The 69788-nt window shown below is 38.9% G+C and overlaps 7 protein-coding genes and 2 non-coding genes across 17 annotated transcripts; 4 read left to right on the plus strand and 5 right to left on the minus strand.

Moving 5' to 3' along the window:
* Window positions 1-4793: 4793 nt before the first annotated feature.
* On the minus strand, window positions 4794-6229 carry LOC103936130. The gene is made up of 2 exons (XR_007257941.1): window positions 5962-6229; window positions 4794-4960 (listed from the first exon to the last, which is right to left on the minus strand). It is a non-coding gene; the product is annotated as an uncharacterized LOC103936130 (transcript).
* A 1102-nt stretch (window positions 6230-7331) lies between these two features.
* On the plus strand, window positions 7332-12122 carry LOC103936129 (serine hydroxymethyltransferase 7). Its single transcript, XM_009345972.3, is given in 5 exon segments — window positions 7332-7911; window positions 7914-8539; window positions 10124-10529; window positions 11302-11403; window positions 11744-12122. Coding segments are annotated over 5 exon segments (1677 nt in total). The 5' UTR covers window positions 7332-7589; the 3' UTR covers window positions 11965-12122.
* A 4870-nt stretch (window positions 12123-16992) lies between these two features.
* On the minus strand, window positions 16993-19242 carry LOC103936140. Its single transcript, XM_048582970.1, has 2 exons — window positions 18036-19242; window positions 16993-17952 (listed from the first exon to the last, which is right to left on the minus strand). The coding sequence occupies exons 1-2, from the start codon at window positions 18390-18392 to the stop codon at window positions 17326-17328; spliced, it is 984 nt and encodes a 327-aa protein (XP_048438927.1). The 5' UTR covers window positions 18393-19242; the 3' UTR covers window positions 16993-17325.
* Window positions 19243-27991: 8749 nt separating this feature from the next.
* Window positions 27992-33966, plus strand: LOC125476676. The gene is made up of 2 exons (XM_048583006.1): window positions 27992-28125; window positions 33270-33966. The coding sequence occupies exons 1-2, from the start codon at window positions 27992-27994 to the stop codon at window positions 33964-33966; spliced, it is 831 nt and encodes a 276-aa protein (XP_048438963.1).
* Window positions 33967-44345: 10379 nt separating this feature from the next.
* On the plus strand, window positions 44346-44417 carry TRNAW-CCA. Its single transcript has one exon. It is a non-coding gene; the product is annotated as a tRNA-Trp (tRNA).
* A 3323-nt stretch (window positions 44418-47740) lies between these two features.
* Window positions 47741-48370, minus strand: LOC125476677. The gene has a single exon (XM_048583007.1). The coding sequence runs from the start codon at window positions 48368-48370 to the stop codon at window positions 47741-47743; it is 630 nt and encodes a 209-aa protein (XP_048438964.1).
* Window positions 48371-53619: 5249 nt separating this feature from the next.
* LOC103936128 (phosphopantothenate--cysteine ligase 2) lies at window positions 53620-57738 on the plus strand. Of its 5 annotated transcripts, none has more exons than XM_009345969.3 (11): window positions 53623-53827; window positions 53953-54007; window positions 54237-54395; window positions 54498-54621; window positions 54702-54746; window positions 54856-54941; window positions 55923-55975; window positions 56072-56131; window positions 56247-56348; window positions 56807-56926; window positions 57317-57738. In XM_009345969.3, exons 3-11 carry the CDS (start codon window positions 54248-54250, stop codon window positions 57557-57559), a joined length of 981 nt encoding a protein of 326 aa, XP_009344244.2. In that variant the 5' UTR covers window positions 53623-53827; window positions 53953-54007; window positions 54237-54247; the 3' UTR covers window positions 57560-57738. The 5 variants fall into 5 exon arrangements, with proteins under 5 accessions (XP_048439024.1, XP_009344244.2, XP_009344246.2 ...); XM_009345967.3 differs by having other exon boundaries at window positions 53624-53827; window positions 54224-54395; XM_009345971.3 differs by lacking the exon at window positions 53953-54007.
* Window positions 57739-57811: 73 nt separating this feature from the next.
* LOC125476697 (uncharacterized J domain-containing protein C4H3.01-like) lies at window positions 57812-60267 on the minus strand. Its single transcript, XM_048583068.1, has 5 exons — window positions 59810-60267; window positions 59624-59698; window positions 58794-58933; window positions 58501-58638; window positions 57812-58199 (listed from the first exon to the last, which is right to left on the minus strand). The coding sequence occupies exons 1-5, from the start codon at window positions 60051-60053 to the stop codon at window positions 57990-57992; spliced, it is 807 nt and encodes a 268-aa protein (XP_048439025.1). The 5' UTR covers window positions 60054-60267; the 3' UTR covers window positions 57812-57989.
* A 1817-nt stretch (window positions 60268-62084) lies between these two features.
* Window positions 62085-65759, minus strand: LOC103957003 (transcription factor TGA7). 5 transcript variants are annotated; one of them, XM_048582938.1, is made up of 10 exons: window positions 65298-65531; window positions 65120-65177; window positions 64825-64986; window positions 64639-64716; window positions 64384-64443; window positions 64217-64294; window positions 64039-64102; window positions 63627-63898; window positions 63311-63535; window positions 62085-62883 (listed from the first exon to the last, which is right to left on the minus strand). In XM_048582938.1, the coding sequence occupies exons 3-10, from the start codon at window positions 64981-64983 to the stop codon at window positions 62731-62733; spliced, it is 1089 nt and encodes a 362-aa protein (XP_048438895.1). In that variant the 5' UTR covers window positions 64984-64986; window positions 65120-65177; window positions 65298-65531; the 3' UTR covers window positions 62085-62730. The 5 variants fall into 5 exon arrangements, with proteins under 5 accessions (XP_048438895.1, XP_048438896.1, XP_048438893.1 ...); XM_048582939.1 differs by lacking the exons at window positions 65120-65177; window positions 65298-65531 and adding an exon at window positions 65562-65759; XM_048582936.1 differs by lacking the exons at window positions 65120-65177; window positions 65298-65531 and adding an exon at window positions 65547-65759.
* Between the last annotated feature and the right edge of the window lie 4029 nt (window positions 65760-69788).

Genomic DNA, 69788 nt, shown 5'->3' on the forward strand with positions numbered 1-69788 from the left:
CAGACCCACCTAGGCATCGACTCACTTAGGCAGAAAATAAATAACTTTCATTTTGCATTTTTTTTTCAATAAATTGTAAGAGACTTATCGAATACTTAAATGAGCACACATTATATGCTTGTTCCCATATTTTCATTATATTCTAATACTTCATAATATATGTGTCAATCTATTTTGTAGTTTATGATGAAATTATATATATTTTAAGTATAAACATATACTTATTTACATGAAATATAATAGATTTAGTTAAATCCGTCTAGTCCGTCTAGGCGCCCATCTAGACCCCACCTAGCCGACTAGGTGCTAGACCCCAGCTCGTTACCCTGACTAGCGCTTATCGTCTTTTACAACCTTGTCTTTTCCACATCTTCCAGACCCTTCTCCACACACCTGCAACCATCCCCCACCGTAGCACCCTTGAGACCAAGATGATCTCCCCAAATTTGATAGTTTATTTTCTAAATTTGGTCGAGCTCGATTCTATAATTGCAGCAAAGAATATGCAGATTTGGTGATAATAAGGTTTGGAGTGAGAGGGTTCAGCAACTCAGAATTGATGAAGCTTAAAAATTCGAGAAGGTGTGAGGGGTTCAGCGACACCAAGGGCTACGACTTTATCACCCCTTAAGACAGAAGCGAGTATTCACCAGTCATCGGTCAGATCCAATGGCTTCCACATCGATCGCTGAAGGCGAGTCCATAGCAGTAGTTTTGAATTTGGCAGTGGTTGTGGATTCGAGAGAGGAGGTGGGCTGCGGCTATGGTGGGTTGTATGAAAATTAATGACCAGTGGGTTCGGAGAGGTGGTCATGGTGTTAGTAAGGGGTAGGTGTGGTGGCTGGGGTGGTCGGGGTTGGTGGGTGGGTGGTGTTTAGCACAGAGAAATGGAGGACATTACAGAGATGGAGGACAAAGATGGCCTTTTAGTAAAAAAGGTGGGGGTATTATTGGCCTTTAGAAAATTTCATTAAAACTTCACTGTAGCTCCACATGCTTCATTTTGAAGCAGTTTTCTACGATTTTTGAAAGCAGGGTCAGAGTAGCTTCTTGATTTCTGCTTTTTATCACTGCACTTCAAGAAAAAGCTACTTATTTTCCAGTTACCAAACGCTTGAAGGATCCAAATTTTTTAAAAAGCTGCTTTTTAATTAAGCACCTGCAACGCCAAATTGGGGCTTAGTCTTGACATTCTTCAAATAACAAGTCGAGGATGATATGTGGTGATTACTCAAACCAACAATATGGTTGAAGTCTTCCATAAAGCTGGGCGTGCAAGACGATGGGCGGTTATGTTAGCTACAACGACCCTGGATAACAAAACTTTCGCATCCTCTATGATGTGACCGATAGTGGATAGGTACATATAGTGCTCTTGTATTGCTGATGTGATCTGGAGTGAGTCACCTTCAATGACAAATTTTTGGAGACCCCTTTCGGCATCCAAGGCAATGCCACTTCTAGCTGCTAACGCTTCGATTTTAAGGGGGGAGAATACGTTCACAAATTTGGTATAGTAGTCGTGATAAATTTTTCAGATGTACATAGGATAATGATTCCAACGCCGCCTCCAACCTTACTTTCCACGCTCCATCTACATTAATTTTAATCTTTCCCAGGAGGCGACTTTGATCACCTAATCTCAGTTTTGCCAAATGCTACTAGCTAAATTGGGGTAATGTTGAGGCCTGGAAACTTGTGTTGGAAATCTATAAATAAACAAGGAATTCGTTATAGGACATACCTAATTAATGAATTTCGGATCGTTGTCTCATTCCCACGAATCGTTGCACGAACCACAAACAAGAAAGTCACCAAAAGGAGAATTTTGTTACATCAAGTCCAACTAGATTGCCTACGTACCTCATGCCAATACACAAGGATCAAACTACCATAGTTCTTAGTAGCCTCCCAATCCTAGGGTCAAGGTGATACCTTAGAGGCTAAACTAAGAGAGAAAAAGGATACTAAAAGGGTAGAAAGATTGATGTCTCCCCTCTAGAGTTAAGAGAACTATTTTTCTTGGTGTGTTTTTATCATTCTCCAAAGCCTTTTTTATATAGTGGTTAAGAGGGGAGATGAAAAACGAAACGGTCAATGTGGGCAGTGCCGGACCTATAATGGTACTTGAGTGGTCCTAGGACTCCTCTGTGATCTGAAATCCTTACTTGAAATGTCCCGAGGAACCTTGGAAGTTGAAGGCTCCACCTCTGAACTTTGGCTCTGTGTTCCAGCTTTGCACTAGCATCTTCACAGAGAAGACAACTGCAAAAAAGAAGGGAATTTTATTTTTTTTAATTACTTGGCCCAAAACAACGTCGTTTTGGCCAAGTCTTCTATTTTTTGGAGCCTAAGTCCCAACCCTAGATCCCCCCACTTCCCCTTCCCCAATCCCTATTCCATGTGCGTAAACCCTAATTCCCCAAGGTCCAAACCCTGAATTCTCAATCGCAATTCCATATTTCATATCACTGTGGACGACTTAATTAGGATTTTGTAGTTTGTAATGCTGTTTTGAGTGATTTATGAATGAAATGTAATTACATTTAACTTGCTAGTATTATTTTCCTCTATAACTCCTTTACCTCTGTTATTGGGAATCCTGGAATTTAAAATCTTAGATCTGCCACTACCTTTGTAACTTGCTTTCTAATTGAATTGGAGTCGATCACGACTCGTTCCAAGTTCAATCCCAGGGGCGGACCTATGTGTGGGCAAGCCTTGGGCTGTAGCCCAAGTGAAATATTAGTCGTAGGATTGAGAAGCTCCAGTCCTTCCCCTATATCACTTTATCACGCCATGTGAAATGTGGCCACCAACTAACAATTGAAGATAATCGCAGTAATCTTGTATTTCTAACTACAATAATAGTGGTATTCATTCGTGTGCATTTAAGACTTATTACGTCCCCCTGATCACGTGTATATTTCTTGTTATTAATGAAGGCCTTTCGTATTGTCAAGTTTTATAATAACACATCATTTTAACGTTGTTATTAGCACTCTAAAAACTCATCATGCACTTCTCACAAGTATATTCTAGTCGCATATGTGGAAATAATATCAGGAGGCAATTTGACAGGCTGTAGGTTACGAATACAACCCAATGGGGAAAAAAATTCCTAGCTTCGTCCTTGGTGCTTTGTGAATCGTTCTACTTGTGATTGCGAGCACTTTTGGTGATACGCAACAATGTGGACGGCAGTATTGAACAATATTGCCAACATATAGACGATATATCCAACACATCGATAATTATAACAACCCATATAAACAATCTATTGGTGTTATAGACAAAATTATGAATACACTCACATTATCGACATCGTATCAATACTCTTATCTATGAAATCTACACCATATCAATAGTGTATCTATTTGGGATGTTTTAGACATTTCACCCTTTCAATACCATTTCATTCGTATTCATGTAGTTCATGTCAATATTTCTATTTGGGCGAGTAGTGTTTGTAACCTTTCTATAACAGCTAATTTCTCAAATATTTTGCCATCCCTTTGACTTGAAGAAACTATTGGATTTGGACAAAAGTAAAATACCACATTGATGGCTTCCTTTGCCTCAAAAGTTTTAAGATATCCCATATTGGAAGGAAATATTGATAATTACTTGATAATTTAGTGTGACAGCACTTAAATTAAATTCAAGCAAACTCTATACATCTTGGATTTCTGGAAAATTACATGTAATTCACAAACTTCTTGCATCACAGAACGAAGAGATCAAATAAAATCTATATATACACAACGTAATCTCCTGGCGTTCAAGTACCTGAATTTCCAATGACAATTTGTTTGTTGCATCAAAGAAACAAACTTTGGTGTTCGCAGTCGCTTGCCCTCCAAATACACAGGAAACTACCGAGTCTGCAATACAATCAGATCCCCTGATTAGATTTCTTGAGTCACATATCTGATATCCCTATTTATTGCAAGAAGCATTCAATGACACTGTATTTAAAAGTATGATGAATTTATGAAATTGGACTTTTGACACTTCAATCCCTTGTAGACAAATTCATCAAAGACAATGCTGCCCAACATATGTGTTTTAAAAAAACCATCTTTTCCAAATGTTCTTGGTTTGAATGCAAATCAAAAAACATATGATGCATTAGTTAGCAACAACATATGACTAGTACCAGATTAAACCGCCGCACAACACAGATTATACTCAAATCCTTACTTACATCTGATTTTTATTCTCTCTTATACCCAACCATTCATGTTTCTAGCACAAAAGTTATCCGACATCAATTTTTGGACTTGCAGAAGCAGAAATTAAAAAAAAAAAAAAAAACTAAAGAAGGGTATAAAAACAAAAGGTAAAATAATTTTTTTACCATTTAGAAGCTCAATTGTGGGCTTCAATGGTGTTGTAAAATTTAGAAAAGCGACGAGTCGGGGGTTTGGGCTGGACCGGCTTTTTTCGCAACCCGAAAATCTCTTGAACCAGAGGAACGTGAACCAAAACCAGCTTCCACGCCAGCCACCAACCTGAAAATTCGATCATGTACAAGAGTTGTCACCGATCCAAATTCTCAATTCACATTCAATTACCATCAAAATTCCCGAACAAGTTGAAATTAAAAATTGGGAAATCCAGAGGAGCAATAATTACCGACTGAGATAAATGAGAAGACGACTATGATGGCAAAAAGAGGACGGAGGAGGAGGAGGCTGAGGTAGTCCCAGTAGGAAAGAGACATATCCGAAGAAGACAATACTCCTTTGATGAGCTCAACAAGTTTCCAATGCCTTTTGGTTTTGGTTTTGTGTACTGGGTTTTGACTTTAGGTTAAACGAGCAAAAGTGTCCGTGCTCCGCTGTGGGTGTTAAATTCGTAGTTTACAGCAATTACGAACCATTTCCAAAAAAGAAGAGACAGTTCTGATAACAGCACATAATAATGAATTGATACTCAAAAGCTAGCAGCGGCTTAACTGCATTCACAAACACATATATCACTATACACAATACTATGTATTTTACTTCTAAAAATCCCATAAAACCACAAATCAATACATTCATCTAAATATTTAAAAAATTAACAGACCAACTAAACCAACATGGTAAAATAAGTCTTTCAAGTTAAATTTAAATTCGATGTACTTTATATCAAGAGCATATGTGCAATCCAAAGGGGAGATTTCTAAGTTACAGTTATATACATTTCCAAAAGTTTCCCACATTGATTAGTCCGTTCAGTTTGCACCTGCATTTTACTGACTCTACGTTAAGAGTTCTATGTACAACCAAAAAAGCAGATATCAACGACTAAAAGGACGGACTTTCATACAAACAAAATATGCAGAGAGAGAATAGCAACACAAATAATCTTCACAGAACACAGCAAATACAGTTAATGTTCACAGAAGACTGCAAATTAACATGTTCCATCTGGAAAGGATCACCATAGTCTTCTTCCTGCCATTATGTTCACTAACTCATACCGTGTACTAAAGTACAAACATGACTAATCGCATAAGATATGACCTGAAGATATAATAATATTCATATGAAAAGCAACCAGGATCCGATCACAGCAATATGCCAAACAAAATATCATTCAAGACCACAGCAATATGCCAAACTACGGCCCATCTCATCTCGTCGTTCCAAAATTTGTGAAAAAAAAATCAATACCAATTCAAATTCAAATGCCAAAATTATCAATTAATGGTTTAAAAGATTATAATTTTTTTTTTTTAACTTAATCAATTAGTTTAGTTTCAATGACCTCCTCAACATTTTGGACAGGTAAGAACTTTGCCCAGAGAGCCAATATCTGTCTACAAAAGCTCTACTGGGCAAACTCCCAAAATAATATGAAAATTACCCAAAATCCTAGCAATCGATATAAATTTGAAATCAAAAGAAATTGGGGGAAATTAATAGATAATCCAATTTACTTGAGGAGATGAAGAGGGCAATTTTCGCTTACCTTCAGTCAAGAGGAATTTGTAAAACGTGGTGGTGGATGAAGTGGTGGTGGCGGCGGCTGTGTGGGTTTTGGATGAGCAACAGCGATCTGGGTTTTGGGTTTAGAACGATGTGGAAGAATATGGGTGGTGAAATTGATTTGGATGGGCAGGTTGTCGTGTGGATTCCAACTGCAGCAACAAGGAAACGTCGGAGGAGGAGGAAGAGGAAAGCTGCGATCAAAAAAATATATGGAATTTCGGTTTTGGGCTGATGAGATCACGGTTGCAAGCCCAATTTAATCAAACAAGATATTTTATTGGGTTGGCTTGAGTTGGTTAGCTTTCTTATCGTTTTTGGTCCACTTTGCTTGGTAGAAAGGCCCAACCCAATTTTCACAAGTCGACTTCAAATTCAACTTCTAACTTGTTGACAAACTGATAACGTGAGGGGAAAATTACAAAATTAAACTTTTTATTTTATATTAAAATTTAATGGAATATTACAATTTATATAGGGAACTGTTATTATCATTCCAAAAATCTCGTTTTACATTCTTCACAAAATATATTTTTCTTTCTAATTATAAAAAGTTTGGAGTGCTAATAACAATTTTTTTTATATAACCTATCCTTGTATTCATGGTTGAAATGACCAAAAAGTTCATATCACGTTAGCTTCGCTAACACTTTTCCAAACTCACTTGACAAAATAAGTAAAATACGATACAAAATAAAAAAGTAAGATAAAACAAAATAGAATATCACTTTTCTGATTACGAAATTACGTTAATAAAGTGATAAGACTACAATAAAGTGAGATGTTATAAAAAGCACGATGAACATAGCCAAAAATAAGACGATATGTTGTTTTTTTGGTGAACACATTTTTTTAATGTATGTATTATTCATAAAAGTTGTAGCAACTTTCACATGCTATCCGGATGTCATCATAATGTTAACTCGTGTTGAAGGCACGAAAACCATCGCTTTCTCTAATCTTTGCGGTTATACGACGCTCCCACTTTATCACCTCCGACAGTTGGACGGTTCTGATCACCCCACAATAAAGAATACCTCCATCCACCCTTCAATTTTTCTACATTTTCAAGATCACTAAAATCTTCTCGCGTCACAGCATCACAACTGGCAAGTGTGGGCCCCACTAGCGTGGCAGACGCGGCAAAGCCCGCCAAATCTCTTCTACCGAATCTGGGCGTCATCCCGTCCTGGTGGACCAAACGTCCACAAGTCCCTGTCCCACTACTTGTTTTCGCTTTTCATTACCGAAACCAAACCCAACGCTACCGTCTACTCCCGGTCGCCGGTTAACCCCGAACCTGTCCAGGTTCATCCCCCCGTCATCTCTCACCCTCCATTTCCAATATATACGCAAATGGCCAATTCTCTCGTATCTCTCTCTCTTCTCACCGGAACTGGCTACCAATCTCCGGCGACTTTTAGGGTTTGTGCATGGAAAACTCTGCCTCTTCACCGGAGACTGCCGCACGATCGTCATTCTTCCCCTGTTGTCGCTGCTACTGTTGTTGCTTGTGCAACAAAACAACCATATTCTCTTTCGAGACCCTCGACATTTTGGTTTTTAAATTTTAGCCCCTGGTTTTTCAAAATTTGACAAATTTGGGTGCTGATGGTTTACACGGAGGCTCAGCCTGGTTTATTTCTCGGGTTTAACTCCCATCACAATACGACGTCGTCGAATTCAGTCCAATCCGTCCCGCTCCAGCTGCTCGATCAGAACGAAGAGAAAATTAGGGCCGAGAACGGGGACGATGGCGACGGAGACGAGAAATTTAACCTCTTGGGGCACTCGATTTGCCCGAAGAGGCCGAGGGACGGGTCCGGGTTCGGAGCGAACCCGGCCAAATGTTTGGCGGTTGAGTCCGGTGGGCTCGAGGCGAGGCGAGCGGCGGTCCGGTCTTGGGGGAACCAACCACTAGCGGTTTCGGATCCGAGATCCATGAAATTATGGAGAAGGAGAGGCATCGCCAGTACAAAGGCATTGAATTGATAGCTTCCGAGAATTTCGTTTGCAGGGCTGTGATGGAAGCTCTGGGCAGCCACTTGACGAACAAGTACTCCGAGGGTTTTCCCGGAGCAAGATACTACACGGGCAATCAGCACATTGATCAGATTGAATTGCTTTGTTGTGAACGGGCATTGGCGGCTTTCGGTCTCGATTCGGATAAATGGGGTGTCAATGTCCAGCCTTACTCGTGTACCTCTGCAAATTTCGCAGTCTACACTGGGCTTTTGCTCCCGAATGATCGGATTATGGGGTTGGATTCTCCTTCTGGAGGGCACATGAGTCATGGGTATTATACCCCTAGTGGGAAGAAGGTCTCGGCTGCCTCGATTTTCTTTGAGAGCCTGCCTTATAAGGTGAACCCACAAACAGGGTACATTGATTATGATAAGATTGAGGAGAAGGCGGTTGATTATCGCCCCAAGATACTTATTTGCGGTGGGAGTTCATACCCTCGGGAGTGGGATTATGCCAGGTTTAGGCAGATTGCAGATAAATGCGGAGCTGTGTTGATGTGTGACATGGCTCATATCAGCGGTCTTACGGCAGCTAAGGTTTGAAATTTGACATCCCAACTTTTGTTTTAATTTGTTTAGCTGCTGAATTTGTTACCTATTCTGTTAATGATCGATGCTGTTATTGTTGCTTGAGAGCTAGTTCGCAAGTTGTAGGCTGTTTGTTGTAGGAGAGAGCGATTGTTTCGCAGTTCATTTACTACTTGGCAATAGAGGAAACCATACATAGTATTAATATTAAAAAATAGCCTGAACGTGTGTTCAACTAGGAGTAACAGTAATTACACCATTCTTTCATTTTTATCGACGAAACAAAAAAAGGGAAAACAATTAACTGAGCCATGAAGATATCATATCATGTCCTATTTGGCCGCTACTAAATGCTATTTGAACTGTTTCATCAATAAGAATTCTGTTGAACGGTTTATTCATAAATGATATCAGATGCAAATGCATTAACTTAAGTGTATAGACTTGTTGGGTGTCTAGAATTGGATTGGATTGGATAGGATAACCCACTATATTCAAGGAAAGTTCAAGGAGGAAATGAAATAATAGTGTCTAACTTAAAAGGTAGGAAACGGATTACACATTAAGGAAACTTATCCATTCCTATCTTCCCAAAGTGTTAGGATTGTAGGGACAAGTTTCCTTTATGTCTAATCCCCTCAAATTGAAGAATCATTCACCTCTACCATCAATGTACCTTGACTTTTATTGGTTACCCAATCAATTCCAATAAGCTAATGCAAATTGGTTTTAGATTTGCCATGTTCCATTAAAGTGTTCTTTGGGATTATTTTCTTGTACACTAAATAATTGCTGGTTTTTGTTACGAGTGATAGATTTCTGTTTCTAAGTATAAATCTTGTAAGCTGTAATGTGAGAGGGTACTCATCGTAAGATTAGACTTGAGTGCGAAAAAGTTTTTCCACTCCCTTCACAATTTTATAACATGATGGAGACTTTGGAAAAATCAAGTACCCTAGATCTAACCGATATATACGGGGTTCCTTTTTTCCAAAGTCGTATCTACCATGCCCTTAGTTCCAGCGTCTCATTTGTATACTCTTCTGCTTTCTTCATCTTGTTGTTTCTTGTGTATGTGAAGTCTTCTTCATTCCAGTGTGAGATTATCTTGTGTTATTAAATATTCACATTTCATGAGTGTGCTAGCTGATATTTTGACATATTGTGATACTGCTAATCTCTTCGGAGGGATGAAAGATCTTTTTTCATTTTTTTAAGCCTTCAATCATTGATTTGTAGTACATATATTAGGCCACGCAAAGACGTCCTTTTGTATGCATTATCTTTTTCGTGCTTAAGAATCATCAAATAACATTATTTGGCAATCTGGAACTTGGTGTAATTTTGTATATTTGACTTGTCTTTTCTTCCATGAGCATGTACACAAGTTGTAACATGTAAGGTGTTCAATTCCCACACAGACCCAAAAAATTAAAGTGCATTATTCATGTTTATTTCAGAAGCTCCCTTTTCCACGTGAAAGATAATGAGCTGACATTCTAGCTATATATTAATCTATTGCACTCATAACTGTTAAAAGAAACATGCCAAATGTGTTCTTAGTTCTTACTTATTTGCGATTCTTTACTGCAGGAATGTGCAAGTCCGTTTGATTATTGTGATATTGTCACGTCAACAACTCACAAAAGTCTTCGGGGTCCGAGGGGAGGCATTATTTTTTACAGGAAAGGCCCAAAATTAAGGAAGCAAGGCATGCATCATACTAATGCGGATGGTAGTAACCATTATGATTTTGAGGAAAAGATAAACTTTGCTGTTTTCCCATCACTACAAGGAGGGCCACACAACAACCATATTGCTGCTCTTGCCATAGCCTTAAAACAAGTAGCTACTCCAGAATATAAAGCATACATGCAACAGGTGAAGAAGAATGCACAGGCCTTGGCTAATGCCTTGTTAAGAAGAAAATGCAAATTGGTAACTGGGGGCACCGACAATCACTTGTTGCTTTGGGATCTGACCGCTCTTGGTTTAACAGGTAGTATAATATTTACCATCCTAATTTTCACAGATCTGATTGTAAAATTATATGTACATGAACATTTAGAGTAACTGTACTGTTTACCTGTTGAGTTTCACGATGATTTTAGACCCATGTCTAATCAATTTGTAATTTGGCCAACATTTAAGTTTATAGCCCAATTCATTTGGCAATAGAAATACATGATAGCTTTTATACGTCAACAGAAGCTGATTAACTTTAATGTCAACGGAAACGTCTTTTCGTTAGTAGTGATATTTTGGTTATTTGCAATGTTAAAAAAGAAAGAAAACACCAAGTGACCAGAGCTGCCAGGTTGGGTTCTGGTGGTCAAGGTTGCTAAACGATTAGGCGAAGTTACAATTTGTCAATCACTGCTTTAAACAATTGTGCCCTGAGACCCTTGACAATATTAATTTTTGAAGTTTTTGAGGGGGACGGTCTTCCCCTGATTTGCTGTACAAATCTGATGTTCATAAGTGATAGCTTCAGAAGGAGCAAAGGTGTACTCCCAAGTGTGTTATAGTTGGAGGTCTTATGTTTTCAGTAGTTGAATAAGCATCATTCATACGAGCATGTATCTGTGTTCCAATTTTACAGGCAAAAGCATACATCTGCACATAACCAAGTTTGGAATTGTTTCGCTATATCCGCTTCCCTCGTTTGCTTTCTTTTTGTTTCCTTAGACTTACCGTAATATGGAATTTCAATTTCTAATTCAGCACTTCCGTATCTAATCCCTTTCCTGTTCACATTCTTATTGATACAGGGAGGAATTATGAAAAGGTTTGTGAGATGTGCCACATTACTCTCAATAAAACTGCTATATTCGGTGATAATGGTGCTTTTTCTCCCGGGGGAGTGAGAATCGGTAAGTTGTCTTTGGCATTTGAACTTGATCTTCAATATTCTGAAAGCTGCAAACTAGGGTACTTTCTGCTTCAATTCATTCACACGGTACAACCTCGATAATTTAATACCCAATAGATTATTTATAGAGGTTTAACTGTACGCGGATATAACTATTAAATTTCACTAGTCCAAATCTCCTTTCATTTTTTCTTTCTTTTCTGATTCTTTTTAAAATTTCATGGTGGAATAATTCCGCGACGCGGCTTTGCTCAACGGTTTTCTTTTTCAAAGTACATTCGCTCTCAGGTCATTGTATTATAACGGAAACTAAGCTTGCCTTTCTTTGTTGGTCTTTGCAGGTACTCCTGCTATGACTACCAGAGGTTGTGTGGAATCCGATTTCGAAACGATCGCAGATTTTCTTCTGAGGGCTGCCCAGATCAGTGTTTGTATACAGAGGGAATATGGAAAATTGCAGAAAGATTTTATCAAAGGTCTCCACAACAACAAAGATATTGTCGAGCTCAGAAATCGGGTCGAAACATTTGCATCCCAGTTTGAAATGCCAGGATATGACTGACATTTAAACAATCTTCATTTCTTATTTCTTTGCCTCCATTAATCTCCTGTAAATTAGAGGAGGAGAAGGATACGATATTGACATTCCCGCCCTCTTCTTTCTGACTTTGTATAAATTATAGAAAATAAATGATTAACATTCTACTTCTTTTGAACAAACGATAGTAATAATTTGGTTCAAATTCGTTTTTGGCGAAAATCGAACATAAAACTTCTTATTTACAAATAAAGAAGAATACTACTGGACTGTATTACTAAGGGTTATATTCTACTTCTTTTGGTCAAGGTGTAATTAACCAAATTTATTGGGCTTGGTTGCTGTCTCTGTCCTCCTTTCCCTCTCTAACCTATGATGTTGTGGATCTGGATTGTAGATAAAGCCGTAATTATTGAAACTGCATTCAATAGAGTTGTACCTGGTACTTTTGCCCATCTGTCATCCAGATAGGCTTCCTTTGGGTGGTTGTCAATTTCACTTTTAGAACCTGCTTTTCTTGTGTTAACCGTTCGTACATTCATCTAGTTGGCAATTCTTCTGGAGATGACAAAGAAGGAATGAAATGTATGACGTTTTGGTATAATAATTTATTGTTATGTGTAGGTTTTTTCACGTAGCAATGTATTTTGGAATAGAAAGCAATGGTGACGACGAATCTGTTTTATGTGAATTGCTCTGCTAAAAAGAACTTTTCAATCCAACTTGGAATGACTAGTGGTGTTCGAGACCAATATAGGACTTTCTATCATTGGTTCAAGACGCTATCCATCCTTTAGGGTCCGTTTGTTTCTCGGTTTAAAGTCTTGAGAAAGGAAGTGTGCAAAACGCAAGAAATGAAGTCTTCAATTCTCATCCCCGAATAGCCTTATTCCGAGAACCAAACGGAGCCTTAGCAATTGCAGCAGTTGATGGAACAAAAAACTCAAGTGCATTCACTCTTGAATGCAGCAGAGGCAGCCAGAGACTGCATTTGTCGGAACTTATTGAACATTTCTGCAGATTTTATATGATACCTCCTCTGTCAAAGAAGCTCAAAAACCTGTCACGCTGCACTTTTCTTTTTCCTTTTTTCCTTATTTTATTTTATTTTTTTAAAAAGGAATCATAATAATTGATTGATGGTGTGGTTTTTTTATGGATGAGGATGCATCCGGATCTAAATGGTGAGGATACTAGAAATCTTCACATCATAATCGTTCATCGTATATCATACGATCAGAAATTATTTGAATTTTATTATTTAAAATTAAATATAAATAGTACATGACGAAAACTGATCGCATGATATATAATTAATGGTTAGAATATGAGGATGCCTAGGATCCCCACTATTTGGATCCGGATGGGATCCTCATGCTTTTTTTTTTATGGCGGTGGTTATGAATTTTAAGCCGTTGTTTGCTGCTTTAAGGACGATACTGTTTTGTTGGGTCAGAGAAACTCAGAGAGCTGCCGCTTCTGCTTTCTGCTGCTGCTGCGTCTGCCAAAAGTGCTTCTTTAAGCTGGTTTTTTTCTTTTTTTATTTTTCCTGATATTACGATTTTTAATTTATTAAAATAATAAGTATTCTTTTAGTCCTTTGATTTGAAATATTATATTAGTTGTTTGTTGACTAGGACAAAGTCAAGAAAACCTCTAAAATTATTTCAATATTGGACCTTGGACAGTTTTGTTTGCGTTGGACGCTGCTATGGATCCCCTTGGAAGGAGGCAAGGCATGAATTTCCGGCAAGGGACAAAAAGCATAAGATACGGTTGACAAGCAAAGAAAGTGACCCTCAATTTTCTCCCCCTCCATATTTTAATAATATTTCCAAATCAAAAACCCCCCCCAAACAAGGGGAAGAAAGAACAAACTTATCTGCGTTACAGTAAGAGAAAATCTTACATAAGTGATGACGGGTTTATTGATATGTTTATCTCTGCTACTTTGTCTTCAGTAGTCTAGACAACTAAGTATTCTGAGTTTTTAAACAATCTTCACGGTTCTATTTTCTATAGTCAACCGTTTAATTTCTTAGAATCAATTATCACTGTTTTTCTCAGACTACTGAAGAAATATTGTTTTGCCTATCGATAAATGACTGATCAATAACTGAATTTTTTTTATGGCTATGAGGAGTAATTAAACTATTACGTGACCAATATTTTATCATAAACCTAAAGAAGGGAGAAGAAGAGAAATGCCTAAACGAGGGAAGATAGACCCGTAAGTGTGGTCGGTTTTATATAATTATATGTCTATAGCTTATTACATGATTGACGAGAAAAATAAGTCGGAAGGAACAGAGAGGGTGATGTGGGGAGAAGGTTTGATGAAGATCAAGACCATTGCTTTCAAAGGGAAGCGAAGAATCATACAAAACCTTCCTCCCAAGATGAAAAGGTGGGTTTCTTGACATAAAAGCAAAGCCAGGAATCATGACTCATTTACTATAACAACTCAATTCAGTGACTCACACACCCACACACACACTCTCTCCCCTAAAATATTAGAGAGATTCTCCATGAAAAACCCCGACTAGAGGAAAATCTTTTCAAAACAAAAATAATTATAATCAGCACTCCGGTTAGCGCATACTTAGTTGTAATCCAATTGTATTAGATCGTAATGGTCGTAACCAAATTAGTTAGAATAGTATGATATAGAGCTGAATAAATTTTTTTTTTGGTATTCTAGATGAGTTAATTAGATTAGTGTTTAAATAAAAAAAAATTATCCAAATCCAAAAGAATTATATATTAATTAGTTAGTATATTGAAATATTTTGAAAAAGTTAATAAATCAAGGGAAGAATTATTGGCGTTCCAAAAATCGCATTCCACACTCCTCACAAATGTATTTTTCTTTCCTAATATACAAAGTTTGGAGTGTAAAATGAGATTTTTTTAGTGCTAATAACAATTTCCTAAATTAATAGGGGATTTTGATTGTCCCCCCCCCCCCAAAAAAAAAACAAAAAACAACCAAAAAAAACAAAAAAGTGTAAAAATAGTATAACAAGAATCTCCCTTTCCATTCTTTTTCCTATCTTTGTTAACCCCATTTTTCTCTTTTCGTTTTTTTTAATCAACTTGTAAGATCTTGCACCTGCTTGAAAACTGGTCCTCAAATTGGATTTTCCACTAGGTCTTCTCAACCTAGAATTGCAATTTTCTTTTAATTTGAACTCTAGTATTAAGTAAATGGGCCATAACTAAGGCAAAAGACATGAGTTTTAGATGGTCTTTACAGATCTAGAAAAAGCATATGATATGGTGCCAATAGAAATTCTTTGAAGGATTCTAGAGAATAAAGGAGTACGAGTAACATATGTTCCAACAATAAAAGATATGTATGATGGAACAAGGACTACAGTAAGAACTTATGAAGGAAAAACTGAAAGTTTTCCCATAACAATAAGGTTGCACCAAGACTCAGTTTTAAGTCCTTAACTTTTTTGCATTGGTAATAGATGAGTTAACATGACTTGTTAGATCCCACATCGCCCAGGATAGATGATCCTCTATGCCTTATATGTACATGCCCACCTCTATATAGCACGAGGCCTTTTTGGGAGCTCACTGGCTTCGGGTTTCATCGGAACTCCGAAGTTAAGCGAGTTCGCGAGAGCAATCCCAAGATGGGTGCCCATTGGGAAGTTATCGTGTGAGTTCCTAGAAACAAAACCGTGAGGTTGTGGTCGGGGCCTAAAACGGACAATATCGTGCTACGGCGGAGTCGAGCTCGGGTCAGGATGTGACAATTTGGTATCAGAGCCAATCATTGGCCGCAAGTGTGCCGACGAGGACGTCGGACCCCTAAGGGGGGTGGATTGTTAGATCCCACATTGCCTAGGGGAGAGGATCCTCTATGACTTATATGTACATGCCCACCTCCATATAGCACGAGGCTTTTTGGGAGCTCATTGGCTTTGAGTTCCATTGGAACTCCGAAGTTAAGCGAGTTCGCACGAGAGCAATCCCATGATGGGTGACCTACTGGGAAGTTCTTCTGTGAGTTTCTAGAAACAAAACCATGAAGGCGTGGTCAGGGGTCAAAACGGACAATTTCGTGCTACGGTGGAGTTGAGCTCTGGATGTGGTGAAGTCCGGGTCGGGATGTGACATGACTTATTCAATATGATATCCTTTGGTGTATGCTTTTCCCAAATGATATAGTGTTGATAGATGAAATGCAGGAGAGAGTAAATGCGAAGTTAACCTTTGGTGGGAAATGTTGGAATCTAAAGGTCTTTGCCTAAGTAGGTCAAAGACAAAGTATATGGAGTGCTTGTTCAACGATAATGAGGGTCCACATGAGATAGCAGTAAGGATTGGAGATCAGTAAGTACTAAAGAATGGATGTTTTTGTTATCTTTGATCAATCTTGCAAAAGAACGGAGAATTAGATGGAGATCTCAACCATAGCATACAAGCTGAATGGATGATGTTGAAGAGTGCATCTGGTGTGTTATGCAATCGTTGTATGGCACTAAAACTCAAGGTAAAATTTATAAGACGACAATAAGACTTTCAATGTTTTATGACACAAAATGTTAAGCAGTTAAGCATCAACACTTGCACAAAATGAGTGTAGCAAAAACTAGAATGCTTCGTTGGATGTGTGGGCACACAAAAAGTACAGGATTATGAACGAGGATATCCGAGGTAAAGTAGGAGTGGCCACAATTGAAGATAAGATGAGAGAAGATCGGTTAAGGTGGTTTGTACACGGGAAATGAAAACCCACAAATACTCCGGCTAAAATGCGTTATGAAATAGAGGCTCAGTGCAAAAGAGATAGAGGACCTAGGAAGACTTGAAAAGAGATTTTAAGAAAGAGAATTGTTATTGGCACTCCAAAAATCTCGTTCTACACTCCAAACTTTCTATATTTAGAAAGAAAAATACACTTGTGAGAAGTGTAGAATGAGATTTTTGAAGTGCTAATAACACTTCTCTTAAGAAAAGATAGGAGTATTTGAGCTAATGAAATATTTGGCATAAAACCGACTGCAACGGCATTCGCCTATATATTTAATTGATCTATTTAGTGAAATAAGGCTTTATTGGTGTGGCTTAAAAATAAAAACTCTTCATGAATACAACCATGGTAACTGGTAACTACTTGTTGATGAGTCTATGCTACATCAAATCTTAGATTACACGAACGAGAATTCAAACTTGATTATAGACGAATAACTAGTTACTATTAGAACAAAAGAGAAGAAGACACTCGAGAGAAAGTGCAAAGTCTTAAAAAAAAAAAAAAAAAAAAACTTTAAAAATACAAACATAAGTAAGAGGGAGGGTTATAAAGGTACAACAAAACCCTACTAATTAACTCTCTCTACTATGTAATTTTTTTTTAGTTATTTACTTTTACCTATGACTGCAAAAGTCCAAAAGCTTCTTCCTCCCCTCAACAATTTCATCAAAGAAATCATCAAGTTGGTTCACAATATTCTCCGCACCGGATCTCAACACCCCAAAACACTCTCTCAAGTTGTCCACTCCCTCCCTAATCCCGCCGCCGCCGCCCTCCTCCTCCTGCTCCGCACCTCCCTGTGGCCCCCTCCTCTCGAGATCCCCCCTCAGCTCCTCCATCGCCGCCTTCGACCTCCTGAACTCCCACATCAGAACCCCCGGCCTCTCCCTGATCTGCCTGATCTCCGCCGCAACCCTCTGCTGCAGCCTCGCCGTCGATACCATGAACGACGATCCGAAGATCACGCACCCCTCGTTGTACCCTCCCCTGCAGAAGCTCGACTCCTCCTCCGGCCAGCAGAACACCAGTCCGTACAGCAGGATAATTAGCAGCAGCGAGCTCACGTTCCTCATTGCGTACAGGACTCCCCTGAACCCATTAAATCCATTGAGCTTCGATTCGATGGAGACCCTTTCGTCGAATTTGAGCGACAGCGGCTGGATTCTCGTCTCCATCAGCCCCCTGTTCTCTTCCTCCAATCCGAACGCCTGTCGCCGACACCCAGAAATCGCGCGCACCACCTGTATGAAATGCCACAACGAATCAGTCAAACGTATTAAGCAAGCTAAAGATTGTGAATTTGTGATCGAATTGAATAACCCACCTGGCGAGAGAGCTGGGGAGTGAGATGGCGGTGGGAGTCGAGGGTGGAGGTGATGTTGAGGCCGGAAGTGTAGTAATTCTCCATGGCGGAGACGGCGGACTTGAGGACATGGCAGGCTTCCCAAAGCTTGGAGCTTTCGTCCATGTACTCGTCGAGCCACTTGTCTCCGACGGGCAAATGGAGCTTCTGGACGAGAAGGGTCAGCTGGGAGTGGAAAGATCGAAGAAGGGAAAGAGCCCTTTGGAGGAATTGGATTGACATAAAGTTGTTGGAAAGAAAAACCCTTTCGAGATCGTCGATCCCTCGAGTCAGAAACGAGTAGAAGCCATTGACAGAGTTGGTAGATGAAGGATCCATTTTTAATCTTCCTCTCCTTTTCAATTTCTTTTCAAATTTCTTTTGTTCTGCTTGTGTTTGAAAGCTTGAAATTTTGTGTGGGATTAAAAAACAGAGGGTGGTATTTAAATGATGAGAGGAAGAAGAAGGAGGGGAGAGAGAGAGAGTGAGAGGAATGGGATTCCAAGGAGGGAATAGCTTTACAAGCAGAAGAAGAAGCTCAGGTTTCTAAGGTTGAAAACGACTGTTGGGAGCAATGATGGGTGTTTCCTATAGAGGGAAAATGATGAATGGTAATATGCCATTTTCATTGTTTAATGGGATGGGATGAAAGGATGTGTGGAAAATAATTATAAAGACATAAGATTTATAAAACAAAACAAAATAGAAGCCTCCAAAAATACCCAAAAAAGAAACTGACTATCTGTATCTGCGTGTGCGTCTTCTTAGTTCAGAGAGAGAAGCTAGAGAGAGAGAGGAGTTTTGGGTCATTGGCTAATTAGCAGAGGAGAGGTATACTTATACAAGAAACAGAAACAGAGCATGAAGTTTTCATGAGCCAGCTCCCCTCCAATTTCTTGCTTTTCTGCCTTTCATTTCTCCCACTTATTTAAAGCAGCATGCCCAATTGCCCATGATCAATTTTATACATGTAGGGTGGGGGGTGGAGAGAAAAAATGGCTAGAGAGAGAAGGCGAGAGAGAGGTGCCAATGCAAGTGGGTATGTTTACAAAATTTTAGTTGGAATTGTGTATCATTTTTATTTTTGGATTTGAGGTTCTTGGTTTGTAAAGTGTTTGACTGGATTGACCGACTTTTTTCTCTCTTGTTTCTACTTCTACCATCAGTTCTTCATCTTCTAGTTCCTTTGGTTTCAATATTATTCTTTGGGTAATATTAGGAAGACAATAATTAAATTAAATTTTATAAATCATATGACGTGGTTGTTGATAATTGAATTTTCACTTAAGTTTAAGTGTTGATTAACGTGCTTATTTTTTATTCGTGATACATGACATAATTTGTAAATTTAATCTAAAAATTGCTCTACCTAAAATTGCATGCTCTTTGGCTTCTTCTTTCCTCCTTTCCTTCCTCGAGCTACTGACTTGGCTCCTTATTTCCCCTTCTACTCTATTGAAATTCGTGGGATTTTCTATTTCCTAGATATTTTTCTTGTTTTGTTGATTTTTTCAAAAAATGGAATGATGAGGTTCCTTGTATGTTGTAATTTGTCTGGTAATTTTTTAACCTTTTTACCAATTCCAACCATGCATAAATCAGTCTTTTTAGGCCAAATTTCTCTTTTAATATGTAACTTCTACATGCTCGTTTTCTTAATCATTTGATGACCAATGATTCAAAGTTATTTACGTTGAATTTAACATCAACTGTTGAAATTAAACATTAAAAAACATCTATTTATTCTTCACTCTTAATATCAAAACGAACGATATGTGATTGTATTACTTGATTATTAGATGATCAAGAGAATATTTATATTAATATATAATTTATAGTTAGTTACTTTTTTTCCTTGGGGGACAAAATGGATGATGCTTCTTCACGAATTATGCTTTCAAGTTGAATTGAATATCAATACATGACCCAATAAATTAATCCTAGCCGTTTAATGGTACTCTTCAGGACCCATCTAACGGCGGAGAAAGCAAACCAAAGTGTGAAACGATCAACTGCATGGGTCCCAAAATTTTGATGCAGTCCACCCAATGGGATTATGCATGATTAAGTTGGCTTTAAGACAATAATATATGGGTAATATAAATATGTTTAAAGTTAAGAGGGGTTTTATGTGTGTGTATGTTTATTGCTTAACAAGAATTATGAATTAATTAATTGTTTTAGTTTAATAATTATGAAATTTTTATTTAATTATTTAAAGGGGTCTTTTGTTTCTTGATGTGGGGAAGGAGGGGGGGGGGGGGGACCAGGAAATCTAATTTATGTTGGGGTATGTGACAGTTTAGTGTTGATTTTATTTTAGTCTGGTTGGGTGCTCGTGGGTTTTTGGAAAATATGAAATGACCTTAAGAGGATGTTGGTCTTTTGAGATTTCATTGGAAACTGAAATAGAGAAGAAGCTTATTTAGGATCGGGTAATGCTAGAGAGAATAAAATTCTAAGGTCAAATTTTTTTATAGTCCCTGTGATGACACGACACTTTCAATGTAACCCTTGTGGTGAAAAAGTTGTTAATTAAACCCTCGTAGTGAGTCTTGTTAGCAATTAAGGTCCAATCCAAACTTCCGTTAGTCTTCCGTTAAATAAACTCATGTGACTATCACATGGATGGGTTAAATTCATCATTTCAATCCAAATTACATTGTATGTGGTGGACATCTAGTATGACTTTAGGGTTTAACTGAAATTAGATTTTACCAAAAAAAAAAAAAAAAAAAAAAAAAAAAACAACAACGCAGTGAAACTAAACCTATAAAACCATGTCAATGGCTAGGAGAAGAGGTGAACGTGAAGTCGCGCCTAATTTCTTAGGTATGATTTCGTTTGGAAATCCTAATACTTTTAATAAACTATTTTTTTTTTTTTAATGCCAACACGTCTTTGATCATAAGTTAGAGACTTAGTCTTATTTGAATTTTAATTCTTCTATCAATTTGTACCAGTCTACATATATGCCTTTCAATTTTGTCTTTAATTGGTAGTGTGGTTTGATGTAGGCTGTTGTCTTGCAGTACACAACCTTTCAATGCACCTTGGAGACCTCCTCGAATGACCTCTGCAATATCATCAAATGCTAAAAATCCTTGGAGACCTTCTGGAATGGCCCCAATGCACAACATGCAAAATCAACAAATGAAAAAGCACACTACCTTGCAAAAAAAAAAAAAATATGATGAAGCGAAGGGAATTGAATTTGTTTTGTGAAAAACTAGATTATTTGTTTATTTTGTGGAAAACATTTTTAATGACTTTTTGTTATGATGAACCACAATATATTGTGGAAGACATACTTTTGTTTTTGTTTGTTTTTTTTTTTTTTTTGGGGGGGGGGGGTGGGGTTGGATATATGCTTTTGTCATTAGTGTGCAAAATACATTATGGTATGAGAAATGAAGTTATTTTTTCTTTTGTGAACGGTTAATGTAAATTATCTCCCCTTTGTTTCAATTTGCTTTGTATACTGGAATCAGATGCCAACTCACAAGAGAAACAAGTATATGTCATAACTCATCCAGAAAGAACACATGTATACGGTATACCTAAGTCATGCTAGATGTCTATGGAATAGGATGTAATTTGGATTGAAATGGTGAATTTGACTCAACCACGTGATAGTCACATAGTTTATTTAACAGAACACTAACGGAAGTTTGGATTTGGACCTCAATTGCTAACAGGGCTTACCACAAGAGTTTAATTAATAACTTTTTCACCACAAGGATCACATTGAAAGTACTGTGTCATCACAGGGACCAAGAAAAAAATTTGGATTGTTATTTAAATGTTGATTAACGTTTTTATTTTCTATTAGTGATTCATCATTTGATTTGCAAATTTGATTTAAAAATTTGTTCTCCCGAGTATTATCTTTTAGGACCAGTGTTTGAGGTGGAGGGCATTGATATGAGTGTCCCTAGTTTTATGGTTTACACTAAAACGGAAGGTGGTGGTGATGTTACCATCTTCGTACTTTTATCTTTTTTTATACAGCTATATTAGCAAATGAGAGATTAGGCTACGAGACACAATGGATAAAAACTACTACCATAAAATTACAATTTTAGTACCAATTGGTGTGACATTGTTTTAATCGTTTTCATTTCATGTGACTTTGTTTTAGGTGAAAAGGACATTATTTTGAATAAAATTCAAGCTGTCTTGGATCCAAATTTATTTAACTATCAAACTGAGCCAATAAACTTTAATTATCCTAGTATATTTGTGAGATCTGTTTTATTACTATACTTGGGGCAGTAGAAACCCTAACCTGACTGACTCTACCAAAAATTTGATTGTTCAAATTTAATTTTCTCTGAGAAACTTCAGTTTGATAGTCAATATATACCATGAAAAGTGGATTTATTTTATTTATTTTTAATTTGTTTTTCTAGGTGAACTGTAATAATTGAAGATGGCTTGCCCTCTACTTTTTGAACAAATTTAAGAAAAAAGTCATTTTGAGATTTGTTTACAATACATATAACATATATGTATTTTATACAATCACTACATGATCGTTGTGGTAATTATGTTAAATACATTTAAGTACTACATCAGTCTTCATATTTTGAATCCAACAAGACCGCCATAGAAAGAGAAAAATCTCTATTGCACAGTTACAACGCTACCATAACGTCTCTTATTAATAGTACAATGTCATGCAGCACCATAGTAACAATTTATTACTAACACACAAGACATCACAAAACGGGTATATTCTGACCATGGAAGGACTTCTCCAAGTGAAGTGACAAGCGATCTGCTTAAATTAATTATACGCAACGTAATGGGAGAAAACTATTTATTTAGTTCGGAATGTTGTTCAATGTTGCATGCAAGGAGTTTCCATTTTTGCCAAGCAAACAAAGGGGCTTCCAAGAATCCATATTTTGCCAAGTGAAAATGGGTGGCTGTGGATTTAGGAACCGGTGGGTGGGTGAGGGGTTGTTTGATTATTAATGGTAAAATAAACTTTCCCATAGAAAGTATAAGGAAAATCGCAAGTACTGAATTATCTTGGTGGTTAGGCTATCTCCAATTTAAAGGTGAGATATCCCAAAATTTAATCTCGTATTTTTAATTATTCAGCTATATGTAATTATGTATGAGGTTAGTCAATTTTCCTTTAATGGTAAGGGACCTATAATTCTCACTCCCAAATTGATAATTTGTTAAATTTTTGTATTTCCTTGATTTTTTTTTTTGTTAACAATTTTGGAATTAAGTTTTGTATTGTCACATCCTGGGCTCGACTCCACCGTAACACGATATTGTCTGCTTTAGGCTCCGACCACACTCTCATGGTTTTGTTTCTGGAAACTCAGACGAGAACTTCCCAATGGGTCACCCATCCTAGGATTGCTTTCACGCGAACTCGCTTAACTTCGGAGTTCCGATGGAATCCGAAGCCAGTGAACTCCCAAAAGGTCTCGTGCTAGGTAGAGATGGAAATATACATATAAGGCTTACAAGATCTACTACCCCTGGGCGATGTGGGATGTTACATGTAAAAACTATCTTGTTTTATATTTACGAACATTTTAATGCAAAAAAATTCAAATTCTCAAAAAAAAAAAAAAGGTAGTGAAATATGAGAAAATTGATTTATTTTATAGGATAGTGAACAAATGGATGTGTATTTATAGAGTTTTGGTGTTAGATCTAATTTGGATTAATTAATAATATTATTTTGACTGTTGGAATTAAATTTGAGTCATTGGATCTTTTTTATTACCGTTAAAATTGATTAAATTTGATTTGAGTTGTTGAATTTAAAAAGGCATGTAGTTGTGTGAGCCGCGCTTAATCAAAACCCAAGAGGCGCTCCAGCCAATAGGTGCCAACGACGCTTCAATCTGGGTCGTAGAAAGCATTCCATTCGCGCAGACAAAAACCCACCCCCAAACCCAAAATCCCAAAATTCTCACTCTCAAAATACATTCCTTGAGAGGTAGTGGGCCAAATTTTGAGGTTTTTTATTTTATTTTTTGTCATCCTCTTGGAGACAGCCTTGAGACTTACTTCTTCAACTCATTGTGTTTCGGGTTCAAATTCTACTTCAAACTAGATCAAAATTATTAGTATTATTTTTTTTTTTTACAGTTGAGAAAAAAGGTTGACACCCCATGTTGGTCCATCATTTGAGGTGAAAGTAAACGCAATTGATGGCTAGATTTGTCCAACACATCCCTTTCATCCTCATCATGATAATTACCAATAAAAGTCTCTATTGAAGAATGTTTCATTTTCTTCTTGAATGAGCTTTGATGGACACAACTGGATGATGGTCCCGAACCCCCCTCTCTCAAGCATGAAAATGATACAAAAGGAATGAGTCGAATGACTGTTTTATTGCAATTCAAATTAGGAGACAATGAAAACCCTAAAAAGCAGAGGAAAGAGTTGGTTGTATCGAGAGAGTTTGACCTGTTTTATATGATGTGGAACTTTTGATTTGAATGTTTGGTTATGTGAGTTTTTATCAAGTGCATGATTCATGTCGGCAACGTATAGGGAGTGTTTACGTATCCGTAATTGTAATGAACACGTATAATTGAATTTCAATTACGGAATACTCTGGTGTTTATTAAACATTGAGGAATAAAAAAAGCAGTGGGGCTCACACAAATTTTGAAATTCAATTCCTTGTATTGGTGGAATTGGATTCCTTAGATATATGTGGTAATCTAATTCCTGATTGCTTGGGCAATGAGAATGACACTTTTGTTCCCTTTATGCCCTCACTTACTTTTTTTTATTTCCAAGACTATTCCTTATAAACCCATTAACCCTAGTTTAATTATGCACAACTCCATTATGCACAACTCCTTACTTTTTTTTATTTTTTATTTCCATGCTCATTCACATTATGCACAACTCCATGCATATGCCGAAGAGAAGAAACTACAACTTGAGCAAGAAAATTTAAATATTAAAGTAAATACTTAAATTTATAAAAAAATAAAATAAACAAAAGCATTTGAGTGTGTCTATGAAATAAAAAAGCAATTTAATTTTTTTCTTACCATTATATGTTATATCAAATTTTATTAAAAAAAGTATATAAAATATTTGATTTGGGACAAGGGCATTTTAGTAATCATACTGGTTTACACTTCGATTCTGCCAAATTAGTAAACAGTTTCATGGAATTAGTGTCATTTCTATTCCGATTCCAGAACATTTAAGTAAATAGCTTTAACACGAATCTGATTCTGACTTCTCCTCATTCCAACACCTCCTCCTCAATTCAATTCCTCCTATTTTCATTACGGTTATGTAAACGCGCCAATAGTGCAGTAAAACATAAAACTTTCGATTTGAATCTTTAATTTTAAGATCTTACTTAGAAATGTGTCAATTACAAATTAAGTTGAAGCTTATTAGAATTTAGGTCGATCCAATAAGCACTGTTTAAGTTGAAGTTTACTCGAAATAGAAATAGCTCAGTGGGTTTCAGTTGGAATTCACGTTGAAGTCTCGAAGATTTTGCTTGATGACTAGTAGCTATTAGGTGGATTTGGTGTGAACCATTTTTCTTTCTTCTAAAAAGATACAATGCCATTAAAACAACTTAATTAGCTGTGTAGAGTCGACGATCAAATATGTATAATTTACTAGTATGAAAGTATGAAAATACACATAACACGTGCTATCAAATTGACGTTGCGAGTCATTGCCTCGGTGGTTAGTGTTTTTTATTTTATAACTTTTCGTCTCATATCCATTGCATCTTGGATTTAAACCTTATTTCTCCTTTTATTGAAACTTACTAAAAACTTGACATTGTGCGTTTTAACTATTGAATCTTTAAATATAAAAACATTTTTGTTTTTCTTTTTTATAGCGAGATATCATCTTCAATACTAATGAATTTTGAATTTTTATTTTATTTTTAATAAACGATATTATCTATACTAAGAGAAAAGTGGGTGGGCTTAGCCTCACAATGGGCTATTAATAATGTGATTCAAATTCGCCTTTGACAAGAATCAAACCTAAGAACTCTCACTTACAAGTGAAGAGAAATACCATTAGATCGTAGTATTAAGTGGTGAAAATGTTAATTAAAAGAGTTGAAGAAGAAACTTGCTTCTATTGACCTATGGTAAAATATGAAATGTCTATCAACTTATGCCAAAATATAAAATTTGTTTTAACTAAACTAAATCTTCTAAATAAAAAGACATTGAATTACGATTTTTTACTGATAAGAGTATAGTTAAGGTGTCATAATAGGTTATTTAATTTCTATTTTTTTTTAACAGGGGATAACTGATGGCGAACCACAGTTATCTCCTACTTTCGGGTTGAGAATTGCTCCTGTCCATAATCACGACCAAGCAGATTCATAACTTACAAAATATCGAACTCAAGAACCCACTTACTATTTGATCTGCGCTCTTTGTTCCCCTTCTTGTTGTGCAAACATATATCCAACTGAGATTAAATTTGAAGTATAAACAGTTCAACCAAAAAATAAGTTGGGAAGGCCGTTATGGTCTTTGAGCAGCAAAGATGCTCCACTTATCACAGATACGAGCAAATCACTGCCTTATTTGGTAAAAAGTGCATAAGTTAATTAGCTAAAGCTAGGTTAAAGTATCAGCGGCTTTTGCATCTAGAACACATGGCAACGAGAAAACAAAACGATAATATATTCTTTGAAGTATATAGTTTACTTTTGTTCTGAGACAACCTGATTAACATATTCGGGGAAATTCTCAAATAAACTAAAGAAAAATAAATGAAGTTTATGCCTTCAAATTCAATCATGTAGTTTTCTGGGAGCTTCTGTTCTGTACCACATAAAAGAATAATCAATAATGCTATGCTATCATTTTTGTCATCAATATATTCGCAGATATAACTTAATCGGGTTCGAGTAGTGCATTCTTATTATGCACTCGAATTTTCTTTCTCGTAAGTTATATGAATTTAGCATGAACTATCTACCATTCGTCAATGAAAACAAAAATAGTAATATATATTAAGTTATGTTAACTATGGCAAATGGTCCAATGAAAATGCAGTAGAATTCCACGTCAGGTATGCTTCTTGATCTTGGGCACGAGGCACGAAACTGGCAAAAATACATGTAATTCCTTAGTTGGAAACTTTGAAAGGACGTGTGTCATTTGACTGTGGTCATGGATGAGATAAAATGTCTTTAGTATTTTCGGGCCCCATTAAAGATTAGTCATACATTTGGAATGTGGGATACGCCATGCTTCCGGGAAAAAAATAGTTATAGTATGCTAGTATAAAATTTGCAAAGGTCATACAATTTGTTTACGAAATTATTTTATTATTGTTATTTTTTGGGTAAATTACATTTTACCACCTCAGGTTTGTGGTTGATTTCAATTCCTTACAACATCTTTAAAATATTTCACTTTTATACTTCAAGTACTATTTTATTTCAATATAGTACCTCCGTTACATTTTTCATCCATTGATCCGTTAAAAGCTGATATGGCTGCCAAATTTGTACCACGTGGCAACAAAATTTTTTTTATTCATTTAAAAATAATTAATTAAAGAAAAGTTATTTAAAAAAAAAAAAAACATAAATCGTCATCCCTGACCCACCCTCTTCTCCCATCCATCATCACCCACCCCCTTTTCCCATCCCCATCACCCCTCCCAAAAATCCCCCATCACCCACCGCCAAAAATCCCACCCGAGCCCACCCCTTTCGTCGTTGGGACCTAGACCTGACCAGCCGGAGTTCGAACTTGATCAGGTCGCTGGTCAAGCCCTAGCCAAAAATGGAGCTCAGCGACATCAAGAAGCGCTAGAGCCGGCTTGCACCAGGGCCAAAGTTCCCGGTCGCTGAGGGAGACCACTTGGGCAAGCTGGTTGCTGCTTGGGCGAGACCACTCGGGAGGGAGAAGAGGGGTGAGGGGGGGGGGAAGATGGGTTGGAGCAACACCATAGGCCTTGCATCGCCGGGTAAGCCAGAGGAGTTGCGTGGTGGTGAATTGAAGGAGAAACGGAGAGAGGTGAAGAGGGAGGAGAGGGATAGGGTGGGTGGTTGCGAGGGAGGGAGGTGGGTCGGGGGGAAGATGGGTTATGGGTTGGTTTTATTTATTTATTTATTTAATTTTTTTAATTAATTATTTTTAAATGAATAAAAAAATTTTTTTTTTGCCACGTGCCGCAAATTTGGTAATCACATGGCACAAATGTGGCAGCCACGTCAGCTCTTAATGGATCAATGGATGGAAAATGTAATGGAAGTACTATATTGAAATAAAATAGTATTTGAGGTATGAAAGTGAAATGTTTTAAAGATGTTGTAAGGAATTGAAATCGACCCCAAACCTGAGGTGGTAAAGTGTAACTTACCCTTATTTTTTTATATGAGATTGCCAAAGATGGTTGACAATAATCAAGATAATCATACATGATTTAGCGGAATTCTTGTTTTATTAATCGATTATTTTAAGGTAAAGTTAATGGGAAACCTCATCATTGTTATTATTGTTTCAAGCATATTTGTACCCAATACAATGTATTTATTTTTCTTCAAGATATTGTAGTAGCTACATTATCTGTCCATATATTTTACTATCGAGCACCAAATCTTTCTTTTCAATTGACTTAGGTGCTAGGATTCTCAATCATGCGGATGAAATCAACCCAAAAAAAATCATGTTGATGGAATCTTACGATATGTGTTTCTTTTTGTGGTGAACTCAAACCGATCTTGACCGAGCGACATTGGTTGGCTCTCGCTTTTTTTTCTTTACCTTAATAAAAGCTCTTTTTTGTTGCATTTGAGAAAACGAACTCCGAACCTATTCTAATTCTAATCTTAATTTATTATTTTCACTTGGCTCATCAATGGAGCACGAATAACCCCATACATAGAGAAGCCTTCACACACTAATTCACTAACACAATACAGTTCTACATGTTACGCTTCAGTGCAAGCCGAAAAGATTCAACTAGTTAGGATATCCATTTTATAGAAACAAACTACTAGATTCTCCACAATGATGATATATATTGAAGAAAGGGGTCAAGTAAAAGAATAATACTTGCATTTTTTTCTTGGTGGGATAAGCTTATTCTTACTTGCAAATAATGTACTTTCATCACAGAAATTTTATAATTAGAACCATTCAATTTTTTAATTTTCATTCAAAAAAAGGGTTCATCGTTAATATGCTACTTGGTACCTATATCATTGATCTATTTGAGTAAAAAAAACCTTCTTCTTCTCACCTTGGATTTATAGCCTTTTTCTTACCTACATTGATGATAGTGAGAGGTTTCCAAGAGCTAGCCATATATAATTCTTTCTTTGCTGCTTTTTGGTATCAAACTAGGCAAAAACCCACTTCAGGATTCCTTCGCACTATAGGGTTCCTTTCCCTTCAACCCCTCTCTCTCTTTCTCTCACTAGTCACTACCCTAAAAGGAGGAGGAGCATTCCAAAAGTTTATTTTATATAGTGCTTTATAGGCTTTATATACAACTAAACTGGAAGACCTAAAAAAGGGCCTCCAGCTAGGAAACCCTAGTTTCCGCGAGCACGCATGCTTTTTGTTAGAATATGCAATTGCGTGAAGGGTTCTATTACTATATCACGATTCACGATGTGCATGAGTGGGAGCTGCATGCGACGTGGTGCCAAATAAGTGGTTGAAACCTTTCAGTGGTTCATTAGCCCAAAACCTCCAAAGGGGGTGGGAAACAAAAAAAAAATCTAAAATTTAGGCCCAAAACCTCTTCAAACGGTGTATTTTGGGTGTCAGGAAAAATATGATTTTGGGGTTGGAGGTGGGAATTTGGGATTGCTTTCCACTTTTGAAGTGGGCCGAGGGCCCAATATTTCTCCTCCAGTAGGTGAAACAAGCCCACGGCGGCCCCACGATATAGATCCATCAAAGCAGATAGAGTGTCTCCGCACAGGCGTACCGACCTTGTCCTCTCTACGGTCCAGATTACAGAGTCGTTGCCATCTAATGGCTGGCGCGCGCGCACTGGGTTTTGATCCAATGTAGTGCGCCCTACTGCATCAGTTTAATCAATTTTATACCCAGCGGCTGAAATCTAATTTAATCAATTTTAACGGTAAAAATAGATTCAATGGCTCAAATTTTAATCTAACGGTCAAAATAATATTATTAATTAACCCAAAATAGAACCAACACCAAAACTCTACAAATACCCATCCATTTATTTGAAATTTGAATTTCTTTTATGTCAAGTTTTTTTTTCTTCGAGAATTTGAATACTTTTACATCAAAATGTTCATAAAAATAAAACAAAATAGATAATACAAAAACTAATTCCAAAATTATTTGCAAAAAGAATCTACGAAATACAAAAGTTTAACCAATTATAAAGGTGGGGTGAGAATTATAGGTTCTTTACCATTGTTGGAAAAAAAAAATCTAACTCAACTCATATGTATAGATGAATAATTGAAAATACAGGGCTAATTTTTGAAATTTATACCCTTAAGTTAGAAATAGCCTAAAGATAAACATTTCTGTTTGTTCACAAATTTTCACCTCACAAACAAAAAAAGTCAAAAATGTGCTCGGTGGGTTGACGTTTAAAGCCACGGATAACAACTTTGGAAAAAAGATGTCTACTTTTATTCATCAAACAAGAAACGACTTTATGATATTTTTCTTATCTTGTGTATAAAATAAGATAGAAGAGAGAGACTAGAACCCACAATCGCCTGATTAGAAGTCAGACGCCTTATCCATTAGGCCAGTGGCGCTAATTGTTAGTTTTCTGTCTGTTTGTGGTTCAGTATGGATTGAAGGGACCCTAAAACAAACCAAATGCTTTTATTTATTTATATTTTATTTTTTTAGTACAACATATTTTTCTGTCTGTTTGTGGTTCAGTATGGATTGAAGGGGCCCTAAAACAAACCAAATGCTTTTATTTATTTATATTTTATTTTTTTAGTACAAGGATATTTTTACACTAATGAAAAAAAGGGGGGTGGTTCGGCAAAGCCATGCAATTGGCATTGAATTCGACATTCACGAGATTCGAACCTAAGATCTCTCACTTCCAAGTGAAGAGGAATAACACTAGACTGTTATAAAACAAACCAATGTTGTTTTACAGCAATTTATTCAAAGTAGTAGTACTCAGTTTAGATTTGAACGATCATATATCAATTCACGAATGTTATTTCACTCTGATAGATCCACGAGAGATTATCTATGTGGAGCCTAAAATAATCCCAAAAATTCTAGAGGCGACAAGTGAATTTTTATTCAAGAAAGACAAGATTGCACTCAAATAAATGGGCAGGCTTCTCAGATGCTCCCACGCGCAACTCACACCCCTGAAGGTCTCAGTAGCTGAATACGACTACCCACAGCTCACTTGCCCTTGGCAAGGAATTAAAGATAAGGATTAATTACCCAAATCATATCTTTAATACATTCCTAATTGAAGATTGGCTCCAATCAAGTAAGTAATCCCAATTTAAATAAATTAGGGATAATCTCAAGATATTATTTCCTATTTAATATCTTGAGAATATTTTGAGAATATTTCTCCATAAACACCTTGACCAATAGGATGCCGCCACATGTAGGGTAAAGCCCTAACATTGTGGCTGGCCCTATCCCTATAAATACCCCATATTCTACCAAATTTTCAGAGTTTTTACTACCCCTAAAAAAGCCCTAAACACTTTACTCTCTCAGAGAAACTGACTTAGGCATCGGAGATCCATTGGCCTAAGCCCCTACCTCATGGCCGCATGAGGCTTAGGTCTTTGATCAAAGGTGTTGATTGTTTTGCAGGTGCATTTTCGTTAAGACTAAAGATGGCGGAAATTTGCATCGACAAATTGGTGCTTTCATTGAGAGCTGATTCAAATACTCGAAGAAGCCTCTTGCATTTGTTTCTTGAATTTTCTGTTACGTTGAATTTCTCACACGTTGTATCAATTAACCTTTCTTAGAAAAGTTTCTTGATCAATCTCTGGAGAAATGATACAATGGTAGGAAATTTAGAAACTACGACGAACGGAACCCCGTATGTACAATGATTTGGACTGGAGAGTAGAGATGAGGACATAACCCCACGACGATGATCCTTAAGGTTTAACGCGACGACAGGAGGAGCCCCACAGCCGCGGAGCCGCACCACCACCATTGCCGTGACCCAGCAGCCACGGTAAGGTCACTAGGCCATGACACCACTTCCATCGTCGTTGCCCTTGCAGCGCCGCATCTAACCAAACCCTAGGCAGGAGGCCCAGGTCCACATCCAAACCCATGGGTAGGAAACCCAAAACTTGGCAGCTGCCACAGTAGGTCGAGAGCATGAGGCCCAAACCCAAGCCCAGAACACAGCAGCTGCTGCCAGCTAGGTTCAACGAAGCCCATGCCACCTAACCAGCAGGCGGCTAGGAGGGCCTAAGACAAGCATGCGCCGGTCCAACGTGCCCTGCGACTCGCTCTGGCAATCCGGCCCTCGGCCCAATCTAATCTAAGCCCACCTCCGGTGATCTAGATTTCGACCACTAGTCCCGCGATATATTCAGGGTTATTTTTACCTCAATTTTTTGCAGGAATGCCCACTTTGGGCTCAAGTTTTGTACCTGCAGTCTACTACACTTTCACCACACATGGAGATGCCCATTTCCAGGCTCTTCCAATCCAAATGGCAAGCACCACTTGCCCTAGTAGGTTGCCAATTTAACAAGCACCCTTGCACAACAGACCACCTTGGTGAACCAGTTCCTTGAGTGTATTGAGATGTAGCGCGCCCCAGATGAGGTGTCTCAAAGCAGGGCAATGGCGGAAGAACATGACTTATTCTAATGACGTCCCAACAAAGAGCCGCTCAGCTTACCATGAACTGTGCGTTCGGGTAGTGTGCACTTTCGTTTGGGCCCTCGGCGAAACGTCTTCTCCCTCCTAGATGTGCAGAGAAGCATTCATTCCGACTTGGCTCATAAGTCAGTGTACATTCGAGGTTGGGTCCATACTCCGATGAGCACTCAAGACATTCCAAGGGAAGCGTCCACACAAGGCTAGGCCCACAAAGAGATCTTCATACGAGGCACTGAAATAGGTAGCCGCATGATGAACAGAGAAGAGCACGAGAGCAGTCCAGCTCAAGTTCTACTGGTAGCCCCCACCAAGCGCGACAACAAGCAGCATAGAGCGAACCACGTGCACTGCAACTACGGCACAGACAAGTAAGACATACTGAAGAGAAATGTGGACCAGCATGTCAACACCGGGGGCAGCTGGAGGCTTCGTTGCCCCACCAGGCACAAATCCAGGAGGAAGTACAAAGGCTCATAGCGGACCAGTTGCACGGATTCCAATACATTGATACTACCGACGATGCCCTTCGTAAAAACGTGGCCAACCTTAATAGGTCACCTTTTATAGACAAGGTCGAGCAGACAGAACCACCGCGGAAGTTTAGCCCGCTGCATTTCACCTTGTTTAAAAGAGATGAAGATCTGAACAGGCACCTGATGCATTACCGGAGAGCCATGACCCTCTACGCCAATAATGATGCCCTTATGTGCAAGATCTTTACCACGACACTCCAAGGCGAAGCGCAAGACTGGTTCCACAACCTATTGCCACGCTCGATCTGGAACTTCAGTGAACTTTCCTTGGTTTTCACCAAGGAATATTCGTTATACCAATCGATTAAGAAAAAGTCTGACCACCTTTTCAACATGAAAAAGGACCTGAAGGAGTCGCTCCGCACATACGTCAAGAGGTTCAAGGCGGAGAAGGCGAAAATAGTTAGATGTGATGACAGCATCGCATGCTCAGCTTTCCGAAAAAGGCTTCTAGCAAATCACCCACTTTTCAAAGAATTAATCATGGGGGAGAACCTAACCTTGGCGAACTCTTATGCTTTGGCATAAAAGCACTCCCTTTGGGATAAGGAAAAGTGCTCCCAGAAGCCGCATGAGCAGCAGCGTAAAGACGCATAATCAACTTAGAAGAAGGCGAGCGATAAACCGCTCAATAACAAAAACAAGCCAAGAAGCAGACGCAGGGACCGATCCCCGACGAAGGGAGGCACGGTACCTAAGACGTACACCAAGTTCTCAGTCCCGATCAACCAGATCCTTTGCGACCTCAAGGACAAGTTGTGGTTCAAGTTGCCACCATCCATGAAGCGGAACACCTCCAAGATGGACCAGACGAAGTATTGCGTATTCCACAGAGGCCCCAGGCACACAACCAACGACTGCACCATATGGAAAATGTACCTTGAGCAGGTCGTGAATGAAGGCAAACGCGATTAGTATGTCGACAGACCAGCTGCCCTGCCAAGGTGAAAGTAGATGCCGAGGCCGAACCCCCAACCAAGACAATCTGAATCAACAGAATTTTTGTCGAATCCGAGCATCTAGAGGCTACTAACAACTCCAAGAAGAGGAAGATCTAGCAGGTGGGATCAATCTATCAGGTTCAAGCCACATATGTTGTATTTGAACCAATCGTCGGCTTCATCGAGCAGGATGCTGAGGGAATAGACTTTCCCCACGATGATGCATTGGTGATTTCTGTCCAACTAGCCCATGCTATCGTTGATAGAATTATGGTAGACAACGGCAGCCTAATTAACATCCTACAACTGTTAGTCATCCAGAAAATAGGCTTGGAAAGCACGATCCAACGCAAAGTAGAGGTCTTGACTGGATTCAACGGACTCACCTCAATTGCCATTGGCACTATCACACTCGACGTAACTAGCCCACCGATCATTTCATCTCAGACTTTCATGATCGTCAGCGACCTATTTTTCCATAATGGGATTTGGGTTGACCTTGGCTAATGAAGATTGGAGCTGTGACCTTGATTGAGTACCAAAAAATCCTATCTTGTATCTCGGAAGGAACAGTTGAAGAGATTAAAGGCGACTAGGCCATGTTTTGGAGATGCATTGTACAAGTTCTTAAGGAGTCGAAGAAGAAGTCTTTCACCCAAGTAGTAGCAGCTGAAGTCAACAATGCCTTGGAAGATGAATCAGGATGGAAACTCGAGGATGACGCCGAAGACACCATTGTTAACCCTTACCAGTCAGAAAAGACGGCTAGAATTGGCCCACGACTGAGCCTGATAGAGAAGCAGGAACTCATGGTTTTCCTTAGGGTACCTTGTAACCCAACGAAGTGCACTTTTGGCGTTTCATTAGGTCAATTCTTAGGGTACCTTGTAACCCAACGAGGAATCGAGGCTTATCCAAGACAAATCAGAGTGATCTTAGACATGAAATCGCCCATAACTTTGAAGGAGATCCAAAGTTTGATCGGACGAGAAGCCGCACTTAATCGTTTCCTCTTGCGATCCACCGACCGATGCAAGCCTTTCTTCAAGGCAATCAAAAAGGTGCAGAAGGACAAATGGGACGACGAGTGCAAGAAAACATTTCAAGACCTGAAGCAGTACCTAACATCACCTCCACTACTATCCAAGCCGGAAGTAACGGAGAACCTGTACATCTATATGGCGGTATCAGAAGTAGCAGTAAGCTCTGCCCTCATATGAGAAAAGCTGGGGGCCCAACTGCCTGTATTCTATACATCCAAAACTCTTATCGATGCGGAAACCAGATACTCAAAGATTGAAAAGCTAATTTTGGCGCTAGTTGTTGCAGCTTGGAAGCTCAGACCCTACTTTCAAGGGCATCCAATCATCGTTATGACCCAGTACCCACTGCGATCAATTTTGCATAGTCTAGACGTTTTTTAACGAGTGATGAAGTGGACGTTGGAACTCAGCCAATACGGCCAAACATACTAACCCCGCATGGCAATAAAAGCCTAGGCATTGGCGAACTTCGTAACGGAATTCATCCTAAGCTTGAAGAATGCATTAACTTAGCCTGAAGATGCCTCGGAAGCAGCCGGGCATGCCGTAGCTGCACCAACCCCTCCTACATGAGATTTTTGGCGTTTGCACGTCGATGGATCGTCCAACTACTAAGGATCGGGGGCAAGCCTAGTTAGTACTACTTCAGATATTTTGATGCTCGAGCAGGCGATCACTCTGAGCCTCAAGACGTCAAACAATGAAATAGAGTATGAATCCCACTAGCAGGTATTCGATTGGCAAAACACCTAGCGGTGAAGAAGCTCGCGATATATTTCGATTCTTAGCTGATCGCCAACCAAACCTCGGGATAGTATGCAGCGAAGCATCTAAGGATAGCCCGATACCTCTAGAAGGTACGAGATCAGCTAGCGACATTCCAGGTGTACATATTCACTCACGTTCCATGAGCAGAAAACGCCCACGCAGACGCACTAGCAAGCCTAGACTTCGCACTAGACCATCAGCTTAGGCGCTCCATCCCAGTCGAGTATTTGGAAAAGCCAATCATAGATGAGGAACCAGTAGTCGAGATGGCGCAGATCATCATAACCCCGAGTTGGCAATATCCCATCATTGATTACATAGTCAATGGAACGCTCCTCGCAGATAGACTGGAGTCCAGGAAGCTCTAGATGAAGGCAGCACGCTATTATTTGTGGAACGACATGCTTGTTCAAAGATCATTTTCAGGACCATATCTCCGCTGCCTATCGTTTCCTGATGACTTGAAGGTTCTTAGCTCAATCCAAGGAGATGTATGTGGAAACCACTCTGGAGGCCGCTCCTTAGTGCAAAAAACTCTTAATGCTAGATATTACTTGCCAACCATGCATTAAGATGCTAAAGAGTATGTACAAATGTGCGACAGCTGCCAATGCTTTAAGCCTATGCCCGCACCACCTGCCAGCAAACTCTACCCGCAGACGAGCCCTTAGCCATTCATGTAGTAGGCAATTGACCTGGTAGGACCAATGCCGCCTGTTACTGGGGGCAGAGGCATGATGATCGTGGAGACCGATTACTTCACAAAATGGGACGAAGCCGAACCCATGACTACAACTACCCAGACGGACATATAGCGTTTCATATGAAAGAACATCATCTGCCGCTTCGGCATCCCACACTCCATCGCTACCAATAATGGTCCGCATTTCGTAGGTAAAGACTTAGTGAAGTTCTTCAAAAAATATGGCATTAAGCATCACATGTCCACGCCCTAGTACCTGCAGGGCAATGGGCAGACCGAGGCGTCCAACAAGATAATCTTCGACTGCCTTAAGAAGACCCTCTCAGACAATAAGAGCAAGTGGCCAAACGAGCTCCCCGGTGCTCTATGGGCATATTGCACCACCAAAAGATAAGCAACCGGTGAAACTCAATTCTTCTTGATGTATGGTTCTGAGGCGATCATTCCTTCCAACGTCATGGTGCCAAGCATTAGCACTATACTGTCGAATTTCAAGCAGAATGAAAAAGAGATAACCATAAACTTAGACTTGGCAGAGGAAGAGTGCGAGAAGGTTATCACTCGCATTGCGGCCTATCAGCAACAACTTCACTTCAGCTACAACAAGAGGGCAAAAATCTTGCAGTTCCAGCTAGAAGACTTAATCCTCAGAAAGACCTTCATCATTGCCCGATGGGAAGGCTTCAGAAAGATGGCTCATATCTGGGAAGGTCCGTGCAAAATCAGTCGAGTAGGCGGAAGGGGCAGCTACACCCTTACTACCATGAGCGACAAAGAAATCAACAAGTAGTGGAATGTCTACAACTTGAGGAAGTACTACGTGTGACTTTCCACCATTCCTTGGACCCTGTTCAAGATGAAACAAGTTCGAATACTTAAGCAGCTTGATAAACAAAACCTTGCATGCCGAGGATTATCATTTGTTATACCATTACTGCCTACGAGCAAAGTTAATAAAATCCTCTATTCGCAATGAAGATTGAAAGAATTATTCACAAGCCTGGGCTGAATCCATAAACAAACTGACCAACCATGTGACAAGTAGAAGACGCCCTCTACCCTGCAAATATGGCGTGAACTCTCTAGCACAAGAAGGTAAACTAATTCCTCCGACACTTATCTGGGTAACTCTCCAGCATAAGAGGGTAAACTAATTCCTTGACTACTCTTGTGACAAGTAGAAGACGCATTCTACCCTGCAGACATGGCATGTGCTCTCCAACAAGGAGAGTGTAAACTAATATGAAATATCCAGACGTGGATGGGTGGTACAACTGCTTAGTTTCCCCTAAATGCAATGACTACCTGAGCCGGACGACTCCCAGAATTAGCCAAGATAGTCCTTCCCTTAGAATGGACTTAGCCGACTGAAGGATTCAATTTCATGGGATCCCGGGTCTCTAACCGGAAGAGATGCTAAGTGTAGGACACCTGCCCATGGAAGAGTTGGCGTGACAAGATGGTCCGTCCTCGACGTGTAAGTCTTCATGAAAGTGGCTTGGTTTTAAAGTGTTATAATACTAGTTAAGCGACCTGCGGAATCAAGTTACAACTAAGAAAGATGTGGCATCTGAGGCGCGATTCCGCCTACACTTCACGGCTAAAACACCTCCGAGAGCCAGGGTCGACACCTAAAATGGTTACGCGGGTTGTCTGCTTCTGTAAGTAAAACGCCCATCTGATGACCTAACGGCTGGCAGCCCAAGGCAATCTGTAAACCGAGACATACACCTTATATGACTATGCGGACTCGTTTGCTTACTTAAAAGCAGCGATTTCGGCAGATGGTCTACGGTTTAAGTTTTGCTGGGATAAAGCCAAGGTACGACTATATCAACTACGCGGACCTCTTCTGTTTTCTACGAGAAGCATGAGTCCGACCGATGGCTCTATAAGTTAAAAACCTCGTAACATGCCCTATCGACTTTTCTAAGGTATCTGATTCATGTTTGCTTGTTGCCCTTAAGAAATTTTATTCAATTTTGCTGGGTTTGTCATCTGTTTGTGTTGAGAGAGAGACAAAGACAGAGACAAAGATTTTAGCTTATTTATACTATTTTTGTGGTTTGATCTGCAGGAATTTGTTTTTCTGAAACCTTTGTTTGGTAAAGTTTGGAGCTTTAAATTGATTTCAAGTGAATTGACTATATTTTTGTACTGCCATTTTTCGGGTTGATGAACTTAGCTTGGGCAGCCAATGATATTGTTTATATCATATTCAGTCAATAATGAAAATGATGTATTAAGATACATGGATGCAGAAGTTTTATGCGATAGTTCTTGTGCATTGTATTTACTTTATATGTGATGGTAAATTGTTACATTTGGTTTCGTTTGATATCTGAAGGCCAAGGCTCAAGAAGCTACTCAAAGCCGAAATACAACCATAGTGGCTATGCGGACTCTTCTGCTTTCTAAGAGAAGCACGTGTCCAGCCGCTGGCCCTATAGGTTAAAAATTTCGCAATACACCTCGGGAGGGTTAAAGCTTGTAAAGCCATCCAAAGCCAAGATTCATAGCTATAGTAGCTACGCGAACTTGCCTACTTCCTATGGAGGCAACGCGTTTGGCTGCTGGCTCTATAAGTTAGAAATCTCACACTTTTTCCTAATGCAGGTAAAGCTCTAGAAGCCCCGAAGATAAAGCTAAAACCTAAGTGACGATGTCAAATCGGCTGCTTCATTGAGGCAGCTCACCTGGCCGACCGTCCTAGGATAAAGTTTTGCAAAAAAAACATGGCGAAACAGAAGGATAAAGCAAAACAAGGAAAGTTGTTTATTAAATTTCTAGCAAATTGGTAAACCGGCTCGAAGGCCAACAAAGTTCAAATAAAGCAGAACAGAAAGGAAATGAAGAAAATTCCTAAGTCTAAGCAAAAAGACTACTTCTTGGTAGCCTGCGCAACCATTGGTTCCTCGACTGCCAAGCCTTCAGCAGCCGCATCGCTCATTACAGCCAAAGCTTCCATTAGCTCATCCTCAATCGCCCCTGCCTGGACTACCCAATCCTCAGTTGCTCCACCAAAGGCAGCCTTAAACGAGAAATCAAGTAGATTAATTGGGGAAATGGAGAAAGTCTCGAAGTCCTTCTCGGAAAACTCATAATCCGACGGCTTACCCCGGAGATGGTCTACATAGCCAAGCTTGTAGAAATTAGCCTGACAAGAAGCAAGTGCCACTTCGTGACCATCTTTCTCATTCTTTAGCTGCATATTCTCCTCAATAAGCCTAATATGAGCACCCTACAACTCATCCAGTTCATTTCTCAAGTTCTCGTTAGCAGACAACGCACCTTGCAGATCAACTTCCTTAGACTCAAGCTTACTAGCAACCTCATTGGGACGAGACACTACAGCACGCATGAAGATAAGCTCCTCATCCTTAGCAAAACAAGTAGATCGTAGCTCCGAATTGACACATTCAAGGTCCTCGACCATTGGAGAAACATGACCGATTTCCTTTTCTACAGCTTCCAACATTGCTTGAGTCGCATTAAGCCTAGTCTTTAAGTTGACGACCTCTTGATGAACGATCTCCAGCTGCATATAAGTAGGGGTAAAAACATCAGACCCCTTCAAAACTGGCGAGTTCAGATTCAAGCTTCTCGATCTTTTTAGCAGTTAAGCGAAGTTGAGCCATCAATGCCACTTCGGCATCCTTAGAACACTTAGACAACATCTTGATCAACGCGTATAGAGTAAGCAGGACGCTTCGTAAGAGTGTCTCAGCGAATGACAACTTTCTTGACATTGTCAACGAACTTGGTGCATGCATCAACGTCCTCAAGCAAGTCAGCCTTCAACAATGCACAAACCTCGGGAAACTCACTAGCCCCAGACTTGGTGGATCTCTCACACTTACCCTTGCGAGCAGATTTCCCCTTCTCAGCAGATGAGTCAGTCATGGCAGAATGAGGAACAGGCGCAGGCGCCACCTTAGCAGCAGAATCTACCTTTCCACTCTTCATAGCGGTGAGCCTTTCAGAAGCCGAATCAGACTTAGCTCCCGATGGACTCTTTGATACAAACCTGGACAATAGGGGCACCTACCGAACCCTTCCGTTGGGCAAGCCTCTCAGCAATGAATGTGGTCACCTTCGAAGCAGCAGATTTTATAGGCTCAGGCTCAACGATCTTCTTCGCCCTCTTAGGGGAAGTTAGATCAATGACAAGCTTCTCAGCAGCAGACGAGCTTCCACGGGCAGCAGAAGAAGTCCTTGGCTTCTTCTCGGCCAAAGGCTCACAAAAAGGTGAAGAAGATTTATTCTTTCCACCCTCATTGGCAACAAGCTTTACAACAGCGATCGGACGAGCCAACGCCTTGTCATTTATCCGTCTTATCTCTTCATTCGGAGGCAGACCATCTTTCTCCTGACAAAGAAGGCTGAGCAGCCAGCACCACTCACGGTACTCAGCAGGAATGCCCAAGGCAATGTGCACTTTCTTTATATTTGCCAAAGTCCTTGGGGTTGAGCCAAACTCCGAATCTACACAAAGTGAGAATGACGATTAATAATTTGAAGTCATGGAGCAGCTTGACAAAAATTCAAGTAGGACAAGAATGAAGTAATTCACTTACCACTGATAAAGGTAGTCGAGATACACAGCTTAGGAGAAGAGTCAAACTCCCACTCCCCGCTCACTTCCAAGGTGTCTCTCGCCCACTCATGATCACCTTTACAAGCAACATCAAGCAGCCTAGGGGGAGACCTCAACTGCCCTACACATTCCTTGTGGCTAATCTCGAAGAAGTACCATAACTCATTTATGGTCAAGCCAAGATCAAAGAACCTGCTCAAGTTCGAGAATCCCACCATCGCACAAACTGCATTTGGGGAACATTGAGCAGGCGCACATTTCATGGAGGAGATCGCCTCCTGGAAAAGACGTGGCATGGGAAAAGTAAATCCCAACATGAAGTAATATAGATGGAATTTGATGGCCCTTTTTTTAGCAGTAGCACCCTTGCCGCATGGTTCATGGCCGCTATCATCTTTCACCCGTTTCACACAAATCCCTAACGGAATTGCATGCTTGTACGCCTCAAGAAAATCCTGAAACTGCTTGTCAGAATTGATCTTGACATGCACAGCCTTGAAATAGCCATCTTGATGGTACAAAGATGGAGGAGATTCGTCACTTTTGTGGTCAGATGAAGACATCTCAATGTCTCTGCAAAAAGCACGAAGAAAAATATTTAGAGAGCAGCTCGAGATAAAAGGATCGTAAGCCTAGCGCCCCCATACCAGGCCTCATGGTCCTCACATTTCCTTGCAAGAAGCTCGGCCCAACTCGGGGGAAGGCCCACGCATTCTCTCCCATTCTTCTCAGCGCGCTAGGTGCCCCAAGAAACAGGCTTAGGCCTTACGACCCAAGCTGCACAAGACGATCCGAGACGGTCTCTCCTACTCTCTTGCCTCATAGCTGCAAGGGCCTATGCCCAACAGTGCTCCTAGCAAGCCCCGTGGCCTACTACTCAGTCCAATAGAGAGGGGGGGTGAGTGCCCATGCCTCTCACCATCTCTGCTACACTCTAGCGAGGCCCAAGGCATCTCGGCCCAGTCTCCCTTTCTCTCTTTCGCCTAGCAGACCCAAGTTTGCTCTAACATGATTGGCCCCTGCCGAGCTCAACTAGATGGGCTAGAGCCTCAGGGCTCGCCCAGCCCAACCCAACCCAACGTTCCAGCGCACCACGAACTGTATCGTGACATCCTTGCCATGCGTTTCTCACCTCCTCGGCCCTCGCCGAGCCAATTTTTTAAGTCCCAAGACTCCCAAAAAATTCAAGCTGAAGAAAATTCAATTTTTTCTTACCTTGGTGAGGCACAGAGAAGAAGAACAACAACAAGAGACGACTCTTTGCAAGGCAAAAGAAGAAGAACACTAAGGGAGGGGGAAGAAAAAATTTCCTCTGGCTTCTCTTCCTTGTTAGAATAATGATTGCTCTCCAAATTTATTTAATCTACTGCTTAAGGCAGAATTAAATAGGTATTGGGGGCAATTGGTTCCCCTTTCCTAGAAGAAGTCTATCTCCAAATCAAGAAAAAAGATCAAGTTCAAATTGGGAAACAATTCTACAAGCCTAAGCAGCTTGGGATTCCTACACCTACTATCATTTTCCTATGTGCAGCCCAGTAGGTGTAGGGGCATTTGTGGAGCCTAAAATAATCCCAAAAGTTCTAGAGCCGACACCTGGACTTTTATTCAAGAAAGACAAGATTGCCCTCAAATAAATAGGCAGGCTTCCTAGATGCTTCCACGTGCAGCTCACACCCCTTAAGGTCTTAGCAGCTGAATACGACTGCCCACAGCTCACCTACCCTTGGCAAGGAATTAAAGATAAGGATTAATTACCGAAATCCTATCTTTAATACATTCCCAATTGAAGATTGACTCCAATCAAGTACGTAATTCCAGTTTAAATAAATTAGGGATAATTACACCATTATCTCAAGATATTATTTCCTATTTAATATCTTGAGAATATTTTGAGAATATTTCTCCATAAACACCTTGGCCAATAGGATGCCGTCACGTGTAGGGTAAAACTCTAACATTGTGGCCGACCCTATCCTTATAAATACCCCATATTCTATCAAATTTTCAGAGCTTTTGCTACCCCTAAAAAACCCTAAACACTTTACTCTCTTAGAGAAACTGACTTAGGCATCGAAGATCCATAGGCCTAAACCCCCCCTCCCCCACCTCATGGGCACGTGAGGCTTAGGTCTTTAATCAAAGGCGTTGATTGTTTTGCAGGTGCACTTTCGTCAAGACTGAAGACGGCGGAAATTTGCATCTACAATATCCATACAAAGAGAGACCGTTGTATCTATACCTCATGACGAGCCTTTTTACAAGTTTTTTTGCAAATTTAATTTTACACTGCAAAAGTGAGAGACCATATCCACCTTTCTCTTCTATACAACTCGACAGCTATTAACACAGCATTGATGCTGAGTTTGTGTCTTTCTCTCTATGCTGTTGCAATAGTCACCAAGAGTGACAGTTTTTATGAGCATATCACACTGCACAAGCCATTCACCTAAGCTTGAAAGGTGTTCGTGTACGGAAGGCCACGATGTGGAGGATCACAAAGAGAGAAATTAGCCAAGTGTCGGCTCAACGTCAGTTGCGGGAGGTGAAGAAAAAGAGCTTGGGTTCTTGGAGAGTTTCGGGAGTTGATGAGGCTTAATGTCGATCTGGGTCTGAAGCTTGGGTCAGTTGGTGACCATTGTTGGTTGCTCTCTTTCTCTCAGCAAGAATGTGAGGATATGGGGTATTGGGGTTTTCTTGGAGAAGACGACTCAGTGGTTTCCAGCTGTTATGCGGTTGAGGCTCTGGCGGAAAGGCTCTCTAAACCCTTTTTATAGCGTGCTTAAAGAGTTGAAACAACGTCGCCCAGCAGATTTAAACTTAGGATTTTACATATTAATAAGAGATTATTAATAACCGGATCCGTGGCGCAATGGTAGCGCGTCTGACTCCAGATCAGAAGGTTGCGTGTTTGATTCACGTCGAGTTCAATACCCTGTACCGGTTTAATTTTTTTGTTATTTATTTTGGTTGGTACTATAAAAATAAGTAAAAACTCCCCACATTCTTTGTTTTCCCCAATTTCCATGATATAATTAGTTGCATTCTCCTAAATCTTTTAAATTGTTATTCTACAAGAATTAGTGTTTTACGATGCTATTTGATATATATATAAATAAAAATAAACACACACTTTCTAGAGAAGCACAAGCTAGACGATTTTTCAAAATTGTTCACTCTTATCAAAGATAATATGTTTTTAAATTTTAATTCTTGATATTCACGTTTGAATTTTAAATAGATTTTATGCTATCTTGTGTACTATATATAATTTTACATAAAACATCTAAAGAATATGACAAAAGTCTGTACTTGAGAAAGTTATGAACATTATTCGCCCTTAATATGTTTTTCTTTGGAAATAATTAGGACTCAAACTTTGAAAAATTGCCAATTCTCTTTAGGGTGCGTTTGTTTGGCCTCGTTAACTGGGACTGAACTGGATTGGACTACTTACTAATGTAGTTCTATGTTTGGTTTGTAACTTTGTATTGGGACTAAATTAAAGGGGACTAAAGGATACTCACGTGGACTAGAGGCCTCGCTAGAAGTTCTTAGTGAAACCCTCCACAAACCACGGGACTCGCTAAGACCATCTCTGTTAGCCCCTTTCGCTTCACCCCTACTTTTTCTTCTTCGTTCCTACATCCTTTTTCATCTTCTTCCTCCTCTTTGCTTCGCCCCTTTGCGAGTTCTAGGCTTCGTTCTTTTGGATCTCGAATGAATTTGCTTCGATTTGCAGATCGTTGGGAGGAAATGGGCATCGTGGCAGCGATTTGCTTCGAGCATCGTCGTGACCGCTATGGATGCCAAACCCTTGCAAGCTTCAATTCCCAACGCTTCAGCCCACAACGCATCAAGGCCTCCAATAGCCACTCCCGATTTGGTCTCCCCTACCATTTCTAACATGCTGATAATTTTTTTCCGATCAAATCCTTGAAGAAAACTGCTCAATCCTCTCTAAGTTTCTTATTCTTCTGCAACCTCTGCCATCAGGTAAAGACAATTGCCTTTTTTTTTTCCCTTCAATTTTTTAATTTTTTCACATGGGTTGCTTGGTGCTATGTTGTTGCTCATTAGTGTCATAAAAAATTAGGAAATTCCAATGGAAAATAATCAAAATATATGGTTTTCTAAAAAGAGAGTAAATTGGGATTGTATATTGTGGATGCAAATTTCTGCCTTCTTGATCTTGGACAAAATTGCACCTACAAAACAATAACACCTTAGGTCAAGGCCAAGAGCCTCACGCACCCACGATGAATTGGGGGGGGGGGCTTTGGCCAAAGAACCTCCAATGCCAAAGTTAGAATTTAGAGAGAAAGTGTTTGGAGAGTTTTGGAGTTTTACAAGAGTGTGGAACTAGGTTTTTAGAGAAAAATGGGTAGTATTTATAGGGCATGGCCGGTCCTCTTTGGAGAAAAGGTGGCTGACCTTTGGGATGCCTTTTGTGTGCATTTTGTGGTTTAATGTGTGAGTTATTTGGCAATTAATGGATTAATTAGGTAATTAATCCATTAATTAGCCAATTAACACATTTTGGGAATGAATATTTTGGAGGTTATGTAATTTATGTGGAATATTTTGTAAGTTATGGAATGATAGCTAATTGATTAGCTAAAAGAGGGAAAAAAAGGTAAAAATATATGGAATGAAATAGGTTTTGGGAGTTACCTTGTAGAAGGGATTTGAGGAGATGGATTTTGAACTTGTTACCTATTTTGGGCACTCTTGACTCGGTTGATGGATGATTCTCCACTGCTCGCGTATAGGAAATTCGGTGTGTCTCAAGGGTAATTTTGTCCTCTTCACCTAAAAATCCACGTGTCACCTCTTGATTATTTTTGGCTCTACAAATGCCCCCACACCTGCTAAGCTGCTCGTAGGAAAGGGCAGCAGGTGTAGAGATCTTCTTGCTTTATGAAACTTAGGACTGCTTCTTATTTTGATGTAGATTTCCTTTTTAATATGAAATTAGATCTTTCTAGGAAAGGGAACTAAATTTCTCTCAAAGCCTATTTAAGTCCACCTTAAGTAGGTTGTTAAATCAACTTTAGAGAGCGATTTATTCTACCCTACAAGAGAGAGAAAGCGTAGAGGATATTTGTTCCCCCTCCCCTAGTAATCTTCTACACTTGCCCGTGCAAAGGACCGTCTTTCGTTGCTTTCTTTGTCTTCTCCATGCCACACCGATGTAAGAAAAATTTAATTCTCCTTGTCTTCTTCTTGGGAGGTGCTGCCACAAGGCAGCCGTCGGGGTGGTGCGGCATGTCGGCTGGTAGGGGCCAGAAGTCGGTCTTGTCATGGGCCAAGAAGGTGGTGTGGCAGGGGCCATTGCTTATGCTGCTCGGCTTGATTAAAACCAAGGATTGGCTCGGTATGGGCCGAGGAAGTGTCGTGGCATGGGCAACGGTTTGGGCTGCCATGTCTGGGCTGCTTGCGAAAAATGAGGAAACTGCTTGAATTTGATTTCTCAGCTGCCGTAGATGGAGCAGTCAAGGATAAAGTTGCTAAGATCAGAGCTGCTGAAGATGAAGTGTCAGATGAGTGAACTGTTAAATGCAAAAGTGGTTGCTGCCCATTGACTATTTGCTGCTTAATTGATCTTTAAGCATTTGATCTTTTAAGCTATGTGGCCTTCTCGCACTGGAGAGCTTACCCAGATGGGTGTCGGGGAATTAGTTTACCCTCTCGCACTGAAGAGTAATTAGTTTACCCTCTCGCACTGGAGAGCAATTAGTTTATCCCATCACACTGGAGAGTAGACTCATACGGGTATCGGGGAATTGGTTTACCTTCTCGCACTGTTTATCCTCTCGCATTGGAGAGCAGACCCATACGGGTGTCGGGGAATTGGTATACCCTCTTGCACTGGAGAGCAGACCTATACGGATGTCGGGGAATTGGTTTACCTTCTCGCATTGGAGAGCAATTAGTTTATCCTCTCGCATTGGAGAACAGACCCATAAAGGGTTTTTAGTAGCAGTTGAGCCAGGCTTATGAATAACTTCTTGAATCTTCATTGAGAATAAAAAAATAAATCAACTGTGCCGGAATGTAGAAACTGCATAACAAACTGGATAATCTTCAGCTTGTGAAGCCTTATTCGTCGAGCTGCTTAAGAATTCGAACTTATTTGGAAAAAAAAAAATCAAACGAGGTTTAGGGGATGATGAAGACTTCCCTTGCTTATGTAGGCCGTTTTGTTGACCTGTCAAGATACTCGTCACATCGGCCCTCATTTGTCAGCTTCTCAAGGTACTGCTTCCACTTCAGGCAGCCCTTGGTAGTGTGGCCTGGTCCTTGATGGAATGCGCAATACTTTGTATGATCCAGCTTGGTAAGATTGCCTTTCATGGGTGACAGCAGTTCTATTCTTGAGCTTGCAGAGAATTTGGCCGATTGGAACTGTGAACTTTGTGAATGTTTCGGGCGCTGAGTCTTCTCTGGTCCGGGAATGTTCCATGTGCTTCTTTTCTGACTCGTTTTTGTTAGACTGCTTAGCCTTGTCCCATAGTGCATGCTTTTCTGCCAAAGTATACGAAGCTGCTAGGGTCAGTTCTTCTCCCATGATCAAATTTTCAAATAAAGCATGTTCGGTAGGAAGCCCATTTCTGAATGCTGCTGTTGCTATATCTTCGTTGCAGCCAACAATCTTGGCTTTCTCTGCTTTGAACCTCTTGACATAATCATGAATTGTCTCCCAAGGGTCTTTTACAATGCTGAAGAGATGGTCGGATGTTCTTTTGATTGAGTGGTTAGCCGAATACTCCTTAGTGAAAACAAAGGAAAGTTCGTTGAAACTCCAGATTGATTGTGGCGGTAGAGTGTGAAACCAATCTTGCGCCTCGTCTTGTAGAGTTGTGGTAAAAATTTTGCACATAAACGCATTGTTGTTCCTGTAAAGGATTGTAGTACTGCGGTAGTGCTTGAGATGTCGATCTGGATCTTCGTCTTCTTTGTACGGAATGAAGTGAGGTATAGTGAACCCGCGAGGTGGATCTGTCTACTCGATCTCATTCGTGAATGGTGACATGCTTATGTTGGTCATGTCTCGTCGAAGCTCATCGTCAGCAGCCTCGTTACGTTGGAAATTACGCAATCGTTCTTTTAAGATCTTCTCAACTTCTTCTTGAATTTGCCTCTGTTGGGGCAGTGGAACTTTCGGTTGCCCCCGGTCGTGACCTATAGGTTTGGGCTGCTTTTCCCTATGCTCGACTCATTTATGTCGCGGCTGTGGTGCATGTGGCATGTTCCTGGCAGGCGAACGGGCTGCTCGTAGGCTACCGGTTGAACTTGAGTCTGATTGAGCGACTGCTTCTCTCCAACTGCTGTGCTGCCTACTCCAATGTGAGGTGGTAAATACTCCTTGCGAGCCTAGTTGTGAATGAACACTTCGCCTGGAAGGTTATCCATGTTAATAATTGGAGTGTGACCTCAACCGTGAACGTATGCTTGTCCATGGGCTTGATCAGGAATATACTCTCATCCGTACGCTAAGACGAGAATATATGCTATCCCAAGGACCCAAGCGGGAGGGTAAACTGCTAGAACGCTCAGAAATTGCTCGTTGATGGGCTGCTTGCCTGGACGCTGGTGGAGAGGTTCATCTGCCCTTGTCCTACTTCAGGACACCTCGTCCGGGGCATGTTAGATCTCGGTGTGTTGCAAGAGTTGATTCACCAAGGTTGTCTGTTGTGCAAGTGCGCTTGTCAACTCTATGACTTGTCGAGACAAGTGTTGTTCGCCATTTGGATTGGAAGAGCTTGGAAGGAATGTGCCTCCTTGAGCAGTGGAAATGTGGTAGGCAATGGGCGCAAGATTTAAGTTGGGAAATGTCAAATTCGCGAAGAAATGTGGTGAAAATGCCCCCGGCTTAATGGTAGGTCCGGATGGTTGGGATAGTCTTGGGCTGACTTGGGCTGTTTGGGAGGCCACGGGAGCAGGCTGGGCCATAAGAGTGGGCTGCTCGGTGGGAGCCATTAGAGTAGGCTGGGCTGCAGGAGTAAGCTGGGTTGCGAGAGCACGCTTGGCCATGAGAGCAGACTACTCAGTGCATGATGCATGCGAATGCGAGGCTTAAGCTCCGCTTGGCAATGCATTGGGCTCACGTTGGGCTTGGAGTGACATGGCTTGGGTTGTGGCCTTTGCAAGCTTGGATGGTATGGCTTGGGTCGTGGTAGTGGTGCCATGGACCTCACCATGGGTGGTGGCCGTGGTGGCCACCGCGGTGGTTGCCATGGTGGTGCCGCTCCACCTATGATTACATTTAGCCTCGTGGATCGCCGCGGTCCCATTTCTTGAATATTGGAATTTTCACTTGCAGAATTTTCTAAATCTCTAGCCATTGTATTTCTTTTTTACATTTTATCAAAGAATCTTTGCAAATAAAAAATTCTAATAATAAGAACGTACGAAAATATAAAAACGGACAAGAAAAAATAGAGAAAAACCTTTTATGCGAGAGTCTTCTACGAGTGTGTGTACTTCAACTCTCAATGAAAACACCAATTTGTGGATGCAAATTTCCGCCTTCTTGATCTTGGACAAAATTGCACCTACAAAACAATTAACACCTTAGGTCAAGGCCAAGAGTCTCACACGCCCACGATGAATGGCGGGGGGCTTTGGCCGAAGAACCTCCGATGCCAAAGTTAGAATTTAGAGAGAAAAAGTGTTTGGAGAGTTTTTGGAGTTTTACAAAAGTGTGGAACTAGGTTTTTAGAGAAAAATGGGTAGTGTATATAGGGCATGGTCGGTCCCCTTTGGAGAAAAGGTGGCCGGCCTTTGGGATGCTTTTTGTGTGCATTTTGTGGTTTAATGTGTGCGTTATTTGGCAATTAATGGATTAATTATTTTGTGGTTTAATGTGTGAGTTATTTGGCAATTAATGGATTAATTAGGTAATTAATACATTAATTAGCCAATTAACACATTTTTGGAATGAATATTTTGGAGGTTATGTAATTTATGTGGAATATTTTGCAAGTTATGGAATGATAGCTAATTGATTAGCTAAAAGAGGGAAAAAAAGGTAAAAATATATGGAATGAAATAGGTTATGAGAGTTACCTGGTAGAAGGGATTTGAGAAGATGGATTTTGAACTTGTTACCTATTTTGGGCACTCTTGACTCGGTTGATGGATGATTCTCCGCCTCTCGCGTGTAGGAAACCCGGTGTGTTTCAAGGGTAATTTTGTCCTCTTCACCTAAAAATCCACATGTCGCCTCTTGATTATTTTTGGCTCCACATATATGGTTTACTGATTGCATAATGTTCTTGTAAGGAAGGGTGGTGTATAATGTGCACTCGAGTAGGAACGACAGAGAGATGGCAACAATGTTCTTAGATCCTACATTTTACATGTTTTTCAAACGTTGTGGAACAAATGGGCTTTCCGCTGTTTGTTTTTGAATATTTATTATCGGTTTGTTGCAGTGAGTTCTCCATGCATTTCAATGCTTGTCGTATTAAAGTTTTTCAGGTTCATGATGTTGTGGTTAACTCCATGAAGGAGGCAGCATCCAAGAAGCTTCTGAATGTGAGCCAAGTAAAATGGTAATTAGTTGTCCTGTGAGAAAAGTAAAACGATAATTAGGTGCAATTTGTGATTGGAAAGTAGTATTAAAGACAAAGAATTGTGTGCCCCAGCATGTGATGCTCGTCTATTTCCTATCAAGTCAACAATTTGATGCAGATGCAAGGCTTTGGATGCAGATGCAGAGCCTTGGAGTTTGAGTGTTGTTTTTGGTAAATTATTAATAATCTTAATATAAAAGGAATTAAAATGGAACTTTTTTATTTGGTCAAAAAAATGAAACTATTTTCATTATTCTACTTCTTAGTCCGACACTACATCAAACGCTTCACTAAGTCAGTCCAGCTTAGTCCAGTCTAAGCCAATCCAGCTTAGTCCAGTCTAAGCCAATCCAGCTTAATCCTTGAAGCTAGTCCAGTCTGAGATAATCCGGTACAACAAATGCACCCTTAATGTCTAATTTCTACTCATTTCATCCAATTTTATTTTTATTTTTAGTACATAGATATTTTTAACTAAAAAGAGGAAGAATTAGGTTAAACCACAAAATGAACAGCCTAATTTGGTATTGAGTTCAGCATTTACCACTTAGCCTAAACCCTCATTTCATCCAAAGTCAGCATGTACCACTTAGGAATGTCCTGTTCTTTTTTCCTTTTAGAGTTTTTGGTGTCTTTGATGTATTGGAGACGTTTTCAATGTAACTATAGGTCTAATCAATAAATATTAGTCTGTGTTAAACTAAATAGAAAAAAACCTTACTCAACTAATTCTTTTTGTTTTTTTTTAAAAGGAAAACAACTAATGGCGTATTATGATTATTCACCCTTTTTAGGTCTTGCAACGTATCGAACTCAATACCTTTTTTTTTTTTCTTTAGGAAGCAGTTGCTCACGCTTTACCATTGGGCCACTTATCGTGGTTTCTCACTTATAAGTAAAGAAAAATACAAATTGTAGTATTAAGAGGAATACCAATAAATTATTTTTGGACTACTTTACTACAACAACTCACACTCATACACCCAGTACCGCATCAAACCTTATGTTTAAAAAGTTGGAGCATTTTTGCCCACTGTCATAACTATAGTGTATGCTTATCATACATTTAATTATTTGTCAGATGTCATTTCACTTAACTCTAGTTAACTTTCACATTAAATATTACTTTTGCAATTTTGAAAAAATTAACCAATGTTAATTGAAATGATGTGTGACAAATGATTAGGTATATGGTGAGTACACACCAAAGTTTTAGGGTGGTGAACAGTGTCCCATGCTTTTTTCCTTTTACAATTTTTGAGGTCTTTGATGTACTCTAGAGTGTAAGTACAAGTTTATTCAATAAATATTAGTGTGTATTAAAAAAAAATTGAAAAAACTTACTCAACTAAATTATTTTTGTTTTTTCTAAACAAAGAGACAATTGGTAGGGAATCATGATTATTCACCATTTTTGGGTTTGAAAGAATCAAGTTCGGAATTGCACTCTACTTGTGGCCACGATCAAGTAGATTTACAACTTACAAAGTATCGAACTTATAACCTTTTTCTTTAGGGACTTGTGGTTCGCACTTTTCCATTAGGCCACCTGTCTTGATTTCTCACTTATAGTAAAGAGAAATACCATCTAATCATACTATTAAGAAGAATACCACTAAATTACTTTTGGACCATTTTACTACAACAACTCTGGTCACACTCACACATCCAGCCAACACCATAAGACCATCTCTAACCGAATGGTCCAGAGAGTTAAATAAATAGCCCAAAAATTGTCTCCAACTGAGGGCCAAGCCAAAGGGCTCGTGGACCTCACGAGACAAAAAATGGCCAACCAGCTGGCCCAAAGGAGCTAGCCAACTAGCCCCGGGCAAGGCCATAAATTTGAAACCAACAACTAGCTGACATCAGTTATCGTTATTTGAATTTATTTTTTTTGGACCAAATTTTTTTTAAAAATATTTAATTATAGGCCCAAAAAGTATGTTTAGTTGAATGTTTGAGTGTTCTTTTTACAGGCTTTAGTACTTGCTCAAATCTCTCTCACAGCAGATGTGCGACTCCCACCCACTTCCATTTTTTTTTTAGTTTTTTTTTTATACTTTCTCTCCGACAGCTGATGTGGGACTCTCCCACCCACTTCCTTTTTTATTTTTTTATTTTTTATACTCTAAATAAAACCTCTTACATTTGACTTGAAATATATAAGTTGTATTTTTTAAATTTTAGTTGTAGTTTTTAAATTAAATAATAAATTATATTTGGCCCTGTAGCCTCGATTAGAAATGATTTTTTGTCACAGGGCTATGTTTGGCATATGGCCCTCTGATTCCTCGGTTGGAGATGGTAAAAAATATGATCATACACTGTTTATTAAAATATTAATTTTTTTAAAAAGGGCTAAAATGAACTCTCAGCAAGATTGGAGATGGCCTAACAAAATCAAGCTCGTGTCCCTCTGCCCCCAAGAAACATCCGAACACCGCAACTTCAATTTCAGGTTTCTTCGGTTTATTTTTATTTTTTATTTAATTGTGGTGCTGTTTAATTTTTATTTAATTTTCATCACATTGACCTTGGATATTTTACCCTCTACTGTAAACAAAAAAAAAAAAAAACAGTTGAGAGGTCGTTAAAAAGTTAAAAAACTTTGTTTTTATCCTTTATATTTTCGCGGGAATCAACGGCTACGAAACGTTTCACCGTTCGATACTTCCCAGAATATTGAATCACAGAACCAAAAGACAAACCCACTTCGATTCGATTTTCAGCAGCTGCTCTCAGCTCTCTCACTGCAGGTAGTTTTCGTTTTGGGAAATTTTCGAATTTGGATCATTGCTCTGCTTTCGAATTTTGAATTTGCTCTCAATTCAAATATATTGTGGAATTTCATGACTAATTTTTTATTTTTTCTGATTTGTAGTGAAGTTCTGGTTTGAAATCCCATCATACATATGTGGCCTTTGGGAATTTAAGGGGTATATTTTCCCCAATTTACAGTCACCTAACTCATGATCCTTGGGTTTTTTTTTTTTAACACTTTGTGTGGTCAATATTTATCTGAAAACAATGGGTTTTATTCCGTATCATTTCTAACATGATAAAAATCTGATCTTTTAGTCCTTTTCCTACTTATATATGGTTATTAATTATGTTTATGTGAAAATTGAGGGTTTTTTGTGGGTTTTGACAAGGAATTGGCTGTAGGGCAACCTCAAATGGCTTTATCAAAAGGGTTGGAAGCTCAAAAAGAAATACCGGATGCTGAAATCAAGTCATTTTTCGACTCAGCTCCTCCTTTGAAGAACAGTGATGATATCATTGGAAAGCTTGAGGGATTTGTGAAGAAGAATTCGACACCTTCTGGTATGTTTACCTTTTGATTTGTCGCATTTATATTTGTCGTTTCTTTTTCTGGGTGATAGAGTATGGTTAAGTGGATTTTGATTGATTTGAAATGTGATGTAGGAAGTGGAGGAGCTAGGAGGGTTGTGTGTGTGACATCAGGTGGCACCACCATTCCTCTGGAGCAACGATGTGTTCGCTACATCGACAACTTCAGCTCAGGTCACAGGGGAGCAGCATCCACAGAGTATATCACTCTGCAAATCAATAAGTATGCATTCTTTAGTAATACTGACTTATGGATTAGACTTATCTGTAACGTTGCAGGTACTTTTTGAAGGCAGGTTATGCTGTTATTTTTCTATATCGAAGGTAATTTCTGATTCTACCATTTTACATATCATTTGGTCATTTCAACAATTTAACACGATAGAAGAGAATTGTAACTAAACTTTTTGGATTATTCCACAATGTTATGCAGGGGTACTTGCCAGCCATATTGCAGATCACTTCCCGCTGATCCTTTGCTTGAATGTTTTGAATATACGGATGACTCAAATATTAACGGTTTGTAGTTAGTGTTTGCAAAATGATTATATGTGTCTTTTCTCTTTCTATGTAGAACAAAAAATGGACATGGATGACGGGAGAGAAACTTATGTTTCCTTCTCTCTAGTTTAGGGATCAAGAATGATACTTAACTTCTTGAATACCAGTACATTAGCAACAAATTACTTCTACCTTGAGAAAAGGCATGAGATAGAAACACAGTCATTGTGCAATGGATATTTAATTACATTTCTCAAATAAGTAATATTGATGCCCTAGCTAACAATGAGTCTCTTACAAACCTTAAAGGCAATGTAATAAGCTTTTGACTCCTTGATGGCAATAGCTTTTGAGTACTGGTTGATTCTTGACTATTGGAATTAGAGCCAACCGCAATGTGCAGGTTAAAGTTCCGTAAGATGCTAGTGGCTTGATTAAAATGCCTAGGCATACATGCGCGTAGTGCTAAGTCATTAAAACTCTTAGATGAGTGACTATACCCAAAAGAAGAGTGTGATTGGTCTCGTATCATAGAGTAGGCTGATTGAACTCAGCTTAGAAAGCAGGCTGGAAGGTTATATCCAAAAGGTTAGAGTAATTAAGCCCTGAAGACTCTAGCTTTTGAGGCTGTTCTTGAGGAAAAATTTAAAAAACAAGAACTCAATTATCAGAGGAAAACCAAGCTGTTTTTGTCTGCATTAGTAATAGAGATGTCAAACTTTCTGCTTGTCAGCTACATTGATGTTTCCATTTGTTTTGACATGTTTGTGTGAGTAACTATGATATTAGATTTTTGTATGCTATTATAGGATTTGATTGTAGAGTTAATTATCAGAGTTGGTTTTGTGCTTGATGATTGGGTTTTGGGGAGATGGGAGACAGGAATTTTTGAAGTTTTATTTGCAGCTTTGTGGTGATGTCGAAAGTTAAATCTGACAATATTATACATATCTTTGACAGTCCTTATTGAGATGACTAAATCTTGTATTATATTTCCAGTGTGCCAGTCACATTCGGAAGCAGTGAGGAATGCCATCACTGAAAGTCATGCTGTACGACCACTTATATTTATCTTTCATTGAGTATTATATGTATTTACTTATTGCATATTTTACTTCCTTTATATGTGGGGATTTATTCTGTTGCAGGCAGTAACAGGAGGCCTCTTGTTAAAACTTCCCTTCACAACCATATTTGAGTATCTTCAGGTTCGCTTCAGTTGGTTATTAACTTCCCTTCACAGCCATATTTGAGTGTCTGGTTGTTTTAGATATAACAGTTATCCTCCTATGCTTGACTAATCTGTCTTTGCATTTTGGGCAGATGTTGCAGATGATTGCTTTTTCAATAAGAAGTCTCGGGCCACATGCAATTCTTTACCTTGCAGCTGCAGTGTCTGACTTTTATGTTCCTTGGAAAAGCATGGTAATGGTTTAATATATTGAAAAGTTATGTCATACTTGCTCTGGCTGCATTCTGTAACCCAATCGACAGATGACAAAAGCTACCCCTTTTAGAAATTTGAAATGCGTAGAAATGACTTGATTGTGAATTTTGGAAGCTTGGTAGCATTTCTTTAAGGGCTTATATATGAATCTCTGCAGTTAGATAACATAATCCAGTCCTTTGCAAATTTATACAGGACATGTTTATGATCACAATATTCCTCTGAATATATAGGAATGGGTTGACATGTGAATCCTGGATGTTTAATTAATCGCTTGTTTGAATGAAAAAACTGTTATATAAGGAGATCAGTGGTCCGAAAGTTGCTTATGAAATTAAGGAAAAAGAATCATAATACTCCATCTTGTGTCGCGTATAAGTTTCATCCAAGTCTAAGCATTAGCTGCACCACTTCTTAGCAAAGCATGATTGTGCAGGCAGAACACAAAATTCAGTCAGGATCTGGTCCATTGGACATGCGACTTGTTCAGGTGCCAAAGATGCTATTAGTGCTGAGGAAAGACTGGGCGCCAACGGCCTTCTGTATATCATTTAAGGTTAGATAGAAGCTTCTGCTTATTTCTAATTACTGGCATTTCCATTCATTAGTTCACTTGCTGCACTTTAGCGGAAGAGCTATTTTTTACTTGCATCCATAGACTATCTATATGAGATTTTTTTTTTTTTTTTGGTCGAGAAGGGTTGAGGGCGTGGCTGGGTAGCAGTAACCTGAAAATGACATATTTCTGGTAGGGGCTTTTCGTTTAACAGATCTTCCTCGACATGCATGATGCAGTCATATATGTGTACCTCTAAATAATCAAAATCATACCCCTTACCCTTTTAGCTTTGTCATATAATTTTCATCTGCTAAAAGTTTTTGACAGATTACAAGATGCAGTATTACTTTTTGGAGTTAAAAACCTTTGACATGCTTGCCTAAACAGCTAGAGACGGATTCGAAGATTCTTTTGGAGAAGGCTGATATGGCTCTTAAGAAGTACAAGGTGCATATGGTTGTAGCAAATGAGCTTTCAACCCGCAAGGAAGAGGTTGTAGTTGTCAGACGCAATGAAAAGATATCAGTTCGCCGAAACCAGTCTCTGGGTGTTGATGATGTGGAGAAACCGCTTATTGACCTTATCGTGGGAAGACATTCGGCTTATCTCGAGAATCCTGATTTATGGTAAGTGTGCTTGATTTCATCCGACAGCGGACCAGTGCAACAAACAGTTCCTATTCTGTTCAAGGTAGCTGTTTTATGTCAGCGTAGAATGTAGCTGTTTATGTCAGCGTACTACGTTCGAGCAAAAGATTGCAGAACAAATTTGCTCTTCAAAGCAATCAAATTACTTGTACTCTTGATGCAGAGACCTGGTGAACTTTTGATAGATCTATTTGAAGCATATCAACACAGGTGCACGAGAACGGATGCACTGATATAATTAAATGGGATTTTTTTCATTAATTTCTATAAATTTCTTCAACGAAAGATATATACAGATTAATTTTTCTCTCGTTGTTGAATATAAGTACGGACGGATTTGTCTTCAGCGGCCGTTACAAAGTGTATTCTATAGTACAAATTACACTGTCAGAAGCCAAAGAGGAAATCTTGCTCTACCGTTTTTCTTCGTCCTGTGTGTCAAGCTCAAGTCCCTCCGCGGCTAAAAGCTGACCGATGAGCTTTTTCTTGTCTTCCTCTGCTTTCTTTCGCATTAGGTCCCTTTTCTTTAAGACTAGTGTGTGTCGCTTGAGGGTACTGGAGAAATACTCTGCCGAGGCCTTTTTTTCTCTTGCCAGGATTCTCTTCTCTTCATCTGGGTCAACCTGGATGTCAAATACATTGATCTTAGGCCATAAGACGAGAAACGCAGCCAAAACAAAAGAACACAAAAGCTTTACTATAATTTCAAACAATAGATCACAGAGAGAAGCACGAGCTTCTGAACATAGTGTTTGATCAGTAATGATAAGAGTACAGATCGCCGTCGATGTTTTGCGCATCCGGCAAAGGGCAGAGCTTTGCAGCATTTATCAAACCGTTTGAATACAGAAATTCCATTTTTATTTCCGACTACCGAAACTATTCTTCACAGCTGATTCGTGTACTAGGAGAATGATTCTATACCTTGGAACGAGAAAGTCGACGTGCACGAATATTCATCTCACGCTGCTGTTGCTCTTGCCAAGCAGCTATTGCCATATCACCTCGCTGATCAAAAGCTTTTCGCTTCTTTATTAGCCACTCCATCCATGCTTGAGATGCCTGATATAACAGTGCACACAAAGATTCCGTTACTAAAAAAACATACAAGCTGATCTGTTTACAAATCATGAATCTACTCTACATTTTCCTGTATCTATCCTAAAAATATAAGCAAGAAACTACAAGGCAACTTATATGCAAACTACAAATCTTACTTTCATTGGGTTGAGTCGGTTATCCCTATCATATTGTTCCCTCTTCTCGTCATCCATGAGCAACTCATAAGCAGCTTGAATCTTAATAAATCTAGCTTCAGCTGTTTCCCCCTCCTCTAGAGTCCCTCTACCATCATAGACTTGAAAACGGAAAGAAATCAATTTTGAACGTTCAAGCAAAAGCTAATAGACCATAGGAAATGGCACAAAATATTAGGAAGAGCACATTTACTGATAATCTAACTTTTTTACACCTAGAAACCAATACATGCAGCAATCTAACACACAAGGAAAGACGATAAGCAATATGCCTGATATCAGTTTTTTTTTTTTAAAAAAAAATCACATGAAAATTAAACCACTCTTGGAGACTAGAATTGGATTCGAGGAATATGAGGGAAGAAATGGATGCCAACTTCAAAATTTGAACAAGTTGAAAGAATTAGATAGATTAGTCAGAAACCTTATCCTCCTTCAACTTGGACAAAATTTGGAATGGCCTTCGTTTCTTACTCTAGTCAGTTATCCAATTCCAAATCTAGGCCTCAAACGCAGCCGTAAGGAATAAAAACAACTTCCAATGTCATAAGCCCTTTTGCACAATAACTTTGTTGCACACAAATTGCAAAGATTCTTCAAGTTGAAATTAATGACGATTTTACTGAAGGGTTTCACCATATTAAACCAACAATTGTTTACATACATTATCTTCTTACAAAGTATTTCTTTTGATTTGTGATTAACACATAACACCACTAGCAAAGTAGCAAATTACAGATATGAAATCGAAAAATTCGAAAAGAATTTCGAAACAAGACAAGGGAGCATACCATCTGGATGATAAAACTTGGCCAACCGTCTGTAAGCAATCTTTATCTGGTCATCGTCAGCGTCCCTCTCTAATTCTGATTTTCAAAAAACAAAATCCAAAAATTAGAAAGTTAAAGACAATAAATATGTTACAAATTCCAGATTTTTTTTTTTTAAAATCAAAGGTTGAAGCTTTATCCAATTACCAAGAGTTTCGTAGGGAGATTTGGGATGGTCCCAACTGGAAGCCCTAACCACCGTCCTTCTCTGATTGACCCGGGACCACGAGCCGCCCCAATTCAATCTCGCAAAATCGGACACCGGCGGAAAGCGAGGACCGCAATTAGGGTTTCGAAATGAAACCCTAGAGCCGAAGCGAGCTTGGTGTCTGCAACACACGAAGGACGTGAAGACCGTGTGCGGCCGACAGATGGTTCTCAAATTGCTCATTGTTTTGTTCTCTTCAGCTAATATCTCAGCCTGTCAGATCGGAGATCCGACCAATTTGGAAAGAATTGGACACAATCAAATTGGAAATGGAAATTGGGGTTTTCAATTTGGGCTGCGAAGGTTGAAGGCGTCAAGGAAGTGGAAAGGTTCTGAACTTCTGATAATGAATATTTTTCAGAATCTGGGTTTTTTTTTTTTGCCTTTTTTTTCATTTTAATTTGTAATTTTGGTTTTTATATTTTCCTCTTTTATTATATTTTTCACGGGAAATTTTTGTGGACAGAGGCTTCCTGCAGCATGACAGTTAGGATCTTGGACTCACCCGCCAAAAGTGAAAACAAAAATAAACACAGTACCCCAAAACTATGGTATTTTACGAATTATCTTTTATTATGTCAATCTACACTGGGTTAGCTATAATAATTTTGTTCAAAATATACCATTGACGAGAATCGAATTTAAGACATATCACTTACAATGACGATGAATACAACTATATTGTAATACTAAATAACATGATAATTGTTATTAAACTATTGGCCAAGAATGCACATTCATATATAATTTTTCATGTATACATAAGTCTACCCTCAAAGAATTTTTTTTCTGTTGTAGTTGTATACACTAATTGTATACGTATCTCTTTTCACGTCACACAAAAGAATGTTTCGTACAACAACTTCAACTAAGTTTTTCTCCTAATCTTGCATGGAATTTCATGTTCAGAGTTCAATTTTTGAGCTCAAAAGCGGAACTTTTAGCTAGACTTAAAATTGTGTATCTAATGTTCAAAATAATCAGGCAAAGTTCCCAATAATATAAGAAATGAGGTTAAAATATAACTCAACAAACCTTGATATTTCAGACAAATTTACACATTTATTTAGTGTTAATAACTTAATATCCCTCCCATTTCAATCAAACTAGTATATGCTACAAGCATTGGACAATGGAGATTTGACTTGAAAACCTATATGTGTGTTTTGAATTGGTGACACTCAAGCACTAAAACTTCTTCACATTTACAGCTTCTGTAATATATGTATCAATGGGGACTAGGTGATAGCTGACTGTCGGTTCACGGGGGCGAACGGTCCACGGAGAATCGAGGGCACGTAGCCGGTGAAAGTCCTCCCTCAGTGCAAGCAAGCCTCGAGCTGCTTGGTGCCCGTCGTTTAGGATCTGAGACATTTTCTGCAACGTTTCCTACCGGAGCAACGTATACAGTTCAGCAAAGTAACAAGGAGTCCATTGTCACAGTGGTAGTTGATAATACGATAATCTAGATGGGAATAGGTATTTCCTGCTTTATGCTTATTAACAATTTCTTACCTCATCTATGTTTTAGTTCAATAAGTTCAAGAAGTTATATAGCAGAATTATAGTTAATATTAAAATGCTGCATTTTTACAAGGCAAATGTAAACAAATAGAACCTGTTCCGGTTACAAACTTTTAATCAACACTAGAACTAGACCGATACATTAAACGGCACCAAATCTTGGTTTATTTGACTTATTCTCTGTTTAGATCCTTAGCTCTATTTGTGATTAAAAATTGGTAACTATATGTGTAGTTTGAAAGCATAGTTCTCACATGTTTGACCCCAAAAAGAAAAACACAGTCCTTATGAAGCCACAAATACCTCAAAACAAATAACGCAAATATTTGGTCTTTTTCAAAACCTGAATTTCATAGGAATATTTTCGTCATATCGCACACAACGTATATTTATTTTTCAGCAGCACATTCGTGTGATAATAAACTGCATAATATTTAGTGGTAGGTGTTTATTTTATATTGATGGATGATTGTAAACAATGAACTCTAATAACTTTGAGGTATAGGAGAAAACTAAAAATTCACTACATAATTAAGATTTAGTCGATTCACGATATGCCGATCATCAAAAGTAAAATGTTAACTAGAAAGATCACTAGTGCTCAAACTTTTGTAACAAAAAAGTTCGCATCAATTTTGAGCCAGTTTAGTTTTGACCGTAAATCACACAAACAAAAGAATACACAAGATATACTCTGGTTCATCCTGAGTTGGGTCTACATCCATGTGGTGTAGATCCAGTTTCACTATGTAAATATATGTTACAATGGACATAAAGGCTTCTTGCCCTTGATAGAGTAAAAGAGGCTATGAAGGGCCATCCCTAAAATGATCCTCCCTTTATAGAACAAGGGCTTCCTCTTCGACCCAAAAAACAAAAAGACCAAGGGCTTCCTCACCTCGTACATAGGTTAAGTAGTGAGACCAAACTATGATACAACAACTCTTAACCTGGCATTCTCGGAATTCCAACATATTGTTTTAGTGTTTATTTTACCCTTCCCGCGCGAAAGAGAAAATTGTTGGATGCAACGGGTCCTCCATGCATGACTTATGTGGATGTATTGTTCAGAATCATCAGGCCATATACAGGAATATATATATCAATTGTGGCCACAATCTAATAACTCGACAAACTTAGTATATGCTACCCTTAGAGAAACTTAGTATATGCTACATTCATTGGAGACCTAACTTGAAAACCTACATGAATAGGTAACACTCATGAACTGAACTTCTTCATATTTACACGGTTACACCTTCTGAAACAGGGAGATAAAAGTTCATACTAATGGAACAAAGAATACATATAACTACGGAGAATACGTTGCAGCTGACTATGTTGGTTTACGGGGACGAGTAGTCCATAGAGAACTGAGGGCACGTAACCGGTGAAAGTACTCCCCCAGTGCAAGCAAGCCTTCCGCTGCTTGGTGTGTTGTGAGGATTCGAGACATTTGCTGCAGCGTTTGCTGCCGAAGGTGATCTGCCTGCCATGGACAAGAGAAACATACTTTCTACTTCAGCATACTAATTAACAAAGGGTCAACTGTCAAAAGGTATTTCATGCTTTATGCTTATTAACAATTTCTCACCCCATTGAAGTTTGAATTCTTCAGTAAGTTCATGAACTTATATGGCAGAATCTAAGTCAAATTGTGTTGGGGCATTTTTAAGGGAAAACGGTTCGGTTACAAACTTTTACCAAAAAATAGAACTGAAGGGACAGTGGGACACTAAACATACACTCAAGGGGCTCTAAACGTGAGTTTATATACGGCTTATGCAGTTAGTAACCATTATATTTGTACATATTACCCATAATCTAAATATAATTAGTGTTGAATATGCAATTTTATTAAATCCCCTACACTTATGAGACTAATTGCAAAAACCATTATTGAAATCTGATGTCACCTGGCTCACGAAGCTCTCTAGTGCTTCAAGCTTCTCAAGTGCAGAAGTCATCTGACACCCAATACCTTCACTCATTTGATCAGCTGCTATGCTCAATGCCAGAGTCTGCTGCAGTTTGTCCATTCCCTGTGATAGCGCATCCTCCGCTTGCTGTGACGATTGCTGCAGGTTATAGAAGTCCAGAAGTTGTTGATCAGTCAATGGTTGAAGCTGTGGCAACACAATCTGAAAAAGCGAAACAATATGCACCATGTTACACAATAAAAAAACTGTACTATAACTCATCAGAAATAATGTGAACTAAGTTCAGCGTTACATTTAGCAGCTCCGACGGGCGAAATCCACCAATCCAATGAAAATGGCGTTCGACTGGTGTTCTCCATATGCCAGACAGTAAGTAAAAGATATCAGCCCTTGCAGCATCTGCCTTCATTCGGAAAAGAATGGCATAGTGGTTCAAGCCACTGTCAACGAGTTTTCGAAGTTCTATGTCTGTTGCATGATCACGCAGTGCATTTTTGAGTTCAACAATTTGTCTGTGTTGTTCTTCAACCCAGTGTACATATTCCATCTCAAATGTAGTGATCTCTGCAAAGATTTGCAGATGGAATTACAGAATGGAACTATAATCACAATAATCTACGAGAATCACCTAAAAATTCTCAAAAAAATAAAAAAAAGGAAAATAGTGATCAGGTCATTAATATAAGGAGTTCAGAATCACAAACCTGAATTCAAAGCTCCATTGTATCCCATATGGCTAGTACCTAATGAACTGCTTGCATAGGCACCCTGCAAATCAGGCAGTTACGGGTTCATCCAATGATACTAATTCAATTCTGATTAATAAGGAAATGCATCGGGTAACATGAACAAAGATGAAAAAAGTTTCTTCTTTTAACTCACCCGTTTTCTAACTCTGTCAATTTCCAGTTCCAGCTGTGCCAATTTTAAGCGGCTTGTTTCGAGTTGTTGAACATAAGCCTGTGGTAGTACAAGAAATCATTCAAATAATTTCACAAGTTGTAGCAATGAAATAGACCAATAAATCAAGACATGTGATTCCTACTCACCTTTTTTCGCATACGACTCTTTCGTGCAGCTTCACGATTTTGTTCTAACCGTCGCTGCACCTGTGTATATGTGCACTTCATAATCAACTTACACGAAAATGAATACAAAAAACAAAAATTGCATCGATGATAGTACGATCTTCTTTATAATTGATGAGATAAATGAATAAATAACAAAAACATGACACAAATATGTTGCCTTGCTTGGAAAGAAAGAAAGACAGACAGACAGTAGGGAGAGCAAAGCTATATCACCTTATCAGCAGATCTGCTCGGTTCGTGATCATTTCCGTTTCCGGAAGGCAGCATGGGTTCATGAGAAACAAATCCAATCTAGAAGAAGCAAAATCAGAAAATTAATTTAAGTTCATCAATCAGAACAAATAAAGTGAATCTAACATTGAAGAAAAAGGGAACAAAAGATTGGTTTTTCGGTTTCACCTTGTTTTCGATACCAGAATCCTCTTCTAGAATTGTGGAAGCAGCTGTGTTAGAGGTGTGATCACCTCTGAAGGTTTCTTTCCACACACCAATTTGGCGGAATGGCTCGTATATCCCCATTTGTCTTGAGGTGGCAAATTGAGTTGATGAATAGCTCATACTCTATCAACAAATTCAACAAACGAAACAAGTAAACAAAGAGATTTCATAACCACTCTGCTGCAAATTCACAGCTCCATGAATAAGACCAATAAATATGGCCCATAGGTATGCGCAGACAGAATCGGTTACAAACTTTTAATCAAAAACATAACTGCGGTACGCTAAACAGACAAACTTGACTACAAAATGGCCTGAAAATTCAGAAATTGAAAACACATAAGGTAACAAGCAAAATCCAAACAAATTATAACTTGAAATTGTCCTCAACTTCTAAGTTAACTACAGTATCAGAAAGTTGGATGATTGGGAACCTTCAAAACTTGGAAACGATTTGCATGGTGAAGTAGAAGCCTCCACAAAAACCAGAAGAAACATCAAAAAGCAAAGAAGACGCATGAAAACATGAAAAGCTTACACTTTAAATAACCACAAGAAGTGGATAAAGATCAGTAAAAAGTTGGGGAGGGAAGTAGATAATTGCGGCTGTAATATTATACGATATAAACTCCTCGCAAGAAAAAAAAAAAAAAAAAAAAAAAAAAGAGGATGACTTTAATTACGTTATAGACAATAACTTGAAATTTCAAAGCCTTGAGTCATTCAATCCGACCCAACAAATTAATCTTGATTAATTTCTTCAAATGTGGGAATTAATGGAGGAAGATGACGAATTGGGTTGTCTGGGTTGGGTTGGGAGGACCCTGGCAATTCAACACTCCCACTGATCATTTGTCACAAAATTTCTCAGAGGCTTTTTAAGCACAAGTTTGCAGGAACCCATAAGCCGTCTGTCCACCTTAAAATATTCATTATTTTCCCAAAGAGCACTAAACGTTAACGTCGCAACATCCCCACTAACGTCTTATTCATTACTTTTTTTTTTTTTTTCCTTTTCTTTTGCTTTTGCCGAAAAAACAAAGAAAAGAAAATTATGCAAAAAAGAGAAGAAATAATTGTGCATTTGGAAATTTTTTTTATGGGTGCTAGCACATAGTGTATCCTGAATATGCTATATAATGAGGGTAGACTATAACATTGATATATTACCCCTTTATGATATATTAATAAATATTAAGTTTATTTGTTGTAATTAGAATGAAATATTAACGTCATGTGACCGTATTTTTAATACATGAAAAAGTTAGTCGTGTGCTAGACATACACAACGTAAGTTGGCTAATGAGAGCATCACTGCATCAAGGTAAACCCTAATTGGTGAACCGATATGCAATACACCACAAATGATATAATACAGGTAGATAGATCATGTATATGAGTATAATTATGTCACATAAATACAGTAATATTTCGGCATGAATGACGTCAGTTACATTTGGAAGGACAGGTGGAAAATTGTGGATGGTTTGTAAATGGAATGGTGACAGGTGAGGATAAAGAAAGCAATGTATGAACGTTTAAGAAGGGACCAGGGGCAGTTTTGTCGTTTCGAGAACATGAGTTGGTGAAGTTGGGAGTACCGTCTTACTGTCTCATTGTATCCTTCGTACCAGAAGAATTGTACCTGCGACTGCGAGAGGCCAGAATTTCCAGCCACCAAAACCAAGCATGGATGATGGATGGGATTTTTATGTGTATGGGAGAAATATTTTCGTTTTAAACTACTTTTGCATGCTAAAAATTACAAAGTAACCAAAACAATATTTCAAGTACAATTAATCACATTCATATGACTGATTTGCTAATTTAGCACCTCAAACGCTAATCATTCAATAACTTAACTAACCACTTATTTAGGCACACTTTATAAAGTAATTCATGATCTTAACCATTTATTTTAGATCATCATTCTTAGATCATACAAAATTTCAAGTACGATTAATCACATTTATATGACGGTTTTGCTAATCATTCATTAACTTAACTAACCACTTATTTAGGCACACTTTATAAAGTAATTTCAAGAGTTGAACCATTCATTTTAGATCATCATTTTTAGATCATACCTATAAAAATTCACTCAAATTTGAAATTGTTTAGTCGTCTAATTATTATTTTGAACATTTCAATATTTGTCGACAATATTGTGTTCGTCTATTTATCAAGTCAAAATTGGGTTAAACATTTACTGATTTTAGTGATTTTTTGCAAAGTTGATCTTTCAATGATAAACTAAAATAATGATTCCTTTAGACTATGCGAAACACAGTGAGGCAAGCCTAGAAGAGTGGCTAGCGTTTTATTAATTGAGTTAGCACTTGAGTGTTCTTGATTACAATCAATCTTGTATTTGGTTTTGTAATTTTTCTCCCAAAAATAGTTTCTATTATTTGATTTGTATCGTAATATGATTTGTAGAGGATCTGATTATAATATTTTTTTATCTTTAAATAAAATACAAAATAAGGTATTGTAATAGTTCGTGAAATCGTATATTAAAGAATTCCAACTCAGATCCTAGAATGATTATTATAAGGCTTGAAAAGTGAGAGCATTTTTATGTACGAGAATGATGGTAAGAAATGTGTGTCGTTCTCATTTATGTCATATCTGATAACAGTACTGTAAGAACTAATGGATTGTAGAAGAATGAAAGAAAGGAATGCAGTTGCAGAGAGAGAAAGAGAGTTACGAATTTCATAATATTTCACCGGGTGAATTACAATGACAGTTTACACACTTATATATAGCTCAATAACTGCATTGCGCTCTAAGCTATTAGCACCACCAACTCTAACTAATAGCTGCAACAATTCTAACTAACTACCACATCAGCTAGCTAACAACCTTACTAATTTTTTTGCCATATCAACACATCTAATCTTTAGAAAGTACTACCATTCAATCAATACTGGGCAATATCCCCCCTCAATCTTAACTTGGGTTGCCAAGTTTAAGATTGTAACAGTGCTTGACAAATGAAGGACCATGTAACCCCTTGGTTAGTATGTCAGCAGATTGATCTTTAATAGGAATGTAGCTAACTTCCAAGTCACTTTGCTACACTCTATCTCGAACAAAGTGGTAATCGGTATCCAAGTGCTAAATTCGAGAATGAAACATCGGATTTGCACTCAATGCTATCGCAGACATATTGTCACAATGAATGACTGGAGATGTAGGCAAAAATAATTCCAAATCCTTCAAAATATACCTGATCCAGGCTATATCAGCAGCAGTGTGAGCCAATGCTTTATATTTTGCTTCTGTAGAACTCCTGGAAACCGAACTTTGTTTCTTTGACTGCCAAGATATGGGATTGTTGCTAAAGAAAACAATATATCCAGTCATAGATCTTCGAGTATTCAAGTATGCAGCCTAATCTAAGTTTAAGAAAGTATTAAGAGTTGTGTTTGCATCTAATGAATACACAATACCATACTTCAATGTTCCTTGAAGATATCTCAGTATTCGTTTCACAGCCCCAAGATGAATATCAGTTGGTGTTTTCATAAATTGACATACTGAATTTATTGCAAATGCTATATCTGACCTAGTGAAGGTCAAATATTGCAAGGATCCAACTATACTGTGAACACGAAAATTTCCTGAAAAACAAGAAACAAGAATACGTGTACAAAATAATATTTTTGTGTTTAATGATTTTGGGGTTACGATCTCTCAAATTTGGTCATCTGATTCGATCTCCGTAAGATGTAGATTTGTTGATCCAAGGGCCGTCGAGGCTTGATCTTGGATGAACAGTTGTAAGTTTCTTCAAGGGCCTTCGTGGCTTTGATCTTGAAGGTTGATGGAAGTTTCTTCAAGGGCCTTCAGGGCTTGATCTTGAAGAACGGTTGGTTTTCTTCAAGGGCTGTCGAGGCTTGATCTTGAATGAACAGTTGGTTTTCTTCAAGGGCTTTTGGGCTTGATCTTGAAGAATAGATGTGTGGATTTGTTTGTTGATCCAAGGGGCCGTTGGGGCTTGATCTTAGGATGAACGGATGATGAATGATGAACACTTTCTTCAAGGGCCGTCGGGGCTTGATCTTGAATAATGGTTGTGTGGATTTCTTCAAGGGCTTTTGGGCTTGATCTTGAATGTTGATGGATGAGCGGATCTTCAAGGGCTTTTGGGCTTAATCTTGAAGAACGATTGGATGTGTGGATTTGTTGAGGTTGTTGATCCAAAAGGGTCGTTGGGGCTTGATCTTAGGATGAACGAATGATGAATGATGAACACTTTCTTCAAGGGCCGTCGAGGCTTGATCTTGAGTTGGTGGAAGTTCTTCAAGGGGGCTTTTGGGCTTGATCTTGAATAATGGTTGTGTGGACTTCTTCAAGGGCTTTTGGGCTTGATCTTGAAGATTGATGGATTTGACGAAGAACGAAGAGTGCTTTCTTGATCCTTCGGGATTTTCTTGAGAGCTTTAGAACTTTAAGGCTTCAAGGTTTTGGTGTGTATATTTGTTGATGTTGTTGATCCAAAGGATCGTTGGGGCTTGATCTTAGGATGAACGGATGATGAATGATGAACACTTTCTTCAAGGGCCTTCGTGGCTTTGATCTTGAAGGTTGATGGAAGTTTCTTCAAGGGCTTTTGGGCTTGATCTTGAAGAACGGTTGGTTTTCTTCAAGGGCCGTCGAGGCTTGATCTTGAATGAACAGTTGATGAATGGATCTTCAAGGGGCGTTGGGCTTGATCTTGAAGAATAGGTGTATGGGTTTGTTGAGGTTGTTGATCCAAAGGGCCGTTGGGGCTTGATCTTAGGATGAACGGATGATGAATGATGAACACTTTCTTCAAGGGTCATCGGGGCTTGATCTTGAATAATGGTTGTGTGGATTTCTTCAAGGGCTTTTGGGCTTGATCTTGAAGGTTAATGGATGAGCAGATCTTCAAG

This window comes from the organism of the source record quoted next, unplaced genomic scaffold (genome assembly GCF_019419815.1).
Source record: "Pyrus x bretschneideri cultivar Hongxiangsu unplaced genomic scaffold, Pyrus_bretschneideri_v1 Contig2, whole genome shotgun sequence".
Taxonomy (NCBI): domain Eukaryota; kingdom Viridiplantae; phylum Streptophyta; class Magnoliopsida; order Rosales; family Rosaceae; genus Pyrus; species Pyrus x bretschneideri.

What these genes read in the sequence shown, in the direction of transcription:
- LOC125476697 (XM_048583068.1), bottom strand. Translation starts at nt 60,053, where the DNA reads ATGAGCAATTTGAGAACCATCTGTCGGCCGCACACGGTCTTCACGTCC. An exon ending in ATCTCCCTACGAAACTCTTG is followed by an intron (nt 59,699 to 59,809) that starts GTAATTGGATAA and finishes TTTGAAAATCAG; the next exon opens with AATTAGAGAGGGACGCTGAC. An exon ending in CAAGTTTTATCATCCAGATG is followed by an intron (nt 58,934 to 59,623) that starts GTATGCTCCCTT and finishes TCCGTTTTCAAG; the next exon opens with TCTATGATGGTAGAGGGACT.
- LOC103936128 (XM_009345969.3), top strand. Translation starts at nt 54,248, where the DNA reads ATGGCTTTATCAAAAGGGTTGGAAGCTCAAAAAGAAATACCGGATGCT. An exon ending in GAAGAATTCGACACCTTCTG is followed by an intron (nt 54,396 to 54,497) that starts GTATGTTTACCT and finishes AATGTGATGTAG; the next exon opens with GAAGTGGAGGAGCTAGGAGG. An exon ending in CCATATTTGAGTATCTTCAG is followed by an intron (nt 56,132 to 56,246) that starts GTTCGCTTCAGT and finishes CATTTTGGGCAG; the next exon opens with ATGTTGCAGATGATTGCTTT.
- LOC103936140 (XM_048582970.1), bottom strand. Translation starts at nt 18,392, where the DNA reads ATGGATCCTTCATCTACCAACTCTGTCAATGGCTTCTACTCGTTTCTG. An exon ending in CTCCCCAGCTCTCTCGCCAG is followed by an intron (nt 17,953 to 18,035) that starts GTGGGTTATTCA and finishes CATTTCATACAG; the next exon opens with GTGGTGCGCGCGATTTCTGG.
- LOC125476676 (XM_048583006.1), top strand. Translation starts at nt 27,992, where the DNA reads ATGGGTTGGAGCAACACCATAGGCCTTGCATCGCCGGGTAAGCCAGAG. An exon ending in GGTGGTTGCGAGGGAGGGAG is followed by an intron (nt 28,126 to 33,269) that starts GTGGGTCGGGGG and finishes ACTACGGCACAG; the next exon opens with ACAAGTAAGACATACTGAAG.
- LOC125476677 (XM_048583007.1), bottom strand. Translation starts at nt 48,370, where the DNA reads ATGTGCAAAATTTTTACCACAACTCTACAAGACGAGGCGCAAGATTGG.
- LOC103957003 (XM_048582939.1), bottom strand. Translation starts at nt 64,983, where the DNA reads ATGAGCTATTCATCAACTCAATTTGCCACCTCAAGACAAATGGGGATA. An exon ending in ATTCTGGTATCGAAAACAAG is followed by an intron (nt 64,717 to 64,824) that starts GTGAAACCGAAA and finishes TGCTTCTTCTAG; the next exon opens with ATTGGATTTGTTTCTCATGA. An exon ending in CAATGGAGCTTTGAATTCAG is followed by an intron (nt 63,899 to 64,038) that starts GTTTGTGATTCT and finishes AAATCTTTGCAG; the next exon opens with AGATCACTACATTTGAGATG.